This window comes from Bufo bufo, chromosome 7 (genome assembly GCF_905171765.1).
Source record: "Bufo bufo chromosome 7, aBufBuf1.1, whole genome shotgun sequence".
Taxonomy (NCBI): domain Eukaryota; kingdom Metazoa; phylum Chordata; class Amphibia; order Anura; family Bufonidae; genus Bufo; species Bufo bufo.
The window spans coordinates 10,205,419-10,277,053 of NC_053395.1; the positions used below are offsets into that span (position 1 = coordinate 10,205,419).

The 71,635-nt window shown below is 51.2% G+C and overlaps 3 protein-coding genes across 3 annotated transcripts; 2 read left to right on the forward strand and 1 right to left on the reverse strand.

The window, feature by feature from the left end:
* The first annotated feature begins 960 nt into the window (after positions 1-960).
* Positions 961-16,703, forward strand: TRIM72 (tripartite motif containing 72). Its single transcript, XM_040441174.1, has 8 exons — positions 961-1,082; positions 1,677-1,706; positions 4,316-4,712; positions 10,224-10,319; positions 10,538-10,768; positions 15,144-15,166; positions 15,256-15,374; positions 16,037-16,703. Exons 3-8 carry the CDS (start codon positions 4,317-4,319, stop codon positions 16,600-16,602), a joined length of 1,431 nt encoding a protein of 476 aa, XP_040297108.1. The 5' UTR covers positions 961-1,082; positions 1,677-1,706; position 4,316; the 3' UTR covers positions 16,603-16,703.
* Positions 16,704-20,337: 3,634 nt separating this feature from the next.
* B2M (beta-2-microglobulin) lies at positions 20,338-23,805 on the forward strand. Its single transcript, XM_040441849.1, has 4 exons — positions 20,338-20,472; positions 22,909-23,184; positions 23,386-23,408; positions 23,623-23,805. The coding sequence occupies exons 1-3, from the start codon at positions 20,400-20,402 to the stop codon at positions 23,394-23,396; spliced, it is 360 nt and encodes a 119-aa protein (XP_040297783.1). The 5' UTR covers positions 20,338-20,399; the 3' UTR covers positions 23,397-23,408; positions 23,623-23,805.
* Positions 23,806-35,236: 11,431 nt separating this feature from the next.
* On the reverse strand, positions 35,237-48,717 carry TNFRSF12A (TNF receptor superfamily member 12A). Its single transcript, XM_040441850.1, has 5 exons — positions 48,245-48,717; positions 41,956-42,057; positions 39,009-39,146; positions 35,751-35,805; positions 35,237-35,664 (listed from the first exon to the last, which is right to left on the reverse strand). Exons 1-4 carry the CDS (start codon positions 48,318-48,320, stop codon positions 35,753-35,755), a joined length of 369 nt encoding a protein of 122 aa, XP_040297784.1. The 5' UTR covers positions 48,321-48,717; the 3' UTR covers positions 35,237-35,664; positions 35,751-35,752.
* Positions 48,718-71,635: the final 22,918 nt, after the last annotated feature.

A 71,635-nucleotide genomic window follows, 5' to 3' on the forward strand; every position in this document is an offset into this window, starting at 1 on the left:
CGCAGACCGAGCTCTATGCGTAGACCGAGCGCTATGAGTAGACCGAGTGCTATGCGTAGACCGAGCGCTATGCGTAGACCGAGCGCTATGCGCAGACCGAGCGCTATGCGCAGACCGAGCGCTATGCGTAGACCGAGCGCTATGCGCAGACCATGCGCTATGAGTAGACCGAGCGCTATGCGCAGAACGAGCGCTATGCGCAGACCGAGCGCCAAGCGCAGACCGAGCGCTATGCGTAGACCGAGCGCTATGCGCAGACCGAGCGCTATGCGTAGACCGAGCGCTATGCGCAGACCGAACGCTATGCGTAGACCGAGCGCTATGCGTAGACCGAGCGCTATGCGTAGACCGAGCGCTATGCGCAGACCGAGCGCTATGCGCAGACCGAGCGCTATGCGTAGACCGAGCGCTATGCGCAGACCGAGCGCTATGCGTAGACCGAGCGCTATGCGCAGACCGAGCGCTATGCGTAGACCGAGCGCTATGAGTAGACCGAGCGCTATGCGCAGACCGAGCGCTATGCGTAGACCGAGCGCTATGCGTAGACCGAGCGCTATGCGCAGACCGAGCGCTATGCGTAGACCGAGCGCTATGCGCAGACCGAGCGCTATGCGTAGACCGAGCGCTATGCGCAGACCGAGCTCTATGCGTAGACCGAGCGCTATGCGTAGACCGAGCGCTATGCGCAGACCGAGCTCTATGCGCAGACCGAGCGCTATGCGTAGACCGAGCGCTATGAGTAGACCGAGCGCTATGTGTAGACCGAGCGCTATGCGTAGACCGAGCGCTATGCGTTATGCACTCCTGTCCCAGACCTGGGACCATGTAATATGACATCCTGGCATGCAGTAACTCTCAGCTGTTCCGGGACAGATAACTGTGCCAGAAATAACCGTCTGTGGGTGGAGGGGCTGGATATATGTCCGGGCAGTCAGGACTGGCAGCGCTCCTCCTCCAGCCACTGTCCTCTTCATCCGTCCTGGTCAACATCTTCCGCTCTCTGGTCAGTGTCCTTTCCTCCTGGCCTGGATTTGTCATTTCTGGTCAGCACCTTCCTTGCTTGGTCATTATTTTCTTTCCTGGTCAGTGTCTGTCTCTTCTCTGGACAGTCTCTTCTGGTCAGTGTCTCTCCTCTGGACAGTCTGTCTCTTCTGGTCAGTGTTTATCTCTTCTCTGGACAATCTCTTCTGGTCAGTGTCTCTCCTCTGGACAGTCTGTCTCTTGTCATTGTCTCTCCTCTGGACTGTCTCTTCTGGTCAGTGTCTCTCCTCTGGACAGTCTGTCTCTTGTCATTGTCTCTCCTCTGGACAGTCTGTCTCTTCTGGTCAGTGTCTCTCCTCTGGACTGTCTCTTCTGGTCAGTGTCTCTCCTCTGGACAGTCTGTCTCTTCTGGTCAGTGTCTCTCCTCTGGATTGTCTCTTCTGGTCAGTGTCTCTCCTCTGGACAGTCTGTCTCTTGTCATCGTCTCTCTTCTGGTCAGTGTCTATCTCTTCTGGTCAGTGTCTATCTCTTCTGGTCAGTGTCTATCTCTCCTCTGTAGTGGTCTGTGTCTGACACAGTGACTGTCTCTTGGTGTCTCCTCCATTGCCTGGTGGTCTCCAGCTCTCCTCCTTTGCCTGTTCTCTATACGTTACTGACGGCAGGTTCTTCTCTGTATTACCTCCTCCACCGCGCAGGTCTCCTGTGACGTCGAGGTCTGTCTGCAGGTAAGTGGCTCCACACTCACCTCTGTGACCTTCACCCTCACACTGTTATACACTTTACTCCGACCAATCAGTAGAAGGTGACGGCTGCCCAGCTCTTCATTCCTATAATTAATGTTACATCTTAAAGGGAGGCTCCGCCTGTAAGAGACGTCTGTGAGCAGGGCTGCCTTAGGTGTTCAGGCGCCCTGTGCGAGCTAATCTTCTGTCCCCCCGTTCACCTGAACCTACACAAAGAGGAAAACAATCTTTGTAACAAACAATGTTTGAATTACAGATAATTTAAGTGCAAACAAGTACAATCATACCCAGTGCCACCCATAGCCAGTCCCCTGCCCCCTTAATCATACCCAGTGCCACCCATAGCCAGTCCCCTGCCCCCTTAATCATACCCAGTGTCACCCATAGCCAGTCCCCTGCCCCCTTAATCATACCCAGTGCCACCCATAGCCAGTCCCCTGCCCCCCTTAATCATACCCAGTGTCACCCATAGCCAGTCCCCTGCCCCCCTTAATCATACCCAGTGTCACCCATAGCCAGTCCCCTGCCCCCCTTAATCATACCCAGTGTCACCCATAGCCAGTCCCCTGCCCCCCTTAATCATACCCAGTGTCACCCATAGCCAGTCCCCTGCCCCCCTTAATCATACCCAGTGTCACCCATAGCCAGTCCCCTGCCCCCCTTAATCATACCCAGTGTCACCCATAGCCAGTCCCCTGCCCCCCTTAATCATACCCAGTGTCACCCATAGCCAGTCCCCTGCCCCCTTAATCATACCCAGTGTCACCCATAGCCAGTCCCCTGCCCCCCTTAATCATACCCAGTGTCACCCATAGCCAGTCTCCTGCCCCCCTTAATCATACCCAGTGCCACCCATAGCCAGTCCCCTGCCCCCCTTAATCATACCCAGTGCCACCCATAGCCAGTCCCCTGCCCCTTAATCATACCCATTGTCACCCATAGCCAGTCCCCTGCCCCCTTAATCATACCCAGTGCCACCCATAGCCAGTCCCCTGCCCCCTTAATCATACCCAGTGTCACCCATAGCCAGTCCCCTGCCCCCCTTAATCATACCCAGTGTCACCCATAGCCAGTCCCCTGCCCCCCTTAATCATACCCAGTGTCACCCATAGCCAGTCCCCTGCCCCCCTTAATCATACCCAGTGTCACCCATAGCCAGTCCCCTGCCCCCCTTAATCATACCCTGTCACCTTTACCCAGTCCCCTGCCCCCTCAATTAGACTCTGCCCCCCTTAAATTCAGGGTGACAGACACTGGGTATGATTAAGGGGGGCAGGAGACTGGCTATACTAGTACCACACGGATAGTTCCGCTTTTATAATGATTGGCACACAGTAACTGTGCCCAGCAAATATTGTCCCTGACACCTATAGTGCCGTAAACGTAGTGTCCTCCAAAAATAATTGTGCTAAATTCATACTGTGCCAGGGTGCCTCCCAATGTAACAGTCCTCCCGAAAGTCCCACCATTAGTAATTATTCTCTGCCAGAGTGCACTATGTGGTAACAGTGCACCTAATAGTACTAATGTCCTTCATTTTGCTACCCCCATAGTGCCTCCAGTAGTAATAATCCCCCTTATAATGTGTGCCAGTACAAAAAATACCCCCTTATAATGTGTGCCAGTACAAAAAATACCCCCTTATAATGTGTGCCAGTACACAAAATACCCCCTTATAATGTGTGCCAGTACAAAAAATACCCCCTTATAATGTGTGCCAGTACAAAAAATACCCCCTTATAATGTGTGCCAGTACAAAAAATGCTCCTTTTTACAGCCGCGATATTGATGGCCCCGGCCTCTGATAGGCTATTAGAGGAAAGGATGGGCCAGGGAGACATCACCCGGTGCCCGCCGCAGCATTCAACTGTATTGAGGTCCTGAGTACAACGATGCAGTTGAATACGCAGAGATGAGTGTTTATTGCCCATGTCTCTTCCGCTGACCCCTCTGACCCCTACCTGGTGCTGCCTGAGGCGATCACCTCACCTCGCCTCATTGGCGGTGCCCCCTGAATATCCCTCTAGAAGCATCTCTGGTGCCCCTATGATAGTACAACGTGCCCGGTGCTCCAGCCCTTCAGTGTTGTCATAGGGACTCTGTGAGAAACTGTAGATGTCTGTGGATTCAGCAAGTGACACGGATTTGGCACCGTGCGGTGATTTCCATGTGACACTTGGCGGTCGTGCCTCAGGATTTACTTTGTGCTGCTCGTTTCTGGTTTACAGCCCCGCGTCCTCTCCTGAAGACTCGTGCGGGGTTTTCTGATTGACTGTAATATGGGACACAGTGCGGTTGTGTCACATTCACTGCACGGATTGTTTTGCCAAAATCAAGATTCGCAGCTGTTCTCTGGATGCAGCCTGCGGTGTAAAGAATGGGGGTTTTCTGTGGATGCACACAGATAATATTTAGTGCAGTTCTCCGTTAATATTCCCACTATTACTCTTGTGTAACATGACCTCCCCGGCCTTTCCTAATAATCTATTTAAAGAGACGGCGTCCCTCCCTGAATTCCTGCCGGTCCGGGCGGCTCTGTGCTGGCGGCTGTCCATCACTCACTGCTGCTTCTGCTCCTCTCTGTCCTCCAGAATGGCGAACCCCCAGCTGGTGCAAGGCATGCAGAACGACCTCACCTGCCAGCTATGTCTCGAGCTCTTCCAATCGCCCATCACACCCGAGTGTGGACACACGTTCTGCCAGAAATGCTTGATTGGGGCCCCCAAGGGCCAGGATCAAAATGGCTCCACTCTCTGCCCTACTTGCCAGGCCCCATCTCGTCCTGAGAGCCTTCACATCAATCGTCAGCTGGAACATCTGGTCCAAAGCTTCAAGCAGGTTCCTCAGGGTCACTGCCTGGAACATCTGGACCCGCTGAGCGTCTTCTGTGAGCAGGACAAGGAGCTGATCTGCGGGGTGTGCGCCTCCCTGGGCAAACACAAGGGGCACAACATCATCACAGCCCCCAACGCCTACACCAAGATGAAGGTGAGGACCCGAGAGAAGCTGTGACTGAAACGTGGCAGCTCCGCAAGCATCGTGGTCAGAAATATATTACATGAGACATCGGTACATACTTACCGGCAGAATAATGAGTGCAGCTCTGGAGTATGATACAGGATGTAACTCAGGATCAGTACAGGATAAGTAATGTATGTGCACAGTGACTGCACCAGCAGAATAGTGAGTGCAGCTCTGGAGTATAATACAGGATGTAACTCAGGATCAGTACAGGATAAGTAATGTATGTACACAGTGACTGCACCAGCAGAATAGTGAGTGCAGCTCTGGAGTATAATACAGGATGTAACTCAGGATCAGTACAGGATAAGTAATGTATGTACACAGTGACTGCACCAGCAGAATAGTGAGTGCAGCTCTGGAGTATAATACAGGATGTAACTCAGGATCAGTACAGGATAAGTAATGTATGTACACAGTGACTGCACCAGCAGAATAGTGAGTGCAGCTCTGGAGTATAAATAATACAGGATGTAACTCAGGGTCAGTACAGGATGAGTAATGTATGTACACAGTGACTGCACCAGCAGAATAGTGAGTGCAGCTCTGGAGTATAATACAGGATGTAACTCAGGATCAGTACAGGATAAGTAATGTATGTACACAGTGACTGCACCAGCAGAATAGTGAGTGCAGCTCTGGAGTATAATACAGGATGTTACTCAGGATCAGTACAGGATAAGCAATGTATGTACACAGTGACTGCACCAGCAGAATAGTGAGTGCAGCTCTGCAGTATAATACAGGATGTAACTCAGGATCAGTACAGGATAAGTAATGTATGTACACAGTGACTGCACCAGCAGAATAGTGAGTGCAGCTCTGGAGTATAATACAGGATGTAACTCAGGATCAGTACAGGATAAGTAATGTATGTACACAGTGACTGCACCAGCAGAATAGTGAGTGCAGCTCTGGAGTATAATACAGGATGTAACTCAGGATCAGTACAGGATAAGTAATGTATGTACACAGTGACTGCACCAGCAGAATAGTGAGTGCTGCTCTGGAGTATAATACAGGATGTAACTCAGGATCAGTACAGGATAAGTAATGTATGTACACAGTGACTGCACCAGCAGAATAGTGAGTGCAGCTCTGGAGTATAATACAGGATGTAACTCAGGATCAGTACAGGATAAGTAATGTATGTACACAGTGACTGCACCAGCAGAATAGTGAGTGCAGCTCTGGAGTATAAATAATACAGGATGTAACTCAGGGTCAGTACAGGATGAGTAATGTATGTACACAGTGACTGCACCAGCAGAATAGTGAGTGCAGCTCTGGAGTATAATACAGGATGTAACTCAGGATCAGTACAGGATAAGTAATGTATGTACACAGTGACTGCACCAGCAGAATAGTGAGTGCAGCTCTGGAGTATAATACAGGATGTTACTCAGGATCAGTACAGGATAAGCAATGTATGTACACAGTGACTGCACCAGCAGAATAGTGAGTGCAGCTCTGCAGTATAATACAGGATGTAACTCAGGATCAGTACAGGATAAGTAATGTATGTACACAGTGACTGCACCAGCAGAATAGTGAGTGCAGCTCTGGAGTATAATACAGGATGTAACTCAGGATCAGTACAGGATAAGTAATGTATGTACACAGTGACTGCACCAGCAGAATAGTGAGTGCAGCTCTGGAGTATAATACAGGATGTAACTCAGGATCAGTACAGGATAAGTAATGTATGTACACAGTGACTGCACCAGCAGAATAGTGAGTGCTGCTCTGGAGTATAATACAGGATGTAACTCAGGATCAGTACAGGATAAGTAATGTATGTACACAGTGACTGCACCAGCAGAATAGTGAGTGCAGCTCTGGAGTATAATACAAGATGTAACTCAGGATCAGTACAGGATAAGTAATGTATGTACACAGTGACTGCACCAGCAGAATAGTGAGTGCAGCTCTGGAGTATAATACAGGATGTAACTCAGGATCAGTACAGGATAAGTAATGTATGTACACAGTGACTGCACCAACAGAATAGTGAGTGCAGCTCTGGAGTATAATACAGGATGTAACTCAGGATCAGTACAGGATAAGTAATGTATGTACACAGTGACTGCACCAACAGAATAGTGAGTGCAGCTCTGGAGTATAATACAGGATGTAACTCAGGATCAGTACAGGATAAGTAATGTATGTACACAGTGACTGCACCAGCAGAATAGTGAGTGCAGCTCTGGAGTATAATACAGGATGTAACTCAGGATCAGTACAGGATAAGTAATGTATGTACACAGTGACTGCACCAACAGAATAGTGAGTGCAGCTCTGGAGTATAATACAGGATGTAACTCAGGATCAGTACAGGATAAGTAATGTATGTACACAGTGACTGCACCAACAGAATAGTGAGTGCAGCTCTGGAGTATAATACAGGATGTAACTCAGGATCAGTACAGGATAAGTAATGTATGTACACAGTGACTGCACCAGCAGAATAGTGAGTGCAGCTCTGGAGTATAATACAGGATGTAACTCAGGATCAGTACAGGATAAGTAATGTATGTACACAGTGACTGCACCAGCAGAATAGTGAGTGCAGCTCTGGAGTATAATACAGGATGTAACTCAGGATCAGTACAGGATAAGTAATGTATGTACACAGTGACTGCACCAGCAGAATAGTGAGTGCAGCTCTGGAGTATAAATAATACAGGATGTAACTCAGGGTCAGTACAGGATGAGTAATGTATGTACACAGTGACTGCACCAGCAGAATAGTGAGTGCAGCTCTGGAGTATAATACAGGATGTAACTCAGGATCAGTACAGGATAAGTAATGTATGTACACAGTGACTGCACCAGCAGAATAGTGAGTGCAGCTCTGGAGTATAATACAGGATGTTACTCAGGATCAGTACAGGATAAGCAATGTATGTACACAGTGACTGCACCAGCAGAATAGTGAGTGCAGCTCTGCAGTATAATACAGGATGTAACTCAGGATCAGTACAGGATAAGTAATGTATGTACACAGTGACTGCACCAGCAGAATAGTGAGTGCAGCTCTGGAGTATAATACAGGATGTAACTCAGGATCAGTACAGGATAAGTAATGTATGTACACAGTGACTGCACCAGCAGAATAGTGAGTGCAGCTCTGGAGTATAATACAGGATGTAACTCAGGATCAGTACAGGATAAGTAATGTATGTACACAGTGACTGCACCAGCAGAATAGTGAGTGCTGCTCTGGAGTATAATACAGGATGTAACTCAGGATCAGTACAGGATAAGTAATGTATGTACACAGTGACTGCACCAGCAGAATAGTGAGTGCAGCTCTGGAGTATAATACAAGATGTAACTCAGGATCAGTACAGGATAAGTAATGTATGTACACAGTGACTGCACCAGCAGAATAGTGAGTGCAGCTCTGGAGTATAATACAGGATGTAACTCAGGATCAGTACAGGATAAGTAATGTATGTACACAGTGACTGCACCAACAGAATAGTGAGTGCAGCTCTGGAGTATAATACAGGATGTAACTCAGGATCAGTACAGGATAAGTAATGTATGTACACAGTGACTGCACCAACAGAATAGTGAGTGCAGCTCTGGAGTATAATACAGGATGTAACTCAGGATCAGTACAGGATAAGTAATGTATGTACACAGTGACTGCACCAGCAGAATAGTGAGTGCAGCTCTGGAGTATAATACAGGATGTAACTCAGGATCAGTACAGGATAAGTAATGTATGTACACAGTGACTGCACCAACAGAATAGTGAGTGCAGCTCTGGAGTATAATACAGGATGTAACTCAGGATCAGTACAGGATAAGTAATGTATGTACACAGTGACTGCACCAACAGAATAGTGAGTGCAGCTCTGGAGTATAATACAGGATGTAACTCAGGATCAGTACAGGATAAGTAATGTATGTACACAGTGACTGCACCAGCAGAATAGTGAGTGCAGCTCTGGAGTATAATACAGGATGTAACTCAGGATCAGTACAGGATAAGTAATGTATGTACACAGTGACTGCACCAGCAGAATAGTGAGTGCAGCTCTGGAGGATAATACAGGATGTAACTCAGGATCAGTACAGGAGACGTAATGTATGTACACAGTGACTGCACCAGCAGAATAGTAAGTGCAGCTCTGGAGTATAATACAGGATGTAACTCAGGATCAGTACAGGATAAGTAATGTATGTACACAGTGACTGCACCAGCAGAATAGTGAGTGCGGCTCTGGAGGATAATACAGGATATAAACCCAGGATCAGTACAGGATAAGTAATGTATGTACACAGTGACTGCACCAGCAGAATAGTGAGTGCAGCTCTGGAGTATAATCCAGGATGTAACTCAGGATCAGTACAGGATAAGTAATGTATGTATACAGTGACTGCACCAGCAGAATGGTGAGTGTAGCTCTGGAGTATAATACAGGAGGTAACTCAGGATCAGTACAGGATAAGTAATGTATGTACACAGTGACTGCACCAGCAGAATAGTGAGTGCAGCTCTGGAGTATAATACAGGATGTAACTCAGGATCAGTGCAGGATAAGTAATGTATGTACACAGTGACTGCACCAGCAGAATAGTGAGTGCAGCTCTGGAGTATAATACAGGATGTAACTCAGGATCAGTACAGGATAAGTAATGTATGTACACAGTGACTGCACCAGCAGAATAGTGAGTGCAGCTCTGGAGTATAATACAGGATGTAACTCAGAATCAGTACAGGATAAGTAATGTATGTACACAGTGACTGCACCAGCAGAATAGTGAGTGCAGCTCTGGAGTATAATACAGTATGTAACTCAGGATCAGTACAGGATAAGTAATATATGTACACAGTGACTGCACCAGCAGAATAGTGAGTGCAGCTCTGGAGTATAATACAGGATGTAACTCAGGATCAGTACAGGATAAGTAATGTATGTACACAGTGACTCCACCAGCAGAATAGAGAGTGCAGCTCTGGAGTATAATACAGGATGTAACTCAGGATCAGTACAGGATAAGTAATGTATATACACAGTGACTGCACCAGCAGAATAGTGAGTGCAGCTCTGGAGTATAATACAGGATGTAACTCAGGATCAGTACAAGATAAGTAATGTATGTACACAGTGACTGCACCAGCAGAATAGTGAGTGCAGCTCTGGAGTATAATACAGGATGTAACTCAGGATCAGTACAGGATAAGTAATGTATGTACAAAGTGACTGCACCAGCAGAATAGTGAGTGCAGCTCTGGAGTATAATACAGGATAAGTAATGTATGTACACAGTGACTGCACCAGCAGAATAGTGAGTGCAGCTCTGGAGTATAATACAGGATAAGTAATGTATGTACACAGTGACTGCAGGTCATGTCTTTTCGGTGTTAAGAAGCTGCGGCAATGAGGTTATCACAGATGACACGTCTGTCTGGTTCACTGTGATGGTAATGTGCAGACATTGACATCTTCCTTTCTCGCTCAGAGGCAGCTTCCCCAGCAGCAGGTCCTCCTGCAGGAAGCACGACTACGGAAGGAGAAGACAGTGGCTCTACTGGACAGACAGGTGTCTGAAGTGAAGGTCAGTGCTGCGGTAGCCATCTCTGCATCCTCTTCCTCCTGTCGGTCTCTCCTCTCAGACATTGTTTCATCCTCAGCTCCGTGTACAATCTCATCTTCATATATCTACAGCACCCTGGATATAGCATGATCTGCACACCCGGCCGTTGTACAGCTGCCCCTGCTCCCCCCGGGGCCCCACTTTGTGTGTCTGTGGCTAATATTTAGATCATCTTGCAGGATACTGTGTCCCGCTTTAAGTCAAGTGTGAAGGATCAGCTCAACGTCATGCGCTCCTACCTGAACATCATGGAGACCTCACTGTTTCGAGAAGCAGACAAAGCTGAGCAAAGCGCCTCTGGGGCCCTTTTGGGTGAAAGGAAAAGTATGGCCCATTACGTGGAGCAGCTCAGCCAGATGGAGGGAGTCCTGAAAGAGCTGGAAGGACAGGAGCAGACGGAGTTTCTGAGGGTAAATGGGACAGTGATGGGTGCGGGTGAAGTGATGGTGCGGGTGAAGTGATGGGTGCAGGTGAAGTGATAGGTGCGGGTGAAGTGATGGTGATGGGTGAAGTGATGGGTGCGGGTGAAGTGATGGAGATGGGTGAAGTGATGGGTGCCGGTGAAGTGATGGGTGCCGGTGAAGTGATGGTGATGGGTGAAGTGATGGGTGCGGGTGAAGTGATGGGTGCGGGTGAAGTGATGGGTGCCGGTGAAGTGATGGTGATGGGTGAAGTAATGGGTGCGGGTGAAGTGATTTGTTTTCTGGTGGAACCAGAGGTTAGGTTTAGTAGTAGGGTTAGTTAGACGTAGTAGGGTTAGTTAGTAGTAGTAGGGTTAGTTAGTAGTAGTAGGGTTAGTTAGTGGTTGTACGGTTTGTTAGTAGTAGTAGGGTTAGTTAGTAGTAGTAGGGTTAGTTAGTAGTAGGAGGGTGAGTAGAAGTAGTAGTAGTAGTAGGGTTAGTTAGAGGTAGTAGGGTTAGTTAGTGGTTGTAGGGTTAGTTAGTAGTAGTAGGGTTAGTTAGTGGTTGTACAGTTAGTTAGTAGTAGTAGGGTTAGTTAGTAGTAGGGTTAGTTAGAGGTAGTAGGGTTAGTTAGTGGTTGTAGGGGTAGTTAGTAGTAGTAGGGTTAGTTAGTAGTAGTAGGGTTAGTTAGTGGTTGTACGGTTAGTTAGTAGTAGTAGGGTTAGTTAGTAGTAGTAGGGTTAGTTAGAGGTAGTAGGGTTAGGTAGTAGTAGTAGGGTTAGTTAGAGGTAGTAGGGTTAGTTAGTGGTTGTAGGGTTAGTTAGTAGTAGTAGGGTTAGTTAGTGGTTGTACGGTTAGTTAGTATTAGTAGGGTTAGTTAGTGGTTGTAGGGTTAGTTAGTGTTTGTAGGGGTAGTAGTAGGGTTAGTTAGTGGTTGTACGGTTAGTTAGTAGTAGTAGGGTTAGTTAGAGGTAGTAGGGTTAGTTAGAGGTAGTAGGGTTAGTTAGTGGTTGTAGGGTTAGTTAGTAGTAGTAGGGTTAGTTAGTGGTTGTAGGGTTAGTTAGTAGTAGTAGGGTTAGTTAGAGGTAGTAGGGTTAGTTAGTAGTAGTAGGGTTAATTAGAGGTAGTAGGGTTAGTTAGAGGTAGTAGGGTTAGTTAGTGGTTGTAGGGTTAGTTAGTAGTAGTAGGGTTAGTTAGAGGTAGTAGGGTTAGTTAGTGGTTGTAGGGTTAGTTAGTAGTAGTAGTAGGGTTAGTTAGAGGTAGTAGGGTTAGTTAGTAGTAGTAGTTGTAGGGTTAGTAGTAGTAGTAGGGTTAGTTAGAGGTAGTAGGGTTAGTTAGTGGTTGTAGGGTTAGTTAGTAGTAGTAGTAGGGTTAGTTAGAGGTAGTAGGGTTAGTTAGTGATTGTAGAGTTAGTTAGTAGTAGTAGGGTTAGTTAGAGGTAGTAGGGTTAGTTAGTAGTAGTAGGGTTAATTAGAGGTAGTAGGGTTAGTTAGAGGTAGTAGGGTTAGTTAGAGGTAGTAGGGTTAGTTAGTGGTTGTAGGGTTAGTTAGTAGTAGTAGGGTTAGTTAGAGGTAGTAGGGTTAGTTAGAGGTAGTAGAGTTAGTTAGTAGTAGTAGTAGTAGGGTTAGTTAGAGGTAGTAGGGTTAGTTAGTGGTTGTAGGGTTAGTTAGTGGTGTAGTATTGATTACTCCTAGTGATGGGGTTAGCGTTACGGCCAGGCATGGGATTCAACCAGTTCCCTCCAGTTCTCCAGATCCGATTGTTAAAATTACAACTATATCAGAGAACCGTGTTACCGGCTGAACCCCGATCCGGAGCTCTGGTGGTGGCGGCGGGGCAGCTGGAGATGTTCGCTTCTAATGCTTTGCGCGCCGCTGCTAGTTTAGCTCCTTAGTTGGGTGGTATGTGTGTGTATATGGTGTATGTAAACGTGTGTGTATATGGTGTATGTAAACGTGTGTGTATATGGTGTATGTAAACGTGGGCGTATATGGTGTATGTAAACGTGGGCGTATATGGTGTATGTAAACGTGTGTGTATATGGTGTATGTAAACGTGTGTGTATATGGTGTATGTAAACGTGTGCGTATATGGTGTATGTAAACGTGTGCATATATGGTGTATGTAAACGTGTGCGTATATGGTGTATGTAAACGTGTGCGTATATGGTGTATGTAAACGTGTGCGTATATGGTGTATGTAAACGTGTGCGTATATGGTGTATGTAAAGGTGTGAGTATATGGTGTATGTAAACGTGTGTGTATATGGTGTATGTAAACATGTGCGTATATGGTGTATGTAAACGTGCGCGTATATGGTGTATGTAAACGTGTGCGTATATGGTGTATGTAAACGTGTGCGTATATGGTGTATGTAAACGTGTGCGTATATGGTGTATGTAAACGTGTGCGTATATGGTGTATGTAAACGTGTGCGTATATGGTGTATGTAAACGTGTGCGTATATGGTGTATGTAAACGTGTGCGTATATGGTGTATGTAAACGTGTGCGTATATGGTGTATGTAAACGTGTGCGTATATGGTGTATGTAAACGTGTGCGTATATGGTGTATGTAAACGTGTGCGTATATGGTGTATGTAAACGTGTGCGTATATGGTGTATGTAAACGTGTGCGTATATGGTGTATGTAAACGTGTGCGTATATGGTGTATGTAAACGTGTGCGTATATGGTGTATGTAAACGTGGGTGTATATGGTGTATGTAAACGTGGGTGTATATGGTGTATGTAAACGTGTGCGTATATGGTGTATGTAAACGTGTGCGTATATGGTGTATGTAAACGTGTGCGTATATGGTGTATGTAAACGTGTGCGTATATGGTGTATGTAAACGTGTGCGTATATGGTGTATGTAAACGTGTGCGTATATGGTGTATGTAAACGTGTGCGTATATGGTGTATGTAAACGTGTGCGTATATGGTGTATGTAAACGTGTGCGTATATGGTGTATGTAAACGTGTGCGTATATGGTGTATGTAAACGTGGGTGTATATGGTGTATGTAAACGTGGGTGTATATGGTGTATGTAAACGTGTGCGTATATGGTGTATGTAAACGTGTGCGTATATGGTGTATGTAAACGTGTGCGTATATGGTGTATGTAAACGTGTGCGTATATGGTGTATGTAAACGTGTGCGTATATGGTGTATGTAAACGTGTGCGTATATGGTGTATGTAAACGTGTGCGTATATGGTGTATGTAAACGTGTGCGTATATGGTGTATGTAAACGTGGGTGTATATGGTGTATGTAAACGTGTGCGTATATGGTGTATGTAAACGTGTGCGTATATGGTGTATGTAAACGTGTGCGTATATGGTGTATGTAAACGTGGGTGTATATGGTGTATGTAAACGTGGGTGTATATGGTGTATGTAAACGTGTGCGTATATGGTGAATGTAAACGTGTGCGTATATGGTGTATGTAAACGTGGGTGTATATGGTGTATGTAAACGTGGGTGTATATGGTGTATGTAAACGTGTGCGTATATGGTGTATGTAAACGTGTGCGTATATGGTGTATGTAAACGTGTGCGTATATGGTGTATGTAAACGTGGGTGTATATGGTGTATGTAAACGTGGGCGTATATGGTGTATGTAAACGTGTGCGTATATGGTGTATGTAAACGTGTGCGTATATGGTGTATGTAAACGTGGGTGTATATGGTGTATGTAAACGTGGGTGTATATGGTGTATGTAAACGTGTGCGTATATGGTGAATGTAAACGTGTGCGTATATGGTGTATGTAAACGTGGGTGTATATGGTGTATGTAAACGTGGGTGTATATGGTGTATGTAAACGTGTGCGTATATGGTGTATGTAAACGTGTGCGTATATGGTGTATGTAAACGTGGGTGTATATGGTGTATGTAAACGTGGGTGTATATGGTGTATGTAAACGTGTGCGTATATGGTGTATGTAAACGTGTGCGTATATGGTGTATGTAAACGTGTGCGTATATGGTGTATGTAAACGTGTGCGTATATGGTGTATGTAAACGTGTGCGTATATGGTGAATGTAAACGTGTGCGTATATGGTGAATGTAAACGTGTGCGTATATGGTGTATGTAAACGTGTGCGTATATGGTGTATGTAAACGTGTGCGTATATGGTGTATGTAAACGTGGGTGTATATGGTGTATGTAAACGTGTGTCGTGACGCCGCGTGTCCGCCGTTGAGTAGGGAACCTGTGGTTAATAATTTGATTCCCACCCTTGGTTTGTGATGACAGAGTTCAGATCATGAGATTGAGGAATTTTATAAGAAATTGATATTATTTTCCATGAACGAGCAGTGACAGCTTATAATCGTCTCGTCTCGTCTAATGCTGTTTTCTTCTCCGTTTTTGCAGAAGTTCTGTGTGGTGAACGGCAGGTAAGGAGGTCTCCACCCCGCTCCTGCACTACACGCTACACGCGGTGCCGTGCATTGTCTGATATGTTCCATGCTTCTCCCGTGAACAGGCTTGGTAAAATCTTGTCCGAGTCTCCTCTTCCCGGACGCCTGGACATCCAGCTGCCCATCATCTCGGATGAGTTCAAGTTCCAGGTGTGGAAGAAGATGTTCCGGGCGCTGATGCCAGGTGAGAACTGAGGAGGGGCTTGGAATAGAGAATAATGGCGGCCATCAGACGCTGAGCTAAGGCCGCGTTCACACCACCGTTTATTTCTCTGTTCTTCTGATCCGTCAGAAGCGCAGAACAATAAGGAATAAACAGGTCCAGTATTTTACGCATCCGTTCTGCTCAGTTCTGCACATTTGGCTTCTGTTTTAGCCATTTCCATCTGAGATCCGTTATTTTGGAGCTGCTTGCAGGACTTTTTTTTTCCGTCTAAAATAACGGATCTCAGATGGATGGATGGTGCATAACTAAGCATAACGGATGTGCTTTTTTCTTTATTTTTCACTCTTCATGTGGATCAGAAGAACTAGGCTCAGAGGTGGCCTATTAGGGGATAGTCACATGTGGCAGATTCTTTACAGGAAGACTTCTCTAAGACTAGAAATGATTCGCCCTCGTGTAAATCGGGTTGTTTTGGCGGAAAGTGCAAGGATTTCTGCAATCCGCATTCAGATGAACGTAATACATGGCAAATAGAAATATGGCAGATGCATTACCAGCAGTGACCACCAGGTGGAAGCACAGACCCACCCATAACTACTACTCTCCACCTCCAATCCCTAAATCACTCATCATCCTGACATCAGGATTTGTTCATTAATCTGTCATTTCTTTCTTTCCAGCTCTGGAGAACCTGACGTTTGACCCGGACACGGCCCAGCAGAACCTGGTGGTCTCTGCAGATGGTAAATCCGTGGAATGTTCCGACCACAAGCAGCCGGTGTCTGACGATCCCGGACGCTTCGACAAAGGCAACTGCTTAGTCACCAAAGAAAGCTTCACGGAAGGAGAACATTACTGGGAGGTGCTGGTGGAGGACAAGCCGAGGTGGGCGTTGGGTGTCATCTCTGAAACCGCCAACCGTAAGGGCAAGCTTCACGCCAGTCCCTCCAATGGCTTTTGGCTCTTGGGTTGCAAGGAAGGAAAGGTCTACGAGGCCCATGCGGAGGCGAAGGAGCCGCGCCTGCTCCGTGTGGATGGACGTCCAGAGAAGATTGGCATCTACCTGAGCTTCTCCGATGGGGTTGTGTCCTTCTTTGATTCTGGAGATGAGGACAATCTGAAGCTCCTGTACACCTTCCACGAGCGCTTCTCCGGGAGACTCCATCCCTTCTTTGACGTCTGCTGGCACGACAAGGGAAAGAACAGCCTACCCCTGAAGATCTACGTGCCCCCCGGAGGCCAGTGATCTCCAGCAGGCCACAGAGAGACCACAGGTGGACATCTCCGTAGTGTGAGAACCCCCATACCGGTTAACCCCAGATCTGCTGGATCTTCTCTACACCCCACCTGAGGGACCACCATATACTGGGGGGGGGGGGGGTGACTTCTGCACCAATAAAAAGCTTCGCTCCACGGCTGCTGAGTGACTTGTGTACTAGTAGTTTTTATAGAACTTGGACAGCCCCTTTAAGGGGTTATCCCACAAAAATGATGATGTAAGCACAGCATCTATATATATAAAGAAGGACGTATATATGTGTGTATGTTCCGCGATATCTCAAAAACGCAACCATCCATTTCAGCGACACTTGGTCCTGCGGAGGTCTCAGCTCTCTAGCACGCACCGTTCCTGAGATATTCCCAAAAAATGACCTGCATTAGCCAACACAAGCTAAGGGTCGGGCACTGTGGAGGTCAGTGTTAAAGGGTCGGGCACTGTGGAGGTCAGTGTTAGAGGTGCGGGCACTGTGGAGGTCAGTGTTAAAGGGGCGGGAACTGTGGAGGTCAGTGTTAGAGGTGCGGGCACTGTGGAGGTCAGTGTTAAAGGGTCGGGCACTGTGGAGGTCAGTGTTAGAGGTGCGGGCACTGTGGAGGTCAGTGTTAAAGGGGCGGGCACTGTGGAGGTCAGTGTTAGAGGTGCGGGCACTGTGGAGGTCAGTGTTAAAGGGTCGGGCACTGTGGAGGTCAGTGTTAGAGGGGCGGGTACTGTGGAGGTCAGTGTTTAAGGGTCGGGCACTGTGGAGGTCAGTGTTAGAGGGGCGGGCACTGTGGAGGTCAGTGTTAGAGGGGCGGGCACTGTGGAGGTCAGTGTTAAAGGGTCGGGCACTGTGGAGGTCAGTGTTAGAGGGGCGGGCACTGTCGAGGTCAGTGTTTAAGGGGCGGGCACTTTGGAGGTCAGTGTTAGAGGGTCGGGCACTTTGGAGGTCAGTGTTAGAGGGGCGGGCACTGTGGAGGTCAGTGTTAGAGGGGCGGGCACTGTGGAGGTCAGTGTTAGAGGGGCGGGCACTGTGGAGGTCAGTGTTAGAGGGTTGGGCACTTTGGAGGTCAGTGTTAGAGGGGCGGGCACTCTGGAGGTCAGTGTTAAAGGGTCGGGCACTGTGGAGGTCAGTGTTAGAGGGGCGGGCACTGTGGAGGTCAGTGTTAGAGGGGCGGGCACTGTGGAGGTCAGTGTTAAAGGGGCGGGCACTTTGGAGGTCAGTGTTAAAGGGGCGGGCACTGTGGAGGTCAGTGTTAGAGGGGCGGGCACTGTGGAGGTCAGTGTTAGAGGGGCGGGCACTGTGGAGGTCAGTGTTAGAGGGGCGGGCACTGTGGAGGTCAGTGTTAGAGGGGCGGGCACTGTGGAGGTCAGTGTTAGAGGGGCGGGCACTGTGGAGGTCACTGTTAGAGGGGCGGGCACTCTGGAGGTCAGTGTTAAAGGGTCGGGCACTGTGGAGGTCAGTGTTAGAGGGTCGGGCACTTTGGAGGTCAGTGTTAGAGGGTCGGGCACTCTGGAGGTCAGTGTTAAAGGGTCGGGCACTGTGGAGGTCAGTGTTAGAGGGGCGGGCACTGTGGAGGTCAGTGTTAGAGGGGTGGGCACTGTGGAGGTCAGTGTTAAAGGGGCGGGCACTTTGGAGGTCAGTGTTAAAGGGGCGGGCACTTTGGAGGTCAGTGTTAAAGGGTCGGGCACTGTGGAGGTCAGTGTTAGAGGGGCGGGCACTGTGGAGGTCAGTGTTAGAGGGGTGGGCACTGTGGAGGTCAGTGTTAAAGGGGCAGGCACTTTGGAGGTCAGTGTTAGAGGGGCGGGCACTGTGGAGGTCAGTGTTAAAAGGGGCGGGCACTGTGGAGGTCAGTGTTAGAGGGGCGGGCACTGTGGAGGTCAGTGTTAGAGGGGCGGGCACTGTGGAGGTCAGTGTTAGAGGGGCGGGCACTGTGGAGGTCAGTGTTAGAGGGGCGGACACTGTGGAGGTCAGTGTTAAAGGGGCAGGCGCTGTGGAGGTCAGTGTTAGAGGGGCGGGCACTGTGGAGGTCAGTGTTAAAGGGTCGGGCACTGTGGAGGTCAGTGTTAAAGGGTCGGGCACTGTGGAGGTCAGTGTTAGAGGGGTGGGCACTGTGGAGGTCAGTGTTAGAGGGGTGGGCACTGTGGAGGTCAGTGTTAGAGGGGCGGGCATTGTGAAGGTCAGTATTAAAGGGGCGGGCACTGTGGAGGTCAGTGTTAAAGGGGCGGGCGCTGTGGATTTTCCTGTTAAGGGGATCGGCCGCTGTGAAGGTCAAAGTTAAGGGTCGTCCTAGGATTGTTTGAGCCAGGACCCCACAGCGATGTGTGCAGCTGCTGTTGCGTGTCCGGTGACTTGCCCGTGGTCTGTGGCGACAAAGCTGCGGACGTCTTTCTGTGACGGTGGTATGGCGGTGCTGGGAGGTCGTATGTCACTGACCAGAGATGCACGACACGTTACCTCGTAGCCCTGGCCCGATGTGTCTCCCGATCCGGCGTCCTCTGGCGTGTAAGCAGCAGATCCGCCATGTATGGCCCGCGCTCAGCTTCTCAGCCCATGCCGTACATCCCCTGCATGCTCCAGCCGTATATGTACAGCATTATGCGTGAAGGGGTTAAAGGGGTTTTCCAGCCTTTGATATTGATTCCCGATTCAGCTGATCGCTGGGGGTTCTGGATATCGGACCCGACCTGTCGGGAGGATCATTGCGGGCAGTCTTTATTTTGGAGAGTATCTATATATTATAGTGGGGGCGTGGCCTCAGTGACAGGGCCACACCCCCGGTTATTATATCACATGGAAGGGGATTTCCACGGCGTCCATTGCTATAATGACTCAGATGAATCATAAGTGAAAGTAATGACAGGAAGACGCCTCCAATAAACAGGACTTTAACCCTTAACTGTACGTGGCTCCACATGGAACCTGGTGTCTGAGGGGCCACATAAGCAGCACTACAGGGGCCCCGGTCCAAACTGTGCGCAGGGGCCCCCCCGAGATTCCAGCTCCCCCCTGTTAGGTTGTATTCAGACATAAAACTGTGTTTCTGCCGCGGTTTTGGAAGCAGTCGCGGTTCTTGGGCCACGCCCACGCGGTGCATCAGATCTGACGCCTAATCCGCAGTAGGACCGCTCTGATTTACACGAGGATTTTGTTGCGGATTTGCCTGAGATTATAAGAGGTGAAATCCTCGCTGAAGACGACGCATTGTTTTTCTCAAAGATTTCAAATCGAAAACGGAGAAATGAGCGGCTGTGAGGAAAGCTCGGATCCCATTGGACTCCGCGGAACGCGGTTTGCAGGCGGACTCCGGCACTGAATAAGTGCAAAAGTCCATGGAAAAATGCCCCGTGTGGATCGGCGCCGCCATGCTGCCAGCGGTTACAACAGGGTTTTTAATGTTTTTATACAGTTTTTTTTTTTACATTAAAGTCAATAAGCAACAAAAAAAAAAAACACTAAAACCAAAATATAAAAGTAAATGACTCCAGACACGTCCCTTTAATATTCCTGCGTAATTATCTATTCCGTCATCCCTGCACCTCTTCCACTGTGGCGCCGGTTACAGCGACAAATCGCACCGTGTGACCAGCGTTTATCATCAAGGACCCATTTACGGGAAATGGACGGCACATGCGCACTGCGCGCGGCTGTAACCTGCGAGACTCACCTCCTCCTGGTAACAGATGACGCGTCGGATTCTAATATCGTGATTGGACGAGCCGAGATAGTTTATATCTCAGCCCGGGGGATCGCAACTCAGAAAGCGCTGAAGAGAAGGAGAGCGAGGATGTGGATCCCGGGGAGGACGAGCGCTGGGGCCCTGCTGCTGCTCGGTGTGGCCCTGACCCTGGCCGAGATAAGTGAGTGTTATCAGAAGTTATACAAGTGGATGTGAGGTGATAGTGTCGCAGGTATAAGTGATATTGTCGCAGGTGTGAGGTGATATTGTCGCAGGTATAAGTGATATTGTCACAGGTGTGAGGTGTAATTGTCGCAGGAACTTTTTTTTTAGAACTTTTCCTGTAGCTATAGATTAATGTACAAGAGGATGACAACCCCCATCCTCTTCTGTAATAAACCTCCGCTCCTCTACTTTCACTTTCAGCTCTGAGCCTCATTTGGGCAGAAATGGGGGGGGGTCCTGTCACAGATTAGTGGCCCCCACCCCAGTCCTGACCTGGAGGTGGAGTTGGCCCCTGCTACAATGTAATGCACTTATTAACCCCTTCAGGACCTTGTGCTTTTTGGCCGTGACTCTTGCCTTTTATATTTTTCTGTTGCTGGGCGGCGGTTTTCTTTTTTTAACTCTTAAGGACCTTGCGATTTTCCGTCAGTGTTTTGTTTTTCCGGTCACATAGCGGTACGAGGGCTTGTTTATTGTCTCGCTGTTCTCGTCAGTACGATTCCGGTGATACCACATTTATTTATATATATAATGTTTTAGTACTTGAAGAAAAACTTTTTTCCAGCTCTGCGCGCGGATCGGGGCGGGGGCTCATTTTTTGCGGGATGATCTGTACTTTTCAGTGATATCACTTTGAAGTGTGTGTGAGTTTTTTTTTTTGTCTATTGTTTATTCTGATTTTGGGGAATAGGGGGGGGGGGGATTTGAAATTTTACACTTTCAAAGACATTTTCCCTTTTATTAAATTTTTTATTTTTTTTAATCCCTTTCCTGACTGGGCCTAAAAAAGCCCCGAATGTCCAGGCAAATTTTTTTTTGTGATATTTTTTTATTTTTTTTTGCGCTTTTCCCTCTGTATTCAGGGTTTGTATTTGCAGCGAGGACGGCGAATTATCGGTTCCTTCGATACCAGATTTATATTTTTTCTTATGTTTTTAAAACTTTTAAGAAATATAAAAACTTTTATAAAGACATCCCTTTGTGTCGGCAGAACCCCTGTATTTTTTTTCAGCGGTGGGCGTGTTTTTATGGGGCGAGAGGCAATTATTGGCACCGGCCGTGTTCACCGCGCGGGATAAACACCAGGATAATGAAATATTCCGGACAGGAGCAGAGACAACGAGTCTTTATAACATGTTATTAAACTTCTCTTACATAGTGGAAGGGGCAGGGCCCAAAGCTGCACAGAGGATTTCAGGAGAGGAGTGTGCTGATCTTGTGGAGGAGTTCACAGGATGAGAGTTACATGGTGGAAGGAGCAGGGCCCCAGCAGCACAGAGGGTTTCAGGAGAGGAGTGTGCTGATCCTGTGGGGGTTACAGGGCGAGTTACATAGTGGAAGGAGCAGGGTCCATAGCAGCACAGAGGATTTCAGGAGAGGAGTGTGCTGATCCTGTGGAGGTCACATAGTGGAATAAGCAGGGTCCCAGCAGCACAGAGGATTTCAGGAGAGGAGTGTGCTGATCCTGTGGAGGTTACAGGGCGAGTTACATAGTGGAAGAAGCAGAGTCCATAGCAGCACAGAGGATTTCAGGAGAGGAGTGAGCTGATCCTGTGGAGGTCACAGGATAAGAGTTACATAGTGGAAGGAGCAGGGCCCCAGCAGCACAGAGGGTTTCAGGAGAGGAATGAGCTGATTCTGTGGAGGTGACAGGATGAGAGTTACATAGTGGAAGGAGCAGGGTCCATAGCAGCACAGAGGATTTCAGGAGAGGAGTGTGCTGATCCTGTGGAGGTCACATAGTGGAATAAGCAGGGTCCCAGCAGCACAGAGGATTTCAGGAGAGGAGTGTGCTGATCCTGTGGAGGTCACATAGTGGAAGGAGCAGGGTCCTCCCAGCAGCACAGAGGATTTCAGGAGAGCAGTGTGCTGATCCTGTGGAGGTCACAGGATAAGAGTTACATAGTGGAAGGAGCAGGGCCCCAGCAGCACAGAGGGTTTCAGGAGAGGAATGAGCTGATCCTGTGGAGGTGACAGGATGAGAGTTACATAGTGGAAGGAACAGGGTCCATAGCAGCACAGAGGGTTTAAGGAGAGGAGTGAGCTGATCCTGTGGAGGTTACAGGGTGAGTTACATAGTGGAAGGATCAGGGTCCATAGCAGCACAGAGGATTTCAGGAGAGGAGTGTGCTGATCCTGTGGAGGTCACGTAGTGGAAGGAGCAGGGTCCCAGCAGCACAGAGGATTTCAGGAGAGGAGTATGCGGATCTTGTGGAGGTCACAAGATGAGAGTTACTTAGTGAAAGGAGCAGGATCCCAGCAGCACAGAGGATTTCGGCACAGAAGTGTTCTGATCTTGTAGAGTTCTTAGTGGAAGGAGTAGGATCTCCAGCAGCACAGAGGATTTCAGGAGAGGATTGTGTTATTTCACCTTCTGTTTTTGTTTCCCCAGAATCCCCGACAGTGAACGTCTACACGGCGACCCCGGTGGAGTACGGGAAGAAGAACACGCTCATCTGCCATTGCAGCGGTTTCCACCCCCCTCGTATCGACATGCGCCTGAAGAAGGACGGGCAGGACATGGCGGACTGTCAGGAGAGCGACCTGGCCTTCGAACAAGACTGGACGTACTACCGCAGCAAGCACGCCGAGTTCACCCCCAAGGAGGGCGAGGTGTATGAGTGCGAGGTGAAGCACGACGAGGGGAAGCCGCAGACCTACCGGCTCGGTACGTCACCGCCAATCTGTGCCTCCTCTGTCCCCATGACAACACTTCTGGCCTTCAGCCTCGTTATTCACATCAATGGGGGGGCACAGGGGTTAATCGTCCTAAATAATTTTGGGTTTCGAGGTTGTGACTGGGGGGGGGGGTCAGGGACAGAAACGCGGCCTCCTGGTTTTTAATGTTTTTGTATTTTCTCTTTTTCAGAAACCTTCTGATTCGCTTTGAAGGTGAGTGACACAAAACGACCAAAAATCCAGTGCGGTCACCGAAACCCGTCACTCTGGGGTTGTCACCAAGTCCTGAGTGTCAGACTCCTCCCCTTTCCCAGTATCCGGCATCATCCGACCGTGCTCCCCTGACTGGTCGCGGTGGGCCCCTGTTTTGTGCGCAGGGCCCCCCTTTAACGCCTGGTTACATTGTCTTCTCTGTTCTTCACTTTAGAGCCGGGGAGTCGCCTTCAGTCCTCCACGATTGCGCTTTTATTGCCGTTCCTTCTGCCGCAGATCAGCCGCTGACCCCCCCTCCTCCCGGATCCTCCAGCAGCACACAGCTATCGATGGGTTAATGCTTGCGCTTGGGGCCTGAAGTGCGATTTCCCCCCGACAATTATAATGATAAACTCTCTTTTTTTATAATTTATAGTAAGGCGGTGGTCATGTGACCGCGTCTGTCTCCTGCCGTGTATTAATTCCGCCGGGTGATTGATGTGTGACCTCTGCTGACCCCATAGAGCTGCCTGCGTTCTTACCACAATCAGTACATGGTCATGTAGCAGAGCTGAGTGTGTCGTTCTGCACAACCCTAAGTGGCATCTTGTTTGTGTAAGGTGTTGCATAGGACTGCAGGGAGTGTCCGCGACGTTGTCCGTGGTGCAGAGTGACTCATCCAGCTCTGCTACATCTGTATGCACCTCTGCAATGTTAAGTTTGTGCCCCCTCCTCTATACATTACTGCATATAATCAGAGTTCACTCTAAGGGGGGGTCTTTTCTACCCAGATTTCCTCTCCCCCCTGTATGTACCGGTGCAGGACCCAGATTTTCCTGTGGGAAGAAGAGAGTTAACGACTCCGCTGTGTGCAGATGTGGGTGCTACTCTAGCGTGCGGTGCACCGCTGCCTCTCCCCGGGGACCCCTGAGCTGTGAGGAGGTGAAGCCCCCGGTCTGCCGCCGGGAAGGACGAGCACATGTCCGGTGACAGTCTGCCCGGGTGTGGTCGCCACCCGCTGCCACCCCCTGGACTCTAGGCCATCTCTTGTGACCTGGCCCTTTACACCTTCATCCAGGAGTCCATGCGTGGAGCCGGCAGTGGATGGCACGTTGTAGTAGCACCCAGGAGTGTGGAGCGTACGGCCGGGTGTGCGTGTAGTAAAGAGATGCATCCAAGAGCGCGGGAAAACGCTTTGTGTCATCTTATAGCGTCCATAGGATAACCTCAGCCGTAGAAAGGGGCGGTGCCTGTCCGTGGTGTGGGTGGTGCCTGTCCATTGTGTGGGCGGTGCTTGTCTGGGATGGGTGGGCGGAGCCTGTCTGAGGTGGGTGGGCGGAGCACGTTCTGTCTTCAGTACATACAGTTTCATTGTACTTTTATTACCAATAAAACCTCTTCTACACCCAGAGTCGCCATCAGTGTTTTGTGACCTCTATTTGCGCCGTTCCCTGGAGAAGACGCTGACGAGACGTCGCCCGCCCCGGAAGGAAGCCGTGAAACGCGTCTGCCAGGCCTGATCTGTATTTTATCACTGGAATTTCATCATCAAAACCAGTTAATCCGGGCGGCAGCCTGTGCCTCGTCATAGCGGAACGCGGCCAAGTAACTTGTCATAGTGCTCCAGTCACCACCAGAGCTGCAACCACATGAAGTCTTGTACTGCTGCCCGGCATATGGCGGCTGGGTGCTGACTGCAGCGTTACAGGAGATGTCGGAGAACCGCTGTAACCGTAGGACGTCGATCTGCACCTCTGAAGTTTGAATGCAGCTTGCCCTGAATACTGTGTGGAGTTTTCTGCTCTGTGTGAATGGGGTTTAGACTGCAGTACGCCTCGTGCGCTCCGATACCGTCCGCGCGCATCCCGCACCGTCTGTGGACCCGAATGTAGAAACGCCTGTTCTTGTCCGCAAAACAGACAAGTCTAGGACGGGTTGTATAATTTTCAGAATGGATGCAGTTTTTTACAGGGCTCTGTAGAAATAAGGCCTCATGCACACGAGCGTTGTTGTGATCCGTTCCGTTTTTGTTTCCGTGTGTCTTCCTTTATTTTTGGAGGATCACCAGAAGGTAAAAAAAAGTCTGACAGGTTTGCTTGCAAATGATAGAGATAAAACGGACGCGGATGACAATCTTGTGTGCCTCCGTGTTTTTTAGCAGTCCCATTGACTTGAATGGGTCCGCGAACCGTTTTCCACGTAAATAGGACAGGTTATATATATATTTTTTTTGACGGACTGGAACCACTGACGCGGATGGCAAACGGTGCTTTAGCCGAGTTTTCAACGGACCCATTGAAAATCAATGGGTCCGCAAAAAATTATAAAAAAACGCGCAATGGACACAGAATAAAACAACGGTCGTGTGCATGAGGCTTAAGTCTGCAAAAAATGCGGACCCAATACATGGTCATGTGCATGAGCCTTCAAAGGGTTATCTGCGCCAGGATCCCATGTGGCCGCCACTTCTGTACATGATCCCAGCCTGGGGTTAGAACCCACAGCGCATGTGCCTGGATCTCCCGCGAGCACTTTCATTACGGGCCCAGTGTACGGCGTGTGATCCCGGAAGCGGCAGACGCACGGGATCACTGTGCACCTCAGGTAACCCCCCCTCATGGCTGTGCTGACATCTAGTGGTCAGTGTGAAAAACTGCAGAATAATAGGAGTGTACAGCACCACCTGGTGGCAAAACTGGTATGACATTTAACAGGAGTGTGTCAAACTGCTACCACTGAGATAGGGAGAGTAGTTTCTGCTATGCTGGTGGTTATACTGCCGGCAGAACACATTTCATACCCTCGCGTTGTATATAACTGTGTCCTGGGACGGTGTTCAGGTTGAGCGCTGCTTCCTTTGGTGTCTCTGCTTCTAAGGGCTCTTTCACACCTGCGTTATTGTCTTCCGGCATAGAGTTCCATCGTCGGGGCTCTATGCCGGAAGAATACTGATCAGGATTATCCCAATGCATTCTGAATGGAGAGAAATCCGTTCAGGATGCATCAGGATGTCTTCAGTTCCGGACCGGAACGTTTTTTGGCCGGAGAAAATACCGCAGCATGCTGCGCTTTCTGCTCCGGCCAAAAATCCAGAACACTTGCCTCAAGGCCGGATCCGGAATTAATGCCCATTGAAAGGCATTAATCCGGATCCGGCCTTAAGCTAAACGTCGTTTCGGCGCATTACCGGATCCGACGTTTAGCTTTTTCTGAATGGTTACCATGGCTGCCGGGACGCTAGAGTCCTGTTTGCCATGGTAAGTGTAGCGGGGAGCGGGAGAGCAGTATACTTACCGTCCGTGCAGCTCCCGGGTCGCTCCAGAGTGACGTCAGGGCGCCCCAAGCGCATGGATCATGTGATGGCATGGATCACGTCATCCATGCGCATGGGGCGCTCTGACGTCATTCTGGAGCGCCCCGGGAGCCGCACGGACTGTAAGTATACTGCTCCCCCGCTCCCCGCTCCTACTATGGCAACCAGGACTTTAATAGCGTCCTGGCTGCCATAGTAACACTGAACGCATTTGGAAGACGGTTCTGTCTTCAAATGCTTTCAGTACACTTGCGTTTTTCCGGATCCGGAGTGTAATTCCGGCAAGTGGAGTGCACGCCGGATCCGGACAACGCAAGTGTGAAAGAGGCCTTACCCCGTACAATACTGTCCTATAGAGAAATGAATGCAGCAGTATGTGAGCCCTGAGTGTACCTCGCCCTCCAAGACCCCCAGCCTGTGTCTTCTAGTGTATACCACACCGTAGTATACCAGCCATTGTGCCCACAATCTGTGCCCCCTTACTGTACCTGCCATTGTGCCCACAATCTGTGCCCCCCTTACTGTACCTGCCATAGTGCCTGCAATCTGTGCCCCCCTTACTGTACCAGCCATAGTGCCTGCAATCTGTGCCCCCCTTACTGTACCAGCCATAGTGCCTGCAATCTGTGCCCCCCTTACTGTACCTGCCATTGTGCCCACAATCTGTGCCCCCCTTACTGTACCTGCCATAGTGCCTGCAATCTGTGCCCCCCTTACTGTACCAGCCATAGTGCCTGCAATCTGTGCCCCCCTTACTGTACCAGCCATAGTGCCTGCAATCTGTGCCCCCCTTACTGTACCAGCCATAGTGCCTGCAATCTGTGCCCCCCCTTACTGTACCAGGCATAGTGCCTGCAATCTGTGCCCCCCTTACTGTACCTGCCATAGTGCCTGCAATCTGTGCCCCCCTTACTGTGCCAGCCATAGTGCCTGCAATCTGTGCCCCCCTTACTGTACCAGCCATAGTGCCTGCAATCTGTGCCCCCCTTACTGTACCAGCCATAGTGCCTGCAATCTGTGCCCCCCTTACTGTACCAGGCATAGTGCCTGCAATCTGTGCCCCCCTTACTGTACCAGCCACAGTGCCTGCAATCTGTGCCCCCCTTACTGTACCAGCCACAGTGCCTGCAATCTGTGCCCCCCCTTATTGTACCAGCCATAGTGCCTGCAATCTGTGCCCCCATTACTGTGCCTGCAATCTGTGCCCCCCTTACTGTACCAGCAATCTGTGCCCCCCTTACTGTACCTGCCACAGTGCCTGCAATCTGTGCCCCTCTTACTGTACCAGCCACAGTGCCTGCAATCTGTGCCCCTCTTACTGTACCAGCCATAGTGCCTGCAATCTGTGCCCCTCTTACTGTACCTGCCATAGTGCCTGCAATCTGTGCCCCCTTACTGTACCAGCCACAGTGCCTGCAATCTGTGCCCCCCTTAATGTACCTGCCATAGTGCCTGCAATCTGTGCCCCCCTTACTGTACCAGGCATAGTGCCTGCAATCTGTGCCCTCCTTACTGTACCTGCCATAGTGCCTGCAATCTGTGCCCCCCTTACTGTACATGCCATAGTGCCTGCAATCTGTGCCCCCCTTACTGTACCAGCCATAGTGCCTGCAATCTGTGCCCTCCTTACTGTACCTGCCATAGTGGCTGCAATCTGTGCCCCCCTTACTGTACCAGGCATAGTGCCTGCAATCTGTGCCCCCTTACTGTACCAGCCATAGTGCCTGCCATCTGTGCCCCCTTACTGTACCAGCCATAGTGCCTGCCATCTGTGCCCCCTTACTGTACCAGCCATAGTGCCTGCAATCTGTGCCCCCCTTACTGTACCTGCCATCTGTGCCCTCTTACTGTACCTGCCATAGTGCCTGCCATCTGTGCCCTCTTACTGTACCTGCCATAGTACCTGCAATCTGTGCTACCCTTACTGTACCAGCCATAGTGCCTTCAATCTGTGCCCCTTTTACTGTACCAGCCACAGTGCCTGCAATCTGTGCCCCCCTTACTGTACCTACCATAGTACCTGCAATCTGTGCCCCCTTACTGTACCTGCCATAGTGCCTTCAATCTGTGCCCCTTTTACTGTACCAGCCACAGTGCCTGCAATCTGTGCCCCCCTTACTGTACCAGCCATAGTGCCTGCAATCTGTGCCCCCCCTTATTGTACCAGCCATAGTGCATGCAATCTGTGCCCCCCTTACTGTACCAGCAATCTGTGCCCCCCTTACTGTACCTGCCACAGTGCCTGCAATCTGTGCCCCTCTTACTGTGCCTGCCATAGTGCCTGCAATCTGTGCCCCTCTTACTGTACCTGCCATAGTGCCTGCAATCTGTGCCCCCCTTACTGTACCAGCCATAGTGCCTGCAATCTGTGCCCCCCTTACTCTACCAGCCACAGTGCCTGCAATCTGTGCCCCCCTTACTGTACCAGCCACAGTGCCTGCAATCTGTGCCCCCCTTAATGTACCTGCCACAGTGCCTGCAATCTGTGCCCTGCCCCCATTACTGTACCTGCCTTAGTGCCTGCAATCTGTGCCCCTCTTACTGTACCTGCCACAGTGCCTGCAATCTGTGCCCCCCTTACTGTACCAGCCATAGTGCCTTCCATCTGTGCCCCCCTTACTGTACCAGCCATAGTGCCTGCAAACTGTGCCCCCCTTACTGTACCAGCCATAGTGCCTGCAATCTGTGCCCCTCTTACTGTACCTGCCATAGTGCCTGCAATCTGTGCCCCCTTACTGCACCTGCCATAGTGCTGCAATCTGTGCCCCCCTTACATTACCAGCCACAGTGCCTGCAATCTGTGCCCTCCTTACTGTACCAGCCATAGTGCCTGCAATCTGTGCCCCCCTTACTGTACATGCCATAGTGCCTGCAATCTGTGCCCCCCTTACTGTACATGCCATAGTGCCTGCAATCTGTGCCCCCCTTACTGTACATGCCATAGTGCCTGCAATCTGTGCCCCCCTTACTGTACCAGGCATAGTGCCTGCAATCTATGCCCCCCTTACTGTAACAGCCATAGTGCCTGCCATCTGTGCCCCCTTACTGTACCAGCCATAGTGCCTGCAATCTGTGCCCCCCTTACTGTACCTGCCATAGTGCCTGCCATCTGTGCCCTCTTACTGTACCTGCCATAGTGCCTGCAATCTGTGCCCCCCTTACTGTGCCAGCCATAGTGCCTGCAATCTGTGCCCCCCTTACTGTACCAGCCATAGTGCCTGCAATCTGTGCCCCCCTTACTGTGCCTGCAATCTGTGCCCCCCTTACTGTACCAGCCACAGTGCCTGCAATCTGTGCCCCCCTTAATGTACCAGCCACAGTGCCTGCAATCTGTGCCCCCCTTACTGTACCAGCCATAGTGCCTGCAATCTGTGCCCCCTTACTGTACCTGCCATAGTACCTGCAATCTGTGCCCCCCTTACTGTGCCTGCCATAGTACCTGCAATCTGTGCCACCCTTACTGTACCAGCCATAGTGCCTTCAATCTGTGCCCCCCGTACTGTACCTACCATAGTACCTGCAATCTGTGCCCCCTTACTGTACCTGCCATAGTGCCTTCAATCTGTGCCCCTTTTACTGTACCAGCCACAGTGCCTGCAATCTGTGCCCCCCTTACTGTACCAGCCATAGTGCCTGCAATCTGTGCCCCCCCTTATTGTACCAGCCATAGTGCATGCAATCTGTGCCCCCATTACTGTACCAGCAATCTGTGCCCCCCTTACTGTACCTGCCACAGTGCCTGCAATCTGTGCCCCTCTTACTGTACCTGCCACAGTGCCTGCAATCAGTGCCCCCCTTAATGTACCTGCCATAGTACCTGCAATCTGTGCCCCTCTTACTGTACCTGCCATAGTGCCTGCAGTCTGTGCCCCCTTACTGTACCAGCCACAGTGCCTGCAATCTGTGCCCCCCTTAATGTACCTGCCACAGTGCCTGCAATCTGTGCCCCCATTACTGTACCTGCCTTAGCGCCTGCAATCTGTGCCCCTCTTACTGTACCTGCCACAGTGCCTGCAATCTGTGCCCCCCTTACTGTACCAGCCATAGTGCCTGCAATCTGTGCCCCCCTTACTGTACCAGCCATAGTGCCTGCAATCTGTGCCCCTCTTACTGTACCAGGCATAGTGCCTGCAATCTGTGCCCCCTTACTGCACCTGCCGTAGTGCCTGCAATCTGTGCCCCCCTTACTGTACCAGGCATAGTGCCTGCAATCTGTGCCCCTCTTACTGTACCTGCCATAGTGCCTGCAATCTGTGCCCCCCTTACTGTACCAGCCATAGTGCCTGCAATCTGTGCCCCCCTTACTGTACCAGCCATAGTGCCTGCAATCTGTGCCCTCCTTACTGTACCTGCCATAGTGCCTGCAATCTGTGCCCCTCTTACTGTACCTGCCGTAGTGCCTGCAATCTGTGCCCCCTTACTGCACCTGCCATAGTGCCTGCAATCTGTGCCCCCCTTACTGTACCAGGCATAGTGCCTGCAATCTGTGCCCCCCTTACTGTACCAGGCATAGTGCCTGCAATCTGTGCCCTCCTTACTGTACCTGCCATAGTGCCTGCAATCTGTGCCCCCCTTACTGTACCAGCCATAGTGCCTGCAATCTGTGCCCTCCTTACTGTACCTGCCATAGTGCCTGCAATCTGTGCCCCCCTTACTGTACCTGCCGTAGTGCCTGCAATCTGTGCCCCCTTACTGCACCTGCCATAGTGCCTGCAATCTGTGCCCCCCTTACTGTACCAGGCATAGTGCCTGCAATCTGTGCCCTCCTTACTGTACCTGCCATAGTGCCTGCAATCTGTGCCCCCCTTACTGTACATGCCATAGTGCCTGCAATCTGTGCCCCCCTTACTGTACCAGGCATAGTGCCTGCAATCTGTGCCCCCCTTACTGTAACAGCCATAGTGCCTGCCATCTGTGCCCCCTTACTGTACCAGCCATAGTGCCTGCCATCTGTGCCCCCTTACTGTACCAGCCATAGTGCCTGCCATCTGTGCCCCCTTACTGTACCAGCCATAGTGCCTGCCATCTGTGCCCCCTTACTGTACCAGCCATAGTGCCTGCCATCTGTGCCCCCTTACTGTACCAGCCATAGTGCCTGCCATCTGTGCCCCCCTTACTGTACCAGGCATAGTGCCTGCAATCTGTGCCCTCCTTACTGTACCTGCCATAGTGCCTGCAATCTGTGCCCCCCTTACTGTACCAGCCATAGTGCCTGCAATCTGTGCCCTCCTTACTGTACCTGCCATAGTGCCTGCAATCTGTGCCCCCCTTACTGTACCTGCCGTAGTGCCTGCAATCTGTGCCCCCTTACTGCACCTGCCATAGTGCCTGCAATCTGTGCCCCCCTTACTGTACCAGGCATAGTGCCTGCAATCTGTGCCCTCCTTACTGTACCTGCCATAGTGCCTGCAATCTGTGCCCCCCTTACTGTACATGCCATAGTGCCTGCAATCTGTGCCCCCCTTACTGTACCAGGCATAGTGCCTGCAATCTGTGCCCCCCTTACTGTAACAGCCATAGTGCCTGCCATCTGTGCCCCCTTACTGTACCAGCCATAGTGCCTGCCATCTGTGCCCCCTTACTGTACCAGCCATAGTGCCTGCCATCTGTGCCCCCTTACTGTACCAGCCATAGTGCCTGCCATCTGTGCCCCCTTACTGTACCAGCCATAGTGCCTGCCATCTGTGCCCCCTTACTGTACCAGCCATAGTGCCTGCCATCTGTGCCCCCCTTACTGTACCTGCCATAGTGCCTGCCATCTGTGCCCCCTTACTGTACCAGCCATAGTGCCTGCAATCTGTGCCCCCCTTACTGTAACAGCCATAGTACCTGCAATCTGTGCCCCCCTTACTGTAACAGCCATAGTGCCTGCAATCTGTGCCCCCCTTACTGTACCTGCCATAGTGCCTGCCATCTGTGCCCCCTTACTGTACCAGCCATAGTGCCTGCAATCTGTGCCCCCTTACTGTACCAGCCATAGTGCCTGCAATCTGTGCCCCCTTACTGTACCAGCCATAGTGCCTGCAATCTGTGCCCCCTTACTGTACCAGCCATAGTGCCTGCAATCTGTGCCCCCCTTACTGTACCAGCCACAGTGCCTGCAATCTGTGCCCCCCTTACTGTGCCAGCCATAGTGCCTTCAATCTGTGCCCCCCGTACTGTACCTGCCATAGTGCCTGCAATCTGTGCCCCCCTTACTGTACCAGGCATAGTGCCTGCAATCTGTGCCCCCCTTACTGTACCAGCCACAGTGCCTGCAATCTGTGCCCCCCTTACTGTGCCTGCCATAGTACCTGCAATCTGTGCCCCCCTTACTGTACCTGCCATAGTGCCTGCAATCTGTGCCCCCTTACTGTACCAGCCACAGTGCCTGCAATCTGTGCCCCTCTTACTGTACCTGCCATAGTGCCTGCAATCTGTGCCCCCCTTACTGTACCAGGCATAGTGCCTGCATTCTGTGCCCCCCTTACTGTACCAGCCACAGTGCCTGCAATCTGTGCCCTCCTTACTGTACCAGCCATAGTGCCTGCAATCTGTGCCCCCTTACTGTACCAGCCATAGTGCCTGCAATCTGTGCCCCCTTACTGTACCAGCCATAGTGCCTGCAATCTGTGCCCCCTTACTGTACCAGCCATAGTGCCTGCAATCTGTGCCCCCCTTACTGTACCAGCCACAGTGCCTGCAATCTGTGCCCCCCTTACTGTGCCAGCCATAGTGCCTTCAATCTGTGCCCCCCGTACTGTACCTGCCATAGTGCCTGCAATCTGTGCCCCCCTTACTGTACCAGGCATAGTGCCTGCAATCTGTGCCCCCCTTACTGTACCAGCCACAGTGCCTGCAATCTGTGCCCCCCTTACTGTGCCTGCCATAGTACCTGCAATCTGTGCCCCCCTTACTGTACCTGCCATAGTGCCTGCAATCTGTGCCCCCTTACTGTACCAGCCACAGTGCCTGCAATCTGTGCCCCTCTTACTGTACCTGCCATAGTGCCTGCAATCTGTGCCCCCCTTACTGTACCAGGCATTTTACAAGTTGCCCTCCTGTTGGAACCAAGGGATCTCCTCCTCTGGCCACACTGCACTCCCTGATGGGCTGTATTCTTCTAGTAGCGGGCCCTGGCACTGCCCAGCCTTCCTTGGTGCTGGGCTGGCATTGTCCAGTCAGTTTGAACATGGTGCAGCAGCCCGCAGACATAGTTGTTTCACGCTCTCTGGAGTGGCGCCTGCCATACCTTAGAGCGGCCGCCAGGTGTCGCTGTTAATCTGTAAATGCACTTGTGAGCCTGGAAGTTTTGGTCACGTGGTCAGGGCTCCCCATTTATACCAGAACTACAGCTCCCAGCGTATGACTGCCGGCGCCTCCTGGGAGTTGTAGTTCAGCAATAGTTGGCAGACCAGTATGAGGCCCTGGACACCCCCAACCATATACTCCTCCCTGCTGGGAGGCAATGCAGTCACATGACTTAAGGGGGTACCCACCACTTTTGGGGCCATTCCTGCCAGAACCCCCACCTGGCTGGGCCTGTGGAGGGAACCGTCCTTACCTGCTCCCCGGTTCTGGCTCCTTTACTCCAGCACTGACGCCCTGTGGTCCCTGCTGGTAAACTTAAAGGGGTCCTCTCACCTCCAACATTGGAGGGCGGCCGCTCCGTCCCCGAGAGCTTTGTTCTAGAGATAGGAGCGGGTCACACTTCGGGGTCCCACCGCCTGCCTGACATTGGGGGCGTATTGAGGTGAGACAACCCCTTTAAGGTTGATGTGTGCCGCTGCAGCCAATGACCGGCCTCAGTGGTGACCTTGGTGCATCACATGACCTTGGTGCCACGTGTTCTGTTATAGCAGTCATCAGCTGGGGTGGCATGCTGGGATCTGTAGTTCCCAGGCCCTCCTGATGGTGTTTTCTGGCGGGGTGGCTTCTTCTGTGAGGTCCGGCCGCATGTGCTGACTACATAACATGGCCACCGCTATAATCGGTGACCCAGCGTTGACCCCTGTGTGTGCCCGGCTTATCTAGGCTCCAGCAGCAGTAATGAACCCGCACTACTTACTTCACAGCAGCCGTAAAGCGAGGCGCTCCTGGGTCATCGGTAGCTGTTGTACTGGCATCTAGTGGCCGTCATGTAAACTGCAGTAAAGGTGTTTTCTGCATTGGATTCCCCCTGACCGTCCTTCTGATGAAACCCCAGGGCTCTGCTGGAGGACCCCCCACAAAGAGTCCAAAAAGTACAGTTTATTTTTCTAGGGCTTTTTTTGTAAAACTTCTGAATGTCCTTTGCCTGTGTGTGCCTGCTTATCTTGGCTCCTGCAGCGCTAGTAGAGATGGTGATCTCTTTGCAGCAGCTGTAAAGCGAGGTCTTGCTGCTTTCACCATCTGGGCTGTGTGGCCATCTTACTGACATCTAGTGGCCATTATGAAAACTGCCATTAAAAAAAAAAAACACAACTTTAATATGACATGGCCATCTGACTCCTGGTGTTGGGGGTGGGGGGCTATTATCTGGGGTGGAAGACGAGTCGGGCACAGACCACTCAGAGGCTGCAAAAGGAAATCACGTTTTATTTTCTTCCCCTGCGTTCCTGACAAGGCACATGAGTCTTCTAGACGCGGCTTCTCCTGATCGGCGGAGCTCAGAGTCTCTGCTCCGGGCGGAATGTGTGGCGGCGGGTCGTGATCTGGTGGCGTTTCTGCAGAACGTGTGAACGGAAGGAAAGTGGGGCGCAGGAAGCAGGGTTAACCCCTTGCCTGCTGGGAGGAGGGGGGAGTATGGAGTAAGACACTGCTCGGCAGTGAATCCAAATCCCTCCCAGTGAGAGAGGGTTAAAAATAATGTCACGTTCTGCGTCCAGCGCAGGAGACAATATATATATACATACATATAGATACAGTATATACACCTCCTATACATATATGTATATATACACGGCGCTCAGTAGCAGCTTCCTCTCTGGATCCATATGTGGTGACCTGGACGAAGGGGAGAAAGCAGCAATCAGTCACCGCACGTCGTCTGCAGAGTCTGTGCAGACTGTCACACCCGAAGATCATCTCACCTTCAGTGTATGAGAAGTTCTTCGGCAGAGTGGGCTCCGGTCTCTTCTATGGGGGCTGTGGAAACATTAGAGAAATATCTGTTAGAGCAGAGAACTGGAAATGTCCGACAGGATCTTAAAGTGTTAAATGTTCTGTTTGCAGCCGCCACTAGGGGGAGCTCCCTGCAGACTGTATATACATTGGACCCAATGATTGCACAGTATGGAATGAGCTCCCTCTAGTGGTGGCTGCAGGTAGAACATCAGAAAACTGAAGTTCTGCCCCCTAGAGGTGAATCAGCGCAGAACATAGGAATAGTGCACTGAGCCATGGTATCTAATCCTGTCCTGTGTGATACTGTCTGCTGAGCTGTGTATCTAATCCTGTCCTGTGTGATACAGTCTGCTGAGCTGTGTATCTAATCCTATCCTGTGTGATACTGTCTGCTGAGCTGTGTATCTAATCCTATCCTGTGTGATACTGTCTGCTGAGCTGTGTATCTAATCCTATCCTGTGTGATACTGTCTGCTGAGCTGTGTATCTAATCCTATCCTGTGTGATACTGACTGCTGAGCTGTGTATCTAATTCCATCATGTGTGATACAGTCTGCTGAGCTGTGTATCTAATCCTCTCCTGTGTGATACTGTCTGCTGAGCTGTGTATCTAATCCTATCCTGTGTGATACTGTCTTCTGAGCCGTGTATCTAATCCTATCCTGTGTGATCCTGTCTGCTGAGCTGTGTATCTAATCCTCTCCTGTGTGATACTGTCTGCTGAGCTGTGTATCTAATCCTGTCCTGTGTGATACTGTCTGCTGAGCTGTGTATCTAATCCCATCATGTGTGATACTGTCTGCTGAGCTGTGTATCTAATTCCATCATGTGTGATACAGTCTGCTGAGCTGTGTATCTAATCTTATCCTTTGTGATACTGTCTGTTGAGCTGTGTATCTAATCCTATCCTGTGTGATACTGTCTGCTGAGCTGTGTATCTAATCCTATCCTGTGCGATACTGTCTGCTGAGCTGTGAATCTAATCCTGTCCTGTGTGATACTGTCTGCTGAGCTGTGTATCTAATCCTGTCCTGTGTGATACTGTCTGCTGAGCTGTGTATCTAATCCTATCCTGTGTGATACTGTCTGCTGAGCTGTGTATCTAATCCTATCATGTGTGATACAGCCTGCTGAGCTGTGTATCTAATCCTATTCTGTGTGATACAGCCTGCTGAGCTGTGTATCTAATCCTATTCTGTGTGATACAGTCTGCTGAGCTGTGTATCTAATCCTATCCTGTGTGATACTGCCCGCTGAGCTGTGTATCTAATCCTATCCTGTGTGATACTGCCTGCTGAGCTGTGTATCTAATCCTATCCTGTGTGATACTGTCTGCTGAGCTGTGTATCTAATCCTATCCTGTGTGATACTGTCTGCTGAGCTGTGTATCTAATCCTATCCTGTGCGATACTGTCTGCTGAGCTGTGTATCTAATCCTATACTGTGTGATACTGTCTGCTGAGCTGTGTATCTAATCCTATCCTGTGTGATACTGTCTGCTGAGCGGTGTATCTAATCCTATCCTGTGTGATACTGTCTGCTGAGCTGTGTATCTAATCCTATCATGTGTGATACTGTCTGCTGAGCTGTGTATCTAATCCTATCATGTGTGATACTGTCTGCTGAGCTGTGTATCTAATCCTATCCTGTGTGATACAGTCTGCTGAGCTGTGTATCTAATCCTATCCTGTGTGATACTGCCTGCTGAGCCGTGTATCTAATCCTATCCTGTGTGATACTGTCTGCTGAGCTGTGTATCTAATCCTATCCTGTGTGATACTGTCTGCTGAGCTGTGTATCTAATCCTATCCTGTGTGATACAGTCTGCTGAGCTGTGTATCTAATCCTATCCTGTGTGATACTGTCTGCTGAGCTGTGTATCTAATCCTCTCCTGTGTGATACTGTCTGCTGAGCTGTGTATCTAATCCTATCATGTGTGATACAGCCTGCTGAGCTGTGTATCTAATCCTATCCTGTGTGATACAGTCTGCTGAGCTGTGTATCTAATCCTGTCCTGTGTGATACTGTCTGCTGATCTGTGTATCTAATCCTATCCTGTGTGATACTGTCTGCTGAGCTGTGTATCTAATCCTGTCCTGTGTGATACAGTCGGCTGAGCTGTGTATCTAATCCTATCCTGTGTGATACTGTCTGCTGAGCTGTGTATCTAATCCATTGTGATACTGTCTCTGAGCTGTGTATCCAATCCTATCCTGTGTGATACTGTCTGCTGAGCTGTGTATCTAATCCTATCCTGTGTGATACTGTCTGCTGAGCTGTGTATCTAATCCTATCCTGTGTGATACTGTCTGCTGAGCTGTGTATCTAATCCTATCCTGTGTGATACTGTCTGCTGAGCTGTGTATCTAATCCTATCCTGTGTGATACTGTCTGCTGAGCTGTGTATCTAATCCTATCCTGTGTGATACTGTCTGCTGGGCTGTGTATCTAATCCTATCCTGTGTGATACTGTCTGCTGAGCTGTGTATCTAATCCTCTCCTGTGTGATACTGTCTGCTGAGCTGTGTATCTAATCCTGTCCTGTGTGATACTGTCTGCTGAGCTGTGTATCTAATACTATCCTGTGTGATACTGTCTGCTGAGCTGTGTATCTAATCCTGTCCTGTGTGATACTGTCTGCTGAGCTGTGTATCTAATCCTATCCTGTGTGATACAGTCGGCTGAGCTGTGTATCTAATCCTGTGTGATACGGTAGGCTGAGCTGTGTATCTAATCCTATCCTGTGTGATACTGTCTCTGAGCTGTGTATCTAATCCTGTGTGATACTGTCGGCTGAGCTGTGTATCTAATCCTGTGTGATACAGTCTGCTCAGCTGTGTATCTAATCCTGTGTGATACAGTCGGCTGAGCTGTGTATCTAATCCTGTGTGATACAGTCTGCTGAGCTGTGTATCTAATCCTGTGTGATACAGTCGGCTGAGCTGTGTATCTAATCCTATCCTGTGTGATACAGTCGGCTGAGCTGTGTATCTAATCCTGTGTGATACAGTCGGCTGAGCTGTGTATCTAATCCTGTGTGATACAGTCGGCTGAGCGGTGTATCTAATCCTGTGTGATACAGTCGGCTGAGCTGTGTATCTAATCCTATCCTGTGTGATACAGTCGGCTGAGCTGTGTATCTAATCCTGTGTGATACCGTCGGCTGAGCTGTGTATCTAATCCTGTGTGATACAGTCGGCTGAGCTGTGTATCTGACACTCACTGGTGAACTTCTTCTTCGGCCGGCATTGTGTCAGGTAAATAGTGAGACCGAGGATGAAGGTGATGATGAAGACGGAGACCGCGGTGACACTGACGACCATCAGCCAGGGGAAGTCTTCATGTTTGTCAGAGCTGTCACCTGATGGAAATGAGAAAAAAGTATCAGCACTCTCGTAGTATCACAGCCATCTCTATATATTACTGTCAGCACGCTCTAGTATCACAGCCATCTCTATATATTACTGTCAGCACTCTCACAGTATTACAACCGTCTCTATATATTACTGTCAGCACTCTCATAGTATCACAGCCGTTTCTATATATTACTGTCAGCACTCTCACAGTATCACAGCCGTCTCTTGGTATTACTGTCAGCACTCTCGTAGTATCACAGCCGTCTCTTGGTATTACTGTCAGCACTCTCTAGTATCACAGCCATCTCTATATATTACTGTCAGCACTCTCACAGTATCACAGCCGTCTCTTGGTATTACTGTCAGCACTCTCGTAGTATCACAGCCGTCTCTTGGTATTACTGTCAGCACTCTCTAGTATCACAGCCATCTCTATATTTTACTGTCAGCACTCTCTAGTATCACAGCCGTCTCTTGGTATTACTATCAGCACTCTCGTAGTATCACAGCCGTCTCTTGGTATTACTGTCAGCACTCTCGTAGTATCACAGCCGTCTCTTGGTATTACTGTCAGCACTCTCGTAGTATCACAGCCGTCTCTTGGTATTACTGTCAGCACTCTCTAGTATCACAGCCATCTCTATATATTACTGTCAGCACTCTCACAGTATTACAACCGTCTCTTGGTATTACTGTCAGCACTCTCGTAGTATCACAGCCGTCTCTTGGTATTACTGTCAGCACTCTCTAGTATCACAGCCGTCTCTTGGTATTACTGTCAGCACTCTCGCAGTATCACAGCCGTCTCTTGGTATTACTGTCAGCACTCTCTAGTATCACAGCCATCTCTATATATTACTGTCAGCACTCTCGTAGTATCACAGCCGTCTCTTGGTATTACTGTCAGCACTCTCGTAGTATCACAGCCGTCTCTTAGTATTACTGTCAGCACTCTCTAGTATCACAGCCATCTCTATATATTACTGTCAGCACTCTCACAGTATTACAACCGTCTCTTGGTATTACTGTCAGCACTCTCACAGTATTACAACCGTCTCTTGGTATTACTGTCAGCACTCTCGTAGTATCACAGCCGTCTCTTGGTATTACTGTCAGCACTCTCTAGTATCACAGCCGTCTCTTGGTATTACTGTCAGCACTCTCACAGTATCACAGCCGTCTCTTGGTATTACTGTCAGCACTCTCGTAGTATCACAGCCGTCTCTTGGTATTACTGTCAGCACTCTCGTAGTATCACAGCCGTCTCTTGGTATTACTGTCAGCACTCTCTAGTATCACAGCCATCTCTATATATTACTGTCAGCACTCTCTAGTATCACAGCCGTCTCTTGGTATTACTGTCAGCACTCTCTAGTATCACAGCCATCTCTATATATTACTGTCAGCACTCTCTAGTATCACAGCCGTCTCTTGGTATTACTGTCAGCACTCTCTAGTATCACAGCCATCTCTATATATTACTGTCAGCACTCTCTAGTATCACAGCCGTCTCTTGGTATTACTGTCAGCACTCTCGTAGTATCACAGCCGTCTCTTGGTATTACTGTCAGCACTCTCGTAGTATCACAGCCGTCTCTTAGTATTACTGTCAGCACTCTCTAGTATCACAGCCATCTCTATATATTACTGTCAGCACTCTCATAGTATCACAGTCATCTCTATATATTACTGTCAGCACGCTCTAGTATCACAGCCGTCTTTTGGTATTACTGTCAGCACTCTCGTAGTATCACAGCCATCTCTATATATTACTGTCAGCACTCTCGTAGTATCACAGCCATCTCTATATTTTACTGTCAGCACTCTCTAGTATCACAGCCGTCTCTTGGTATTACTATCAGCACTCTCGTAGTATCACAGCCGTCTCTTGGTATTACTGTCAGCACTCTCGTAGTATCACAGCCGTCTCTTGGTATTACTGTCAGCACTCTCGCAGTATCACAGCCGTCTCTTGGTATTACTGTCAGCACTCTCTAGTATCACAGCCATCTCTATATATTACTGTCAGCACTCTCGTAGTATCACAGCCGTCTCTTGGTATTACTGTCAGCACTCTCGTAGTATCACAGCCGTCTCTTAGTATTACTGTCAGCACTCTCTAGTATCACAGCCATCTCTATATATTACTGTCAGCACTCTCATAGTATCACAGCCATCTCTATATATTACTGTCAGCACGCTCTAGTATCACAGCCGTCTTTTGGTATTACTGTCAGCACTCTCGTAGTATCACAGCCATCTCTATATATTACTGTCAGCACTCTCGTAGTATCACAGCCATCTCTATATATTACTGTCAGCACTCTCGTAGTATCACAGCCATCTCTATATATTACTGTCAGCACTCTCTAGTATCACAGCCGTCTCTATATATTACTGTCAGCACTCTCGTAGTATCACAGCCGTCTCTATATATTACTGTCAGCACTCTCTAGTATCACAGCCGTCTCTTGGTATTACTGTCAGCACTCTCGTAGTATCACAGCCGTCTCTATATATTACTGTCAGCACTCTCTAGTATCACAGCCGTCTCTTGGTATTACTGTCAGCACTCTCGTAGTATCACAGCCATCTCTATATTTTACTGTCAGCACTCTCTAGTATCACAGCCATCTCTATATATTACTATCAGCACTCTCGTAGTATCACAGCCATCTCTATATATTACTGTCAGCACTCTCGTAGTATCACAGCCATCTCTATATTTTACTGTCAGCACTCTCTAGTATCACAGCCGTCTCTTGGTATTACTATCAGCACTCTCGTAGTGTCACCTCTCGGACTGTCTCTTACATTTCTGGCAGAAGTCGTCTTTGCTGGACGTGTCGCAGATTTTGCAGTCTTTACATTTGCCGAGGTCGTTGCTCCACTGCCACCCGTCTGAACATCCGGACCCTGCGGAGGAGACGTTACAACCTGATTATATCATCACAGCCTGAGCAAGGGGGGCCCTAGTGCACCAGGGGCCCCATAGTGTGATTATATAATGCTCTGCAGACTCCTCTGTGTGTGCATGTATGTATACGGTGATTACATGTGTTTATCTGGTGATGTCACGGTACGGTGTGAGCTGGTGATGTCACGGGATGGTGTGAGCTGGTGATGTCACGGGATGGTGTGAGCTGGTGATGTCACAGGACGGTGTGAGCTGGTGATGTCACAGGACGGTGTGAGCTGGTGATGTCACAGGACGGTGTGAGCTGGTGATGTCACGGGATGGTGTGAACTGGTGATGTCACGGGACGGTGTGAGCTGGTGATGTCACGGGATGGTGTGAACTGGTGATGTCACGGGACGGTGTGAGCTGGTGATGTCACAGGACGGTGTGAGCTGGTGATGTCACGGGATGGTGTGAACTGGTGATGTCCCAGGATGGTGTGAGCTGGTGATGTCACAGGACGGTGGGAGCTGGTGATGTCACGGGATTGTGTGAACTGGTGATGTCACAGGACGGTGGGAGCTGGTGATGTCACGGGACGGTGTGAACTGGTGATGTCACGGGACGGTGTGAGCTGGTGATGTCACAGGACGGTGTGAGCTGGTGATGTCACGGGATGGTGTGAACTGGTGATGTCCCAGGATGGTGTGAGCTGGTGATGTCACAGGACGGTGGGAGCTGGTGATGTCACGGGATTGTGTGAACTGGTGATGTCACAGGACGGTGTGAGCTGGTGATGTCACGGGATTGTGTGAACTGGTGATGTCACAGGACGGTGGGAGCTGGTGATGTCACGGGATTGTGTGAACTGGTGATGTCACAGGACGGTGCGAGCTGGTGATGTCACGGGATTATGTGAACTGGTGATGTCACAGGATGGTGTGAGCTGGTGATGTCACGGGATTGTGTGAACTGGTGATGTCACGGGATGGTGTGAGCTGGTGATGTCACAGGACGGTGCGAGCTGGTGATGTCACGGGATTATGTGAACTGGTGATGTCACAGGATGGTGGGAGCTGGTGATGTCACGGGATTGTGTGAACTGGTGATGTCACAGGACGGTGCGAGCTGGTGATGTCACGGGATTGTGTGAACTGGTGATGTCACAGGACGGTGTGAGCTGGTGATGTCACGGGATGGTGTGAACTGGTGATGTCACAGGACGGTGCGAGCTGGTGATGTCACGGGATGGTGTGAACTGGTGATGTCACAGGACGGTGCGAGCTGGTGATGTCACGGGATGGTGTGAACTGGTGATGTCACAGGACGGTGGGAGCTGGTGATGTCACGGTACGGTGGGAGCTGGTGATGTCACGGTACGGTGTGAGCTGGTGATGTCACGGGATTGTGTGAACTGGTGATGTCACAGGACGGTGTGAGCTGGTGATGTCACAGGACGGTGTGAACTGGTGATGTCACAGGACGGTGCGAGCTAGTGATGTCACGGGATGGTGTGAACTGGTGATGTCACAGGACGGTGTGAGCTGGTGATGTCACAGGACGGTGTGAACTGGTGATGTCACAGGACGGTGGGAGCTGGTGATGTCACGGTACGGTGGGAGCTGGTGATGTCACGGTACGGTGTGAGCTGGTGATGTCACGGGATTGTGTGAACTGGTGATGTCACAGGACGGTGTGAGCTGGTGATGTCACAGGACGGTGTGAGCTGGTGATGTCACGGGATGGTGTGAGCTGGTGATGTCACGGGAGGGTGTGAACTGGTGATGTCACGGTACGGTGTGAGCTGGTGATGTCACGGTACGGTGTGAGCCGGTGATGTCACGGTACGGTGTGAGCTGGTGATGTCACAGGACGGTGTGAGCTGGTGATGTCACAGGACGGTGTGAGCTGGTGATGTCACGGTACGGTGTGAGCTGGTGATGTCACACTGGGACAGATGCTGTAATCTAATCCTCTGGTGGTTTATATATAGAGCTCTGGTCAGTGTGTGCTGGGTCAGCAGTCGCTGCCGCTTATCTCGTAGGTCATGTGATCACGTTCCAGGTCCAGTAGCTGCCGGTGTCAAGGTGAATCTGGGGGTATGAGTTTTGGGGTCTGACCCCTCTAGTGACCCCCAGATCACACTGATGGTTAATGAGCAGCCCGGAGCTCCCACACACATACCAGGCGGAGGGCTCAGGCCGGTGACTCATGGGGGTGGAGGAGCCTCCCCCCCAAGGGTGGTGACTCATACAGGTTCATACTGAGCGGCTGAGGTCACGAGCTAAACTGGGACCAGTACAGGGAGAGAACTGGTAGGGAAGCCACCGAACACACCTATTACTGCACACAGCCCTCATAATACACCCCCTAATACTGCACACAGCCCTCATAATACACCCCCTAATACTGCACACACCCCTCATAATACACCCCCTAATACTGCCCCTCATAATACACCCCCTAATACTGCACACACACCCTCATAATACGCCCCCTAATACTGCACACACCCCTCATAATACACCCCCTAATACTGCACACACCCCTCATAATACACCCCCTAATACTGCCCCTCATAATACACCCCCTAATACTGCACACACACCCTCATAATACGCCCCCTAATACTGCACACACCCCTCATAATACACCCCCTAATACTGCACACAGCCCTCATAATACACCCCCTAATACTGCACACAGCCCTCATAATACACCCCCTAATACTGCACACAGCCCTCATAATACACCCCCTAATACTGCACACAGCCCTCATAATACACCCCCTAATACTGCACACAGCCCTCATAATACACCCCCTAATACTGCCCCTCATCCTATACCCCCTAATACTGCACACAGCCCTCATAATACACCCCCTAATACTGCCCCTCATAATACACCCCCTAATACTGCCCCTCATCCTATACCCCCTAATACTGCACACAGCCCTCATAATACACCCCCTAATACTGCCCCTCATAATACACCCCCTAATACTGCCCCTCATAATACACCCCCTAATTCTGCCCCTCATAATACACCCCCTAATACTGCACACAGCCCTCATAATACACGCCCTAATACTGCCCCTCATAATACACCCCCTAATACTGCCCTTCATAATACACCCCCTAATACTGCACACACCCCTCATAATACACCCCCTAATACTGCACACACCCCTCATAATACACCCCCTAATACTGCACACACCCCTCATAATACACCCCCTAATACTGCACACAGCCCTCATAATACACCCCCTAATACTGCACACACCCCTCATAATACACCCCCTAATACTGCACACACCCCTCATAATACACCCCCTAATACTGCACACACCCCTCATAATACACCCCCTAATACTGCACACACCCCCTCATAATACACCCCCTAATACTGCCCCTCATAATACACCCCCTAATACTGCACACACACCCTCATAATACGCCCCCTAATACTGCACACACCCCTCATAATACACCCCCTAATACTGCACACACCCCTCATAATACACCCCCTAATACTGCACACACCCCTCATAAAACACCCCCTAATACTGCACACACACCCTCATAATACACCCCCTAATACTGCCCCTCATAATACACCCCCTAATACTGCACACACACCCTCATAATACGCCCCCTAATACTGCACACACCCCTCATAATACACCCCCTAATACTGCCCCTCATAATACACCCCCTAATACTGCACACACCCCTCATAATCCTCCTCTTTACATCACTGTGTATCAGTTCAGTGAAAGAACCCCGGCTTTACACAAAGGGGAAACAGTATACTACTGTGTCAATGTCTTATACTCCAGACACATCCATAGCTGCTTTCACAATTCTGCTGTTATCATATCTTATACTCTAGTCACCTCCCAAGCTGCAGTCAACAATAATGTCACATCCTGCCTCAGACAGAGCTGCATATAGGGGATATACAGTGAGAATTCTCCGAGGTCCCACCTGAAGAGCGGTGGTCTCAGAGAGCTTTCGCTGTGTACTGTGACATTGTCGCTCTGTTTAGTTGTCGTGTAGCAGAGACGAGTCACCAGGATGTTCATATCACTAAAAGTTTGTTGACATTGCTGGATACAACTTTAAGAAACCAGACCCATCCCCGGGGCCCGACACATGACCAGTCTGGTGAGGAAAGTACAGAGCAGAGCGGCCTGCCCCTTTAAGACACTATTAAAAGTAACATTCCTTTGGGTACGACATCATACCCTAGGAGCCAATCAGGAGACGGCAGGGGCGGGACTCCCACAAACTGTGAACTTGTTCATTCATAAAAAGAAATTCTGCAGATTATCTCACCCCTGTACTTTCCACTGCAGAACATCTCACATCCCTTATTCCTATGTTGACAGCGAGGGACTGAGCTGATATCCACAGCTGAAACTATCACTGTGTTATCTGTGGTGTTACATGGGACTGCAGGTGACATCTACTACATTATCTGTACTCAGAGAGCTATCACTGTGTTATGTGTGGTGTTACATAGGACTGCAGGAGGCATCTACTACATTATATGTACTCAGAGAGAGTTATCCCTGTGTTATCTGTGGTGTTACATAGGACTGCAGGTGACATCTACTACATTATCTGTACTCAGAGAGTTATCCCTGTGTTATCTGTGGTGTTACATAGGACTGCAGGTGATATTTACTACATTATCTGTACTCAGAGAGTTATCACTGTGTTATCTGTGGTGTTACATAGGACTGCAGGTGACATCTACTACATTATCTGTACTCAGAGAGTTATCACTGTGTTATCTGTGGTGTTACATAGGACTGCAGGTGACATCTACTACATTATCTGTACTCAGAGAGTTATCCCTGTGTTATCTGTGGTGTTACATAGGACTGCAGGTGATATCTACATTATCTGTACTCAGAGAGTTATCACTGTTATCTGTGGTGTTACATAGGACTGCAGGTGACATCTACTACATTATCTGTACTCAGAGAGTTATCACTGTGTTATCTGTGGTGTTACATAGGACTGCAGGTGACATCTACTACATTATCTGTACTCAGAGAGTTATCACTGTGTTATCTGTGGTGTTACATAGGACTGCAGGTGACATCTACTACATTATCTGTACTCAGAGAGTTATCCCTGTGTTATCTGTGGTGTTACATAGGACTGCAGGTGATATCTACATTATCTGTACTCAGAGAGTTATCACTGTTATCTGTGGTGTTACATAGGACTGCAGGTGACATCTACTACATTATCTGTACTCAGAGAGTTATCACTGTGTTATCTGTGGTGTTACATAGGACTGCATGTGACATCTACTACATTATCTGTACTCAGAGAGCTATCAGTGGTGTTACATAGGACTGCAGGTAACTGCAGTGTCTCATCCGGATATTGCACAGGGAAGGACCCCTTTAACATAAGCACATGTTGCTCCCCTCAGTTTGTCCTCTCCTCCTCCATTTATTACTTAATATTTGATAGCGCCCGCTTCCCCCGCTGTATACAGCACAGAGTTGCGTTAGTTTGCACACCCCCTCTCAGCTGACGTCACTCCTGTTGCGACATTCTGCACTTTCCCTGTTTGATATTTTGTTGCAATTTCCTGGTAGCAGATAATAGATGCGGTGACATGGGGCTGCTGGGGCTGCGTACACGGAGCAGCCGGTCTGTCTCTGCCGTTTATACTATCACATGTGTTGGATTGTCAGCTCTGGATCCTCACTCCCATCATTTTCTCAGCTCTGGATCCTCACTCCCATCAGTTTCTCAGCTCTGGATCCTCACTCCCATCAGTTTCTCAGCTCTGGATCCTCACTCCCATCAGTTTCTCAGCTCTGGATCCTCACTCCCATCAGTTTCTCAGCTCTGGATCCTCACTCCCATCAGTTTCTCAGCTCTGGATCCTCACTCCCATCATTTTCTCAGCTCTGGATCCTCACTCCCATCAGTTTCTCAGCTCTGGATCCTCACTCCCATCAGTTTCTCAGCTCTGGATCCTCACTCCCATCAGTTTCTCAGCTCTGGATCCTCACTCCCATCAGTTTCTCAGCTCTGGATCCTCACTCCCATTATTAGTAGATGTTTTAGTCACTATTGTTTGTTCCCTGATGGTATATCGCTATATTAAACAAGTTGATTGTTATCAGCACGGCCCCCCTGGTTAGACCCCCTTCCCCCCCGCATTTCTTACCTGTGGACTCTTCCATGCTCATCTCCACCACAAGAAGAAGCAGCAGGAGCTGCAGCACGTTGCACACTCTCATCATCTCTGTGGCTCCTCGGTTTGTTGCCCCCTTCTGCCGCCGGTGGCCCTCGCTCTGCTGCTCTCCTGCCACGTGTTGAGATGGGTGACCACTTACCGGTGCCAGCGGTCTCTCCCTCTCTTCATTCCCTCACTTTCTTCTAAGGAATGAATGAGTCACTTTCCTAAGTCCTGGCACAAAACTTGAAACTGTCTGCCTGTCTCTAGCTGTCTGGAGGAATGAGTGAGTCACTGCGAGACCTCCCTCTCGTACTTTACCCCTCTGTCTCTTTACCCCTCTGTCTCTTTATCCCTTCTCTCTGTCTCCCTATCCCTCTGTCTATCCTTCTTCTCGATAGTCTCTCCTTTGCCTCCTTAGTCTCTCCTTTGCTCCCGTCTCTGCCCTTCTGCTGACTCTCTCCCTGTCCTCCCTCTGATTGTCTCCTGTACAGGAATGAATGACTCAGTCTCGGTATCCTGAGTCCATCAGCTTTCGGTCTGTCCCATTTCCTTCATCCACCCCCAGAATTGTGACGAGAAGAGAAAGGCGGAGGAGAGGAGGAGGAAAGAGAGGAGAGGGGAGAGCGACATGGGCAAAGGAATGAGGAAGGAGAGAGCGAAAATGTGAGAGGTGAGGAGAGAACAGAGGAATAGAAGAAGGTGAGGAGAACTTTACAGCAAGGGCAGATCCGTCAACAGCAGCTTATTGGGGACAGCGGACCGTTATATAGCACAAGATATTCCACAGAGCTTTACAGATCATGAGGAAAGGCAGGAGAAAGTATAAGGAAGGGCAGGGGAAAGTATAAGGAAGGGCAGGAGAAAGTATAAGAAAGGGCAGGAGAAAGTATAAGGAAGGGCAGGAGAAAGTATAAGGAAGGGCAGGGAAAAGTATAAGGAAGGGCAGGAGAAAGTATAAGGAAGGGCAGGGGAAAGTATAAGGAAGGGCAGGAGAAAGTATAAGGAAGGGCAGGAGGAAGTATAAGGAAGGGCAGGAAAAAGTATAAGGAAGGGCAGGAGAAAGTATAAGGAAGGGCAGGAGAAAGTATAAGGAAGGGCAGGAGAAAGTATAAGGAAGGGCAGGAGAAAGTATAAGGGAGGGCAGAAGAAAGTATAAGGAAGGAGAGGGGAAAGTATAAGGGAGGGCAGGAAGAGTATAAGGGAGGGAAGGAGATAAAATGAGGAAGGGCAGGGGTAAGTATAAGGGAGGGCAGGAGAAAGTATAAGGGAGGACAGGGGAAAGTATAAGGAAAGGCAGGAGAAAGTATAAGGGAGGACAGGGGAAAGTATAAGGAAAGGCAGGAGAAAGTATAAGAAAGGTCAGGAGAAAGTATAAGGAAGGGCAGAAGAAAGTATAAGGGAGGGCAGGGAGAGTATAAGGAAAGGCAGGGCAAAGTATAAGGGAGGGCAGGAGAAAGTATAAGGAAGGAGAGGGGAAAGTATAAGGGAGGGCAGGAGAAAGTATAAGGAAGGGCAGGAAGAGTATAAGGGAGGGAAGGAGATAGAATGAGGAAGGGCAGGGGTAAGTATAAGGGAGGACAGGGGAAAGTATAAGGAAAGGCAGGAGAAAGTATAAGGGAGGACAGGGGAAAGTATAAGGAAAGGCAGGAGAAAGTATAAGAAAGGTCAGGAGAAAGTATAAGGAAGGGCAGAAGAAAGTATAAGGGAGGGCAGGAAGAGTATAAGGAAAGGCAGGGCAAAGTATAAGGGAGGGCAGGAGAAAGTATAAGGAAGGAGAGGGGAAAGTATAGGGAGGGCAGGAAGAGTATAAGGAAAGGCAGGAGTAAGTATAAGGAAAGGCAGGGCAAAGTATAAGGGAGGGCAGGAGAAAGTATAAGGAAGGAGAGGGGAAAGTATAAGGGAGGGCAGGAAGAGTATAAGGAAAGGCATGAGTAAGTATGAGGGAGGGAAGGAGATAGAATGAGGAAGGACAGGGGAACGTATAAGGAAGGGCAGGAGAAAGTATAAGGAAGGGCAGGAGAAAGTATAAGGAAGGGCAGGAGAAAGTATAAGGAAGGGCAGGGGTAAGTATAAGGGAGGGCAGGAGAAAGTATAAGGGAGGGAAGGAGATAGAATGAGGAAGGACAGGGGAACGTATAAGGAAGGGCAGGAGAAAGTATAAGGAAGGGCAGGAGAAAGTATAAGGAAGGGCAGGGGTAAGTATAAGGGAGGGCAGGAGAAAGTATAAGGGAGGATGGAAAAGTATAAGGAAAGGCAGGAGAAAGTATAAGGAAGGGCAGAAGAAAGTATAAGGAAGGACAGGAGAAAGTATAAGGGAGGGCAGGGAGAGTATAAGGAAAGGCAGGGCAAAGTATAAGGGAGGGCAGGAGAAAGTATAAGGAAGGAGAGGGGAAAGTATAAGGAAAGGCAGGAGAAAGTATAAGGGAGGACAGGGGAAAGTATAAGGAAAGGCAGGAGAAAGTATAAGAAAGGTCAGGAGAAAGTATAAGGAAGGGCAGAAGAAAGTATAAGGGAGGGCAGGGAGAGTATAAGGAAAGGCAGGGCAAAGTATAAGGGAGGGCAGGAGAAAGTATAAGGAAGGAGAGGGGAAAGTATAGGGAGGGCAGGAAGAGTATAAGGAAAGGCAGGAGTAAGTATAAGGAAAGGCAGGGCAAAGTATAAGGGAGGGCAGGAGAAAGTATAAGGAAGGAGAGGGGAAAGTATAAGGGAGGGCAGGAAGAGTATAAGGAAAGGCAGGAGTAAGTATAAGGGAGGGAAGGAGATAGAATGAGAAGGGACAGGGGAACGTATAAGGAAGGGCAGGAGAAAGTATAAGGAAGGGCAGAATAAAGTATAATGAAGGGCGGGTGAAAGTATAAGGAAGGACAGGAAGAGTATAAGTAAGGGCAGGAGAAAGTATAAAGAAGGGCAGGTGTAAGTATAAGGAAGGGCAGTGGAAAGTATAAGGAAGGACAGGAGAAAGGAAAAGGAAGGACAGGGAGAGTATAAGGAAGGACAGGAGAAAGTATAAGGAAGTGCAGGGGAGAGTATAAGGAAGGGCAGGAGAAAGTATAAGGAAGGACAAAGAGATTATGCAGAGGAGGGTATTAGGGAGGGCAGAGCAGGGTATTGGGAAGGGAAGAGGAGAGTATTAGTAAGAGTAGAGGAAGGTATTAGGGATTGCACAGGAGTGTATTAGGGAGGACAGGGGAGAGTATTAGAGGAGGGTATTAGGGAGGGTAGATTAGAGTATTAGGGAGGGCAAGGGAGAGTAATGCCTCATTCACACTGTCAGTGTTCAGTCAGTGATTTCCATCAGTGATTGTGAGCCAAAACCAGGACTGGAGCCTCCGCAGACATACGGTATAAGGCCTCATGCACACGACCGTTGTTGTGTTCCGTTCTGCAAAACGGGGTTCCGTTGTTCCGTGATCTGTTTCCGTTTTTGTCTCCGTGTGTCCTCCTTTATTTTTGGAGGATCACCAGACATGAAGGAAAGTAAAAAAAAATCTAAGACAGGTTTGCCATGCAAATGATAGGAAAAAAATGGACGCGGACGACAATCTTCTGTGCCTCCGTGTTTTTTAGCACTCCCATTGACTTGAATGGGTCCGCGAACCGTTTTCCGTGAAAATAATAGAACAGGTTATATTTTTTTTGACGGACTGGAACCACGGATCACGGACGCGGATGACAAACGGTGCATTAGCCGAGTTTTAAACGGACCCATTGAAAGTCAATGGGTCCGCAGAAAATCACGAAAAACGGCACAACAGACACGGAATAAAAAACGGTCGTGTGCATGAGGCCTAAGGGAAAGATCTGCGCTTGTTCTGTGTTTTGGCTCACAATCACTGATGGAAATCACTGACCGAACACTGACGTGTGACTGTGGCCTTAGGTTTGGCAGCGCTCCACCGACTTCATCCCTGCTTCCTAGCATGCTGTATATCTGATTAGCAGAGCGCTGGTTTTCTGACCACCTCTAGGGGGAGCTCACTGCATGTGCTGGACTCCATATAAATCTGCAGTGAGCGCTCCCCAGTGGCAGGTAGCCACTATGACAGGGTAAGCAGTTTAGTGCAGGGCCCCACAATGGGCCCCGCCGCAGCCAGGGGGCCCACCTGTGTGGTAAATAGGCTGGCTGTAAACAGACAGAGAAGAGGAGAATGAAGAGAGCGATGAGGCAGAAGTGTGGGAGCATTTGTGGAATATCGGGGTCATGTCGCGGCAGCTCCTCTGTGACCGTCATGTCTCTGACATCCTGTTATGTGATGGGTGCGTCCAGGTTGTAAAAGAATCCACCCCGGGGCCACAGAATTCCCCCAGATATCTTGGCACCGCTTATTGCACTCATCCAGGTGTGGACCTATTCCTGCACATAAGTCATGTGACCTGTGGGGGGCCTCGTCTGCATTACACCTGGGCGAGGGGGGGGGGGGGGGCACTGGATACGGCCGGGACGTCCCGCATCACAGGTTCTAAGGTCCAAAATAGCAACGTAGTCACCCAGTCATGTGCCCCGCTGCTGGCAGAGGCTCAGCATGTCCTCTCCTCACACCCAGTACCCTGCAGGAACGATGGGGGACCGCACCGCGGCTACAGGGACTAGAGGAGGTCTGTACAAAGGCTACGGGAACGATGGGGGACCGTACCGCGGCTACAGGGACTAGAGGAGGTCTGTACAAAGGCTACAGGAAAGATGGGGGACCGTACTGCGGCTACAGGGACTATAGGAGGTCTGTACAAAGGCTACAGGAAAGATGGAGGACCGTACCGCGGCTACAGGGACTATAGGAGGTCTGTACAAAGGCTACAGGAACGATGGGGGACCGTACCGCGGCTACAGGGACTATAGGAGGTCTGTACAAAGGCTACGGGAACGATGGGGGATCGTACAGCGGCTACAGGGACTAGAGGAGGTCTGTACAAAGGCTACAGGAACGATGGGGGATCGTACCGCGGCTACAGGGACTATAGGAGGTCTGTACAAAGGCTACGGGAACGATGGGGGACCGTACCGCGGCTACAGGGACTATAGGAGGTCTGTACAAAGGCTACAGGAACGATGGGGGACCGTACAGCGGCTACAGGGACTGTAGGAGGTCTGTACAAAGGCTACGGGAACGATGGGGGACCGCACCGCGGCTACAGGGACTAGAGGAGGTCTGTACAAAGGCTACGGGAACGATGGGGGACCGTACCGCGGCTACAGGGACTATAGGAGTTCTGTACAAAGGCTACAGGAACGATGGGGGACTGTACCGCGGCTACAGGGACTATAGGAGGTCTGTACAAAGGCTACAGGAAAGATGGGGGACCGTACTGCGGCTACAGGGACTATAGGAGGTCTGTACAAAGGCTACAGGAAAGATGGAGGACCGTACCGCGGCTACAGGGACTATAGGAGGTCTGTACAAAGGCTACAGGAACGATGGGGGACCGTACAGCGGCTACAGGGACTGTAGGAGGTCTGTACAAAGGCTACGGGAACGATGGGGGACCGTACCGCGGCTACAGGGACTATAGGAGGTCTGTACAAAGGCTACGGGAACGATGGGGGACCGTACCGCGGCTACAGGGACTAGAGAAGGTCTGTACAAAGGCTACAGGAACGATGGGGGACCGTACCGCGGCTACAGGGACTATAGGAGGTCTGTACAAAGGCTACAGGAACGATGGGGGACCGTACCGCGGCTACAGGGACTATAGGAGGTCTGTACAAAGGCTACGGGAACGATGGGGGACCGTACAGCGGCTACAGGGACTATAGGAGGTCTGTACAAAGGCTACGGGAACGATGGGGGACCGTACCGCGGCTACAGGGACTAGAGGAGGTCTGTACAAAGGCTACAGGAACGATGGGGGATCGTACCGCGGCTACAGGGACTATAGGAGGTCTGTACAAAGGCTACGGGAACGATGGGAGACCGTACCGCGGCTACAGGGACTATAGGAGGTCTGTACAAAGGCTACGGGAACGATGGGGGACCGTACAGCGGCTACAGGGACTATAGGAGGTCTGTACAAAGGCTACAGGAACGATGGGGGACCGTACAGCGGCTACAGGGACTATAGGAGGTCTGTACAAAGGCTACAGGAACGATGGGGGACCGTACAGCGGCTACAGGGACTATAGGAGGTCTGTACAAAGGCTACGGGAACGATGGGGGACCGTACCGCGGCTACAGGGACTATAGGAGGTCTGTACAAAGGCTACGGGAACGATGGGGGACCGTACCGCGGCTACAGGGACTATAGGAGGTCTGTACAAAGGCTACGGGAACGATGGGGGACCGTACCGCGGCTACAGGGACTAGAGGAGGTCTGTACAAAGGCTACGGGAACGATGGGGGACCGTACAGCGGCTACAGGGACTATAGGAGGTCTGTACAAAGGCTACGGGAACGATGGGGGACCGTACAGCGGCTACAGGGACTATAGGAGGTCTGTACAAAGGCTACAGGAACGATGGGGGACCGTACCGCGGCTACAGGGACTATAGGAGGTCTGTACAAAGGCTACAGGAACGATGGGGGACCGTACCGCGGCTACAGAGACTATAGGAGGTCTGTACAAAGGCTACAGAAACGATGGGGGACCGTACCGCGGCTACAGGGACTAGAGGAGGTCTGTACAAAGGCTACAGGAACGATGGGGGACTGTACCGCGGCTACAGGGACTATAGGAGGTCTGTACAAAGGCTACAGGAAAGATGGGGGACCGTACTGCGGCTACAGGGACTATAGGAGGTCTGTACAAAGGCTACAGGAAAGATGGAGGACCGTACCGCGGCTACAGGGACTATAGGAGGTCTGTACAAAGGCTACAGGAACGATGGGGGACCGTACCGCGGCTACAGGGACTATAGGAGGTCTGTACAAAGGCTACAGGAACGATGGGGGACCGTACAGCGGCTACAGGGACTGTAGGAGGTCTGTACAAAGGCTACGGGAACGATGGGGGACCGTACCGCGGCTACAGGGACTATAGGAGGTCTGTACAAAGGCTACGGGAACGATGGGGGACTGTACCGCGGCTACAGGGACTATAGGAGGTCTGTACAAAGGCTACAGGAACGATGGGGGACCGTACCGCGGCTACAGGGACTATAGGAGGTCTGTACAAAGGCTACAGGAACGATGGGGGACCGTACCGCGGCTACAGGGACTATAGGAGGTCTGTACAAAGGCTACAGGAACGATGGGGGACCGTACAGCGGCTACAGGGACTATAGGAGGTCTGTACAAAGGCTACAGGAACGATGGGGGACCGTACAGCGGCTACAGGGACTATAGGAGGTCTGTACAAAGGCTACAGGAACGATGGGGGACCGTACAGCGGCTACAGGGACTATAGGAGGTCTGTACAAAGGCTACGGGAACGATGGGGGACCGTACCGCGGCTACAGGGACTATAGGAGGTCTGTACAAAGGCTACAGGAACGATGGGGGACCGTACAGCGGCTACAGGGACTATAGGAGGTCTGTACAAAGGCTACGGGAACGATGGGGGACCGTACCGCGGCTACAGGGACTAGAGGAGGTCTGTACAAAGGCTACAGGAACGATGGGGGATCGTACCGCGGCTACAGGGACTATAGGAGGTCTGTACAAAGGCTACGGGAACGATGGGAGACCGTACCGCGGCTACAGGGACTATAGGAGGTCTGTACAAAGGCTACGGGAACGATGGGGGACCGTACAGCGGCTACAGGGACTATAGGAGGTCTGTACAAAGGCTACAGGAACGATGGGGGACCGTACAGCGGCTACAGGGACTATAGGAGGTCTGTACAAAGGCTACAGGAACGATGGGGGACCGTACAGCGGCTACAGGGACTATAGGAGATCTGTACAAAGGCTACAGGAACGATGGGGGACCGTACAGCGGCTACAGGGACTATAGGAGGTCTGTACAAAGGCTACGGGAACGATGGGGGACCGTACCGCGGCTACAGGGACTATAGGAGGTCTGTACAAAGGCTACGGGAACGATGGGGGACCGTACCGCGGCTACAGGGACTATAGGAGGTCTGTACAAAGGCTACGGGAACGATGGGGGACCGTACCGCGGCTACAGGGACTAGAGGAGGTCTGTACAAAGGCTACGGGAACGATGGGGGACCGTACAGCGGCTACAGGGACTAGAGGAGGTCTGTACAAAGGCTACGGGAACGATGGGGGACCGTACCGCGGCTACAGGGACTAGAGGAGGTCTGTACAAAGGCTACGGGAACGATGGGGGACCGTACAGCGGCTACAGGGACTATAGGAGGTCTGTACAAAGGCTACAGGAACGATGGGGGACCGTACAGCAGCTACAGGGACTATAGGAGGTCTGTACAAAGGCTACAGGAACGATGGGGGACCGTACAGCGGCTACAGGGACTATAGGAGGTCTGTACAAAAGCTACGGGAACGATGGGGGACCGTACCGCGGCTACAGAGACTATAGGAGGTCTGTACAAAGGCTACAGAAACGATGGGGGACCGTACCGCGGCTACAGGGACTATAGGAGGTCTGTACAAAGGCTACAGGAACGATGGGGGACCGTACCGCGGCTACAGGGACTAGAGGAGGTCTGTACAAAGGCTACGGGAACGATGGGGGACCGTACCTCGGCTACAGGGACTATAGGAGGTCTGTACAAAGGCTACGGGAACGATGGGGGACCGTACCGCGGCTACAGGGACTATAGGAGGTCTGTACAAAGGCTACGGGAACGATGGGGGACCGTACCGCGGCTACAGGGACTATCGGAGGTCTGTACAAAGGCTACAGGAACGATGGGGGACCGTACCTCGGCTACAGGGACTATAGGAGGTCTGTACAAAGGCTACGGGAACGATTGGGGACCGTACCGCGGCTACAGGGACTATAGGAGGTCTGTACAAAGGCTACGGGAACGATGGGGGACCGTACAGCGGCTACAGGGACTATAGGAGGTCTGTGCAAAGGCTACGGGAACGATGGGGGACCGTACCGCGGCTACAGGGACTATAGGAGGTCTGTACAAAGGCTACAGGAACGATGGGGGACCGTACCGCGGCTACAGGGACTATAGGAGGTCTGTACAAAGGCTACAGGAAAGATGGGGGACCGTACCGCGGCTACAGGGACTATAGGAGGTCTGTACAAAGGCTACAGGAAAGATGGGGGACCGTACCGCGGCTACAGGGACTATAGGAGGTCTGTACAAAGGCTACAGGAAAGATGGAGGACCGTACCGCGGCTACAGGGACTATAGGAGGTCTGTACAAAGGCTACAGGAACGATGGGGGACCGTACCGCGGCTACAGGGACTATAGGAGGTCTGTACAAAGGCTACAGGAACGATGGGGGACCGTACCGCGGCTACAGGGACTATAGGAGGTCTGTACAAAGGCTACAGGAACGATGGGGGACCGTACAGCGGCTACAGGGACTATAGGAGGTCTGTACAAAGGCTACGGGAACGATGGGGGACTGTACCGCGGCTACAGGGACTATAGGAGGTCTGTACAAAGGCTACGGGAAAGATGGAGGACCGTACCGCGGCTACAGGGACTATAGGAGGTCTGTACAAAGGCTACAGGATCGATGGGGGACCGTACCGCGGCTACAGGGACTATAGGAGGTCTGTACAAAGGCTACAGGAACGATGGGGGACCGTACCGCGGCTACAGGGACTGTAGGAGGTCTGTACAAAGGCTACGGGAACGATGGGGGACCGTACCGCGGCTACAAGGACTATAGGAGGTCTGTACAAAGGCTACGGGAACGATGGGAGACCGTACCGCGGCTACAGGGACTATAGGAGGTCTGTACAAAGGCTACGGGAACGATGGGGGACCGTACAGCGGCTACAGGGACTATAGGAGGTCTGTACAAAGGCTACAGGAACGATGGGGGACCGTACAGCGGCTACAGGGACTATAGGAGGTCTGTACAAAGGCTACAGGAACGATGGGGGACCGTACAGCGGCTACAGGGACTATAGGAGGTCTGTACAAAGGCTACGGGAACGATGGGGGACCGTACCGCGGCTACAGGGACTATAGGAGGTCTGTACAAAGGCTACGGGAACGATGGGGGACCGTACCGCGGCTACAGGGACTATAGGAGGTCTGTACAAAGGCTACAGGAACGATGGGGGACCGTACCGCGGCTACAGGGACTATAGGAGGTCTGTACAAAGGCTACAGGAACGATGGGGGACCGTACCGCGGCTACAGGGACTATAGGAGGTCTGTACAAAGGCTACAGGAACGATGGGGGACCGTACCGCGGCTACAGGGACTATAGGAGGTCTGTACAAAGGCTACAGAAACGATGGGGGACCGTACCGCGGCTACAGGGACTATAGGAGGTCTGTACAAAGGCTACAGGAAAGATGGGGGACCGTACCGCGGCTACAGGGACTATAGGAGGTCTGTACAAAGGCTACAGGAAAGATGGAGGACCGTACCGCGGCTACAGGGACTATAGGAGGTCTGTACAAAGGCTACAGGAACGATGGGGGACCGTACCGCGGCTACAGGGACTATAGGAGGTCTGTACAAAGGCTACAGGAACGATGGGGGACCGTACAGCGGCTACAGGGACTATAGGAGGTCTGTACAAAGGCTACAGGAACGATGGGGGACCGTACCGCGGCTACAGGGACTATAGGAGGTCTGTACAAAGGCTACAGGAACGATGGGGGACCGTACCGCGGCTACAGAGACTATAGGAGGTCTGTACAAAGGCTACAGAAACGATGGGGGACCGTACCGCGGCTACAGGGACTATAGGAGGTCTGTACAAAGGCTACAGGAAAGATGGGGGACCGTACTGCGGCTACAGGGACTATAGGAGGTCTGTACAAAGGCTACAGGAAAGATGGAGGACCGTACCGCGGCTACAGGGACTATAGGAGGTCTGTACAAAGGCTACAGGAACGATGGAGGACCGTACAGCGGCTACAGGGACTATAGGAGGTCTGTACAAAGGCTACAGGAACGATGGGGGACCGTACCGCGGCTACAGGGACTATAGGAGGTCTGTACAAAGGCTACAGGAACGATGGGGGACCGTACCGCGGCTACAGGGACTATAGGAGGTCTGTACAAAGGCTACAGGAACGATGGGGGACCGTACCGCGGCTACAGGGACTATAGGAGGTCTGTACAAAGGCTACAGGAACGATGGGGGACCGTACCGCGGCTACAGGGACTATAGGAGGTCTGTACAAAGGCTACAGGAACGATGGGGGACCGTACCGCGGCTACAGAGACTATAGGAGGTCTGTACAAAGGCTACAGAAACGATGGGGGACCGTACCGCGGCTACAGGGACTATAGGAGGTCTGTACAAAGGCTACAGGAAAGATGGGGGACCGTACAGCGGCTACAGGGACTATAGGAGGTCTGTACAAAGGCTACGGGAACGATGGGGGACCGTACCGCGGCTACAGGGACTATAGGAGGTCTGTACAAAGGCTACGGGAACGATGGGGGACCGTACCGCGGCTACAGGGACTATAGGAGGTCTGTACAAAGGCTACGGGAACGATGGGGGACCGTACCGCGGCTACAGGGACTAGAGGAGGTCTGTACAAAGGCTACGGGAACGATGGGGGACCGTACCGCGGCTACAGGGACTATAGGAGGTCTGTACAAAGGCTACAGAAACGATGGGGGACCGTACCGCGGCTACAGGGACTATAGGAGGTCTGTACAAAGGCTACAGGAACGATGGGGGACCGTACCGCGGCTACAGGGACTAGAGGAGGTCTGTACAAAGGCTACGGGAACGATGGGGGACCGTACAGCGGCTACAGGGACTATAGGAGGTCTGTACAAAGGCTACAGGAATGATGGGGGACCGTACAGCGGCTACAGGGACTATAGGAGGTCTGTACAAAAGCTACGGGAACGATGGGGGACCGTACCGCGGCTACAGAGACTATAGGAGGTCTGTACAAAGGCTACAGAAACGATGGGGGACCGTACCGCGGCTACAGGGACTATAGGAGGTCTGTACAAAGGCTACAGGAACGATGGGGGACCGTACCGCGGCTACAGGGACTAGAGGAGGTCTGTACAAAGGCTACGGGAACGATGGGGGACCGTACCGCGGCTACAGGGACTATAGGAGGTCTGTACAAAGGCTACAGAAACGATGGGGGACCGTACCGCGGCTACAGGGACTATAGGAGGTCTGTACAAAGGCTACAGGAACGATGGGGGACCGTACCGCGGCTACAGGGACTAGAGGAGGTCTGTACAAAGGCTACGGGAACGATGGGGGACCGTACAGCGGCTACAGGGACTATAGGAGGTCTGTACAAAGGCTACAGGAACGATGGGGGACCGTACCGCGGCTACAGGGACTGTAGGAGGTCTGTACAAAGGCTACGGGAACGATGGGGGACCGTACCGCGGCTACAAGGACTATAGGAGGTCTGTACAAAGGCTACGGGAACGATGGGAGACCGTACCGCGGCTACAGGGACTATAGGAGGTCTGTACAAAGGCTACGGGAACGATGGGGGACCGTACAGCGGCTACAGGGACTATAGGAGGTCTGTACAAAGGCTACGGGAACGATGGGGGACCGTACAGCGGCTACAGGGACTATAGGAGGTCTGTACAAAGGCTACAGGAACGATGGGGGACCGTACAGCGGCTACAGGGACTATAGGAGGTCTGTACAAAGGCTACGGGAACGATGGGGGACCGTACCGCGGCTACAGGGACTATAGGAGGTCTGTACAAAGGCTACGGGAACGATGGGGGACCGTACCGCGGCTACAGGGACTATAGGAGGTCTGTACAAAGGCTACAGGAACGATGGGGGACCGTACCGCGGCTACAGGGACTATAGGAGGTCTGTACAAAGGCTACAGGAACGATGGGGGACCGTACCGCGGCTACAGGGACTATAGGAGGTCTGTACAAAGGCTACAGGAACGATGGGGGACCGTACCGCGGCTACAGAGACTATAGGAGGTCTGTACAAAGGCTACAGGAACGATGGGGGACCGTACCGCGGCTACAGGGACTATAGGAGGTCTGTACAAAGGCTACAGGAAAGATGGGGGACCGTACTGCGGCTACAGGGACTATAGGAGGTCTGTACAAAGGCTACAGGAAAGATGGAGGACCGTACCGCGGCTACAGGGACTATAGGAGGTCTGTACAAAGGCTACAGGAACGATGGGGGACCGTACCGCGGCTACAGGGACTATAGGAGGTCTGTACAAAGGCTACAGGAACGATGGGGGACCGTACAGCGGCTACAGGGACTATAGGAGGTCTGTACAAAGGCTACAGGAACGATGGGGGACCGTACCGCGGCTACAGGGACTATAGGAGGTCTGTACAAAGGCTACAGGAACGATGGGGGACCGTACCGCGGCTACAGAGACTATAGGAGGTCTGTACAAAGGCTACAGGAACGATGGGGGACCGTACCGCGGCTACAGGGACTATAGGAGGTCTGTACAAAGGCTACAGGAAAGATGGGGGACCGTACTGCGGCTACAGGGACTATAGGAGGTCTGTACAAAGGCTACAGGAAAGATGGAGGACCGTACCGCGGCTACAGGGACTATAGGAGGTCTGTACAAAGGCTACAGGAACGATGGAGGACCGTACAGCGGCTACAGGGACTATAGGAGGTCTGTACAAAGGCTACAGGAACGATGGGGGACCGTACCGCGGCTACAGGGACTATAGGAGGTCTGTACAAAGGCTACAGGAACGATGGGGGACCGTACCGCGGCTACAGGGACTATAGGAGGTCTGTACAAAGGCTACAGGAACGATGGGGGACCGTACCGCGGCTACAGGGACTATAGGAGGTCTGTACAAAGGCTACAGGAACGATGGGGGACCGTACCGCGGCTACAGGGACTATAGGAGGTCTGTACAAAGGCTACAGGAACGATGGGGGACCGTACCGCGGCTACAGAGACTATAGGAGGTCTGTACAAAGGCTACAGAAACGATGGGGGACCGTACCGCGGCTACAGGGACTATAGGAGGTCTGTACAAAGGCTACAGGAAAGATGGGGGACCGTACCGCGGCTACAGGGACTATAGGAGGTCTGTACAAAGGCTACAGGAAAGATGGAGGACCGTACCGCGGCTACAGGGACTATAGGAGGTCTGTACAAAGGCTACAGGAACGATGGGGGACCGTACCGCGGCTACAGGGACTATAGGAGGTCTGTACAAAGGCTACAGGAACGATGGGGGACCGTACAGCGGCTACAGGGACTATAGGAGGTCTGTACAAAGGCTACAGGAACGATGGGGGACCGTACCGCGGCTACAGGGACTATAGGAGGTCTGTACAAAGGCTACAGGAACGATGGGGGACCGTACCGCGGCTACAGAGACTATAGGAGGTCTGTACAAAGGCTACAGAAACGATGGGGGACCGTACCGCGGCTACAGGGACTATAGGAGGTCTGTACAAAGGCTACAGGAAAGATGGGGGACCGTACCGCGGCTACAGGGACTATAGGAGGTCTGTACAAAGGCTACAGGAAAGATGGAGGACCGTACCGCGGCTACAGGGACTATAGGAGGTCTGTACAAAGGCTACAGGAACGATGGGGGACCGTACCGCGGCTACAGGGACTATAGGAGGTCTGTACAAAGGCTACAGGAACGATGGGGGACCGTACAGCGGCTACAGGGACTATAGGAGGTCTGTACAAAGGCTACAGGAACGATGGGGGACCGTACAGCGGCTACAGGGACTATAGGAGGTCTGTACAAAGGCTACAGGAACGATGGGGGACCGTACAGCGGCTACAGGGACTATAGGAGGTCTGTACAAAGGCTACGGGAACGATGGGGGACCGTACCGCGGCTACAGGGACTAGAGGAGGTCTGTACAAAGGCTACAGGAACGATGGGGGATCGTACCGCGGCTACAGGGACTATAGGAGGTCTGTACAAAGGCTACGGGAACGATGGGAGACCGTACCGTGGCTACAGGGACTATAGGAGGTCTGTACAAAGGCTACAGGAACGATGGGGGACCGTACCGCGGCTACAGGGACTATCGGAGGACTGTACAAAGGCTACAGGAACGATGGGGGACCGTACAGCGGCTACAGGGACTATAGGAGGTCTGTACAAAGGCTACAGGAACGATGGGGGACCGTACAGCGGCTACAGGGACTATAGGAGGTCTGTACAAAGGCTACAGGAACGATGGGGGACCGTACCGCGGCTACAGGGACTATAGGAGGTCTGTACAAAGGCTACGGGAACGATGGGGGACCGTACAGCGGCTACAGGGACTATAGGAGGTCTGTACAAAGGCTACGGGAACGATGGGGGACCGTACAGCGGCTACAGGGACTATAGGAGGTCTGTACAAAGGCTACAGGAACGATGGGGGACCGTACAGCGGCTACAGGGACTATAGGAGGTCTGTACAAAGGCTACAGGAACGATGGGGGACCGTACAGCGGCTACAGGGACTATAGGAGGTCTGTACAAAGGCTACGGGAACGATGGGGGACCGTACCGCGGCTACAGGGACTATAGGAGGTCTGTACAAAGGCTACGGGAACGATGGGGGACCGTACCGCGGCTACAGGGACTATAGGAGGTCTGTACAAAGGCTACGGGAACGATGGGGGACCGTACCGCGGCTACAGGGACTAGAGGAGGTCTGTACAAAGGCTACGGGAACGATGGGGGACCGTACCGCGGCTACAGGGACTATAGGAGGTCTGTACAAAGGCTACAGAAACGATGGGGGACCGTACCGCGGCTACAGGGACTATAGGAGGTCTGTACAAAGGCTACAGGAACGATGGGGGACCGTACCGCGGCTACAGGGACTAGAGGAGGTCTGTACAAAGGCTACGGGAACGATGGGGGACCGTACAGCGGCTACAGGGACTATAGGAGGTCTGTACAAAGGCTACAGGAATGATGGGGGACCGTACAGCGGCTACAGGGACTATAGGAGGTCTGTACAAAAGCTACGGGAACGATGGGGGACCGTACCGCGGCTACAGAGACTATAGGAGGTCTGTACAAAGGCTACAGAAACGATGGGGGACCGTACCGCGGCTACAGGGACTATAGGAGGTCTGTACAAAGGCTACAGGAACGATGGGGGACCGTACCGCGGCTACAGGGACTAGAGGAGGTCTGTACAAAGGCTACGGGAACGATGGGGGACCGTACCGCGGCTACAGGGACTATAGGAGGTCTGTACAAAGGCTACAGGAAAGATGGGGGACCGTACCGCGGCTACAGGGACTATAGGAGGTCTGTACAAAGGCTACAGGAACGATGGGGGACCGTACCGCGGCTACAGGGACTAGAGGAGGTCTGTACAAAGGCTACGGGAACGATGGGGGACCGTACAGCGGCTACAGGGACTATAGGAGGTCTGTACAAAGGCTACAGGAACGATGGGGGACCGTACAGCGGCTACAGGGACTATAGGAGGTCTGTACAAAGGCTACAGGAACGATGGGGGACCGTACAGCGGCTACAGGGACTATAGGAGGTCTGTACAAAAGCTACGGGAACGATGGGGGACCGTACCGCGGCTACAGAGACTATAGGAGGTCTGTACAAAGGCTACAGAAACGATGGGGGACCGTACCGCGGCTACAGGGACTATAGGAGGTCTGTACAAAGGCTACAGGAACGATGGGGGACCGTACCGCGGCTACAGGGACTAGAGGAGGTCTGTACAAAGGCTACGGGAACGATGGGGGACCGTACCTCGGCTACAGGGACTATAGGAGGTCTGTACAAAGGCTACGGGAACGATGGGGGACCGTACCGCGGCTACAGGGACTATAGGAGGTCTGTACAAAGGCTACGGGAACGATGGGGGACCGTACCGCGGCTACAGGGACTATCGGAGGTCTGTACAAAGGCTACAGGAACGATGGGGGACCGTACCTCGGCTACAGGGACTATAGGAGGTCTGTACAAAGGCTACGGGAACGATGGGGGACCGTACCGCGGCTACAGGGACTATAGGAGGTCTGTACAAAGGCTACGGGAACGATGGGGGACCGTACAGCGGCTACAGGGACTATAGGAGGTCTGTGCAAAGGCTACGGGAACGATGGGGGACCGTACCGCGGCTACAGGGACTATAGGAGGTCTGTACAAAGGCTACAGGAACGATGGGGGACCGTACCGCGGCTACAGGGACTATAGGAGGTCTGTACAAAGGCTACAGGAAAGATGGGGGACCGTACCGCGGCTACAGGGACTATAGGAGGTCTGTACAAAGGCTACAGGAAAGATGGGGGACCGTACCGCGGCTACAGGGACTATAGGAGGTCTGTACAAAGGCTACAGGAAAGATGGAGGACCGTACCGCGGCTACAGGGACTATAGGAGGTCTGTACAAAGGCTACAGGAACGATGGGGGACCGTACCGCGGCTACAGGGACTATAGGAGGTCTGTACAAAGGCTACAGGAACGATGGGGGACCGTACAGCGGCTACAGGGACTATAGGAGGTCTGTACAAAGGCTACAGGAACGATGGGGGACCGTACAGCGGCTACAGGGACTATAGGAGGTCTGTACAAAGGCTACGGGAACGATGGGGGACTGTACCGCGGCTACAGGGACTATAGGAGGTCTGTACAAAGGCTACGGGAAAGATGGAGGACCGTACCGCGGCTACAGGGACTATAGGAGGTCTGTACAAAGGCTACAGGAACGATGGGGGACCGTACCGCGGCTACAGGGACTATAGGAGGTCTGTACAAAGGCTACAGGAACGATGGGGGACCGTACCGCGGCTACAGGGACTAGAGGAGGTCTGTACAAAGGCTACGGGAACGATGGGGGACCGTACCTCGGCTACAGGGACTATAGGAGGTCTGTACAAAGGCTACGGGAACAATGGGGGACCGTACCGCGGCTACAGGGACTATAGGAGGTCTGTACAAAGGCTACGGGAACGATGGGGGACCGTACCGCGGCTACAGGGACTATCGGAGGTCTGTACAAAGGCTACAGGAACGATGGGGGACCGTACCTCGGCTACAGGGACTATAGGAGGTCTGTACAAAGGCTACGGGAACGATGGGGGACCGTACCGCGGCTACAGGGACTATAGGAGGTCTGTACAAAGGCTACGGGAACGATGGGGGACCGTACCGCGGCTACAGGGACTATAGGAGGTCTGTACAAAGGCTACTGGAACGATGGGGGACCGTACAGCGGCTACAGGGACTATAGGAGGTCTGTACAAAGGCTACAGGAACGATGGGGGACCGTACAGCGGCTACAGGGACTATAGGAGGTCTGTACAAAGGCTACAGGAAAGATGGGGGACCGTACCGCGGCTACAGGGACTATAGGAGGTCTGTACAAAGGCTACAGGAACGATGGGGGACCGTACCGCGGCTACAGGGACTATAGGAGGTCTGTACAAAGGCTACAGGAAAGATGGGGGACCGTACTGCGGCTACAGGGACTATAGGAGGTCAGTACAAAGGCTACAGGAAAGATGGGGGACCGTACCGCGGCTACAGGGACTATAGGAGGTCTGTACAAAGGCTACAGGAAAGATGGAGGACCGTACCGCGGCTACAGGGACTATAGGAGGTCTGTACAAAGGCTACAGGAACGATGGGGGACCGTACCGCGGCTACAGGGACTATAGGAGGTCTGTACAAAGGCTACAGGAACGATGGGGGACCGTACCGCGGCTACAGGGACTGTAGGAGGTCTGTACAAAGGCTACGGGAACGATGGGGGACCGTACAGCGGCTACAGGGACTATAGGAGGTCTGTACAAAGGCTACGGGAACGATGGGGGACTGTACCGCGGCTACAGGGACTATAGGAGGTCTGTACAAAGGCTACAGGAACGATGGGGGACCGTACAGCGGCTGCAGGGACTATAGGAGGTCTGTACAAAGGCTACGGGAACGATGGGGGACCGTTCAGCGGCTACAGGGACTATAGGAGGTCTGTACAAAGGTTACAGGAACGATGGGGGACCGTACAGCGGCTACAGGGACTATAGGAGGTCTGTACAAAGGCTACAGGAACGATGGGGGACCGTACCGCGGCTACAGGGACTATAGGAGGTCTGTACAAAGGCTACGGGAACGATGGGGGACCGTACCGCGGCTACAGGGACTATAGGAGGTCTGTACAAAGGCTACGGGAACGATGGGGGACCGTACAGCGGCTACAGGGACTATAGGAGGTCTGTACAAAGGCTACGGGAACGATGGTGGACCGTACCGCGGCTACAGGAACTAGAGGAGGTCTGTACAAAGGCTACAGGAACGATGGGGGATCGTACCGCGGCTACAGGGACTATAGGAGGTCTGTACAAAGGCTACAGGAACGATGGGGGACCGTACAGCGGCTACAGGGACTATAGGAGGTCTGTACAAAGGCTACGGGAACGATGGGAGACCGTACCGCGTCTACAGGGACTATAGGAGGTCTGTACAAAGGCTACGGGAACGATGGGGGACCGTACCGCGGCTACAGGGACTAGAGGAGGTCTGTACAAAGGCTACGGGAACGATGGGGGACCGTACAGCGGCTACAGGGACTATAGGAGGTCTGTACAAAGGCTACAGGAAAGATGGAGGACCGTACCGCGGCTGCAGGGACTATAGGAGGTCTGTACAAAGGCTACGGGAACGATGGGGGACCGTACCGCGGCTACAGGGACTATAGGAGGTCTGTACAAAGGCTACAGGAACGATGGGGGACCGTACAGCGGCTACAGGGACTATAGGAGGTCTGTACAAAGGCTACAGGAACGATGGGGGACCGTACAGCGGCTACAGGGACTATAGGAGGTCTGTACAAAAGCTACAGGAACGATGGGGGACCGTACAGCGGCTACAGGGACTATAGGAGGTCTGTACAAAGGCTACAGGAACGATGGGGGACCGTACAGCGGCTACAGGGACTATAGGAGGTCTGTACAAAGGCTACGGGAACGATGGGGGACCGTACCGCGGCTACAGGGACTAGAGGAGGTCTGTACAAAGGCTACAGGAACGATGGGGGATCGTACCGCGGCTACAGGGACTATAGGAGGTCTGTACAAAGGCTACGGGAACGATGGGAGACCGTACCGCGGCTACAGGGACTATAGGAGGTCTGTACAAAGGCTACGGGAACGATGGGGGACCGTACCGCAGCTACAGGGACTAGAGGAGGTCTGTACAAAGGCTACAGGAACGATGGGGGACCGTACAGCGGCTACAGGGACTATAGGAGGTCTGTACAAAGGCTACAGGAACGATGGGGGACCGTACAGCGGCTACAGGGACTATAGGAGGTCTGTACAAAGGCTACGGGAACGATGGGGGACCGTACCGCGGCTACAGGGACTATAGGAGGTCTGTACAAAGGCTACAGAAACGATGGGGGACCGTACCGCGGCTACAGGGACTATAGGAGGTCTGTACAAAGGCTACAGGAACGATGGGGGACCGTACCGCGGCTACAGGGACTAGAGGAGGTCTGTACAAAGGCTACGGGAACGATGGGGGACCGTACCTCGGCTACAGGGACTATAGGAGGTCTGTACAAAGGCTACGGGAACAATGGGGGACCGTACCGCGGCTACAGGGACTATAGGAGGTCTGTACAAAGGCTACGGGAACGATGGGGGACCGTACCGCGGCTACAGGGACTATCGGAGGTCTGTACAAAGGCTACAGGAACGATGGGGGACCGTACCTCGGCTACAGGGACTATAGGAGGTCTGTACAAAGGCTACGGGAACGATGGGGGACCGTACCGCGGCTACAGGGACTATAGGAGGTCTGTACAAAGGCTACAGGAAAGATGGGGGACCGTACCGCGGCTACAGGGACTATAGGAGGTCTGTACAAAGGCTACAGGAACGATGGGGGACCGTACCGCAGCTACAGGGACTATAGGAGGTCTGTACAAAGGCTACAGGGACTATAGGAGGACCGTACAGCGGCTACAGGGACTATCTGAAGACTGTACAGAGGCTGCAGGAACTATAGGTAGACTGTACAGCGGCTACAGGGACTATAGGAGCATCCTACAACAGCTGCAGGGACTTTAGGGGGACTGTACAGCGGCTGCAGGGACTATAGGAGGACTGCCGCTGTACAATGGCTGCCGCACTATATGGGAGCTGTATAGTGACCGCAGTACATTATGGGGACTCTACAGCCACCTGAAGAAACGGGATGGTATTGTCTGGAAAAAAAGGCAGCGCTAAGTTTAGATACCCCCCCCCCCCCCCCCCCCCAATGTGTCTGCCATAGGTTTCTAATCAATTCCATGTGCTGTGGCGCCATCTGGTGGAGAACCAGGGTCACCGCATTACTCCGCTGGGATTGGGGGAGTGCACCTGGTGTCATCAATGATACAGGGCGTGCCTCCCAGGGGTCCCTGCCGGTGTCTGTACCTGTACTCACACATTCTCTGTCTATAGTCAGACGATTTTTGTGTTATTTAAAGGGGTCCTCCAGAGATCAAGAAAAAATCTGTTCTGGGAGCGGCTGTAAAACTTACCACAAGGTGTGATTACATGTTGCAGGCTGCCATTACGCACACATCGTTACACTGGGACTTGTAGTTCCACAGGAGAGGTACGGGTGATCCCGCTTTTTTAAATAAAATTAATAAAAATTTAAAAAAATCATTCATTTTTAATTAACCCTGGTTGAGGGGGGGGGGGGGGGGGGGGGGGGAATTGCATTAAAGCGGTACGCCTGCCTCACACGTTTACGTTTAAATGATCCACAGCTCCGGACACTGCATTCAGACTGGAGGGGGTCAGACCCCGACGTATCAGACACTTCTAACTGTAAAATGTGATTCTGAGGTCACCACTGGGGGGAGCTAAAGAGCTCAACCGGATACACAGTGTTGTTTTCAGCCATAGCAACGTGCCCCTGCGCATTGGGATGTGCTGACTGACCCCCTTTTTCTTTGGAGCCATAAGTTATTGAACACCAGGTGGCGCCATACTATGTAAGTAACTGAACACCAGGGGGAGCCATACTATGTAACTGAACACCAGGGGGAGCTATACTATGTAAGTAACTGAACACCAGGGGGAGCCATACTATGTAAGTAACTGAACACCAGGGGGAGCTATACTATGTAAGTAACTGAACACCAGGGGGGGAGCCATACTATGTAAGTAACTGAACACCAGGGGGAGCCATACTATGTAAGTAACTGAACACCAGGGGGAGCCATACTATGTAAGTAATTGAACACCAGGGGGAGCCATACTATGTAAGTAATTGAACACCAGGGGGAGCCATACTATGTAAGTAACTGAACACCAGCTGGCGCCATACTATGTAAGTAACTGAACACCAGCTGGCGCCATACTATGTAAGTAAGTGAACACTAGGTAGAGCCATACTATGTAAGTAACTGAACACCAGGGGGAGCCATACTATGTAAGTAATTGAACACCAGGGGGAGCCATACTATGTAAGTAATTGAACACCAGGGGGAGCCATACTATGTAAGTAACTGAACACCAGCTGGCGCCATACTATGTAAGTAATTGAACACCAGCTGGCGCCATACTATGTAAGTAAGTGAACACTAGGTGGAGCCATATTATGTAAGTAACTGAACACCAGGGGGAAACATACTATGCAAATAACTGAACACCAGGGGGAGCCATACTATGCGAATAACTGAACACCAGGGGGAGCCATACTATGCAAATAACTGAACACCAGGGGGAGTCATACTATGTAAGTAACTGAACACCAGGAGGAGCCATACTATGTAAGTAAATGAACACCAGGAGGAGCCATACTATGTAAGTAACTGAACACCAGGTGGAGCCATACTATGTAAGTAACTGAACACCAAGGGGATCCATACTATGTAAGTAACTGAACACCAGGAGGAGCCATACTATGTAAGTAACTGAACACCAGGTGGAGCCATACTATGTAAGTAACTGAACATCAGGTGGAGCCATACTATGTAAGTGACTGAACACCAGGGGGAGCCATACTATGCAAATAACTGAACACCAGGTGGAGCCATACTATGTAAGTAACTGAACATCAGGTGGAGCCATACTATGTAAGTGACTGAACACCAGGGGGAGCCATACTATGCAAATAACTGAACACCAGGTGGAGCCATACTATGTAAGTAACTGAACACCAGGTGGAGCCATACTATGCAAGTAACTGAACACCAGGTGGAGCCATACTATGTAAGTAACTGAAAACCAGGTGGCACCATACTCTGTAAGTAACTGAACACCAGGTTGAGTCATATGTAATGTCCCCACTATCTGTATGGTGTAATACTGTGTCATCTTGCATAATTATTTATGTGTCTTAAGAAAAGTGTATGACTTCTATGACTTCTGTTTATATTAGGATGCAATGTGCTTGGTTCACCAGCAGGTGGCAGAA

What these genes read in the sequence shown, in the direction of transcription:
- TRIM72 (XM_040441174.1), top strand. Translation starts at nt 4,317, where the DNA reads ATGGCGAACCCCCAGCTGGTGCAAGGCATGCAGAACGACCTCACCTGC. An exon ending in ACGCCTACACCAAGATGAAG is followed by an intron (nt 4,713 to 10,223) that starts GTGAGGACCCGA and finishes TTTCTCGCTCAG; the next exon opens with AGGCAGCTTCCCCAGCAGCA. An exon ending in TTCTGTGTGGTGAACGGCAG is followed by an intron (nt 15,167 to 15,255) that starts GTAAGGAGGTCT and finishes TCCCGTGAACAG; the next exon opens with GCTTGGTAAAATCTTGTCCG.
- B2M (XM_040441849.1), top strand. Translation starts at nt 20,400, where the DNA reads ATGTGGATCCCGGGGAGGACGAGCGCTGGGGCCCTGCTGCTGCTCGGT. An exon ending in CCTGACCCTGGCCGAGATAA is followed by an intron (nt 20,473 to 22,908) that starts GTGAGTGTTATC and finishes TTGTTTCCCCAG; the next exon opens with AATCCCCGACAGTGAACGTC.
- TNFRSF12A (XM_040441850.1), bottom strand. Translation starts at nt 48,320, where the DNA reads ATGATGAGAGTGTGCAACGTGCTGCAGCTCCTGCTGCTTCTTCTTGTG. An exon ending in GAGCATGGAAGAGTCCACAG is followed by an intron (nt 42,058 to 48,244) that starts GTAAGAAATGCG and finishes TCTCCTCCGCAG; the next exon opens with GGTCCGGATGTTCAGACGGG. An exon ending in AGACGACTTCTGCCAGAAAT is followed by an intron (nt 39,147 to 41,955) that starts GTAAGAGACAGT and finishes CATTTCCATCAG; the next exon opens with GTGACAGCTCTGACAAACAT.